Consider the following 72089-nt stretch of genomic DNA (forward strand, 5'->3'; position numbering starts at 1 on the left):
GATGTCAGATTCCTTAACTCTTTTACATCGGGCTGTCTAAAGCTGCACTTCTTTGTATGCCTTTTTGGTCTTTCCATGTCTGAAAATTTTGCAAATAAACCCTTTAAGTTCCTTGAAAATTTCTTTTTCTGATGACATGAGGTGCAGATGAATGCATGAATGCATGAATGCAACAATCACACTCAAGGATCAAACAAAGCACACCAACCAAAGGTCATGGGAAAGCTCATTGTATCCCTAATATCAAACATTCATTTTGGTGGATTTAGGTTTTCACCTTATCGACACCCAAGTTCCATTGATATTAACGGTACATGGACCAGCTCGAACATCCTTAATATCAACCATCCTTTTTGGGGGATTTAGTTTTTTACACCTGATCAACGCCCAGGTTCCATTGATATTAAGGTTGTCTGAACGACTCAACCACGAATCATGGGTTTGTTGAGAGTCACGAGCATGGAGTCTCGGTTAAGAACCACCCAAAGGGAGTGTACTAGGGTTTAAACCTGCCAGACATGTTCTATCAGAGGTTCCCATAATCATCGTTCCATCTTTCGAATATTATCGGAGGAACGAATACTCGTATTCCAAGAATATTCTCAAGAGAAACTCTTATGAGTGTAGTATCGCGTGACAATCGCATCAGAACTTACATCTGAACGACCTCCGCACTACGTTCCTAAGAAATAGGCCAAGATGGGTTTGGTAAACTAAGGTTCTTGGCTTCTGCGGCACATGATTGAAAGAATAATGCCTAACCACAAATAACTTGTGTGACATTATTAATCCAACATGACCTCCACCAAGTGAATGGACTCGCAAGTCAACTGGCTAAGGAATACTCCACACCAGTCAACGAGACTATGCCATTCTCCTATCCTAGAGTGCACTCGAGTTCGGGTATAGAACTCATCTCACAGATCACCAAAGCAAACAGCAATTGTATATCAAGCAATTCAAGCATTACAATCAATACAGTGATCCCAAATGGTACAAAAATATGTCATATAACAAATAACAATATATCACACAACAAGGGTGAAAAGTGGACAATACCACCAAGGATCGATATTTCCCCAGCAGAGTCGCCACTTTTCTGTAGCGGTGTATTCGTCGCTATATGATTTATCGATTAAACCATAAGCAAAGCATACAATGAATTTCGAGTCGCCACCGCACTTTTATTTATCCAAAGGACTGGCTAAAAAGCGAACAAAAGCCTAAGAAGTTTTACACGTAGAAAACTAATAAAAAGATCAGAGAGTCTGGGTAAGGGGTAAATTACGCAATGGGAAGGTGTTAGGCACCCACTACGTCCTAGGTACTCCTAGGGAGCCATTTTCACACTTGTTGTATAAAATTGTTATTTGTTATAAAATATTTATTGTGCAAACATGATTGGGATGATGAGAAGAGAATATACAATTTTTATTGTTTTTGTGTTCGAACGGATGAACCCGTTGCCTACGTACCTTCCATCAAAGGTAAGGATCAAAACGCCGTAGTTCGGCTAAAAGATTTCCAAAAGTTAGTGAGTTCAATTTTAAACAATAGCACTGAGGCTCTTCATTATCAATGGGAGAAAACTCGACCAAGACCAACATCCACCATGCGAGGATAGCTTCGACGTACTAGAGGGGTTAACCCTGTTTTCAGTACGGAAGTCTTATAGTCGACTCACTAAGGATAAGGTGAGGTTTACATCAACCACAATGATAATTGAAACCTATGGCTAATGTGTGAAAAGATTAACAATGGACAAAGCCAAAACAATTGAATGGGTGAAGTTAATTGATTGTGATTATGAAAGTTGGGTCAAAGTATGATTAAGATTGATTCAAAAGAAGTATTATGAAATGGAGTTTGAAAAAAAAGTCAAGGACTTAGGGTCCAGGTTTTTGATTTAAAAGCATGAAGATGTTTGCACAATATCTATCTCAAGTTTGAAAGCAATGTGTGAAAAGGTTTAGGACATGATGGGGATGCATGGATGAGGATGGAGGGTAAAACTTCTAAGGAGGTTCGCTTCTTGAAATCATATAGAAGATGATTCAAGTGTGTCCTTTGGAATAGGCAATGAGCGATAGCAAAATAAGCAAACAAATGATACCGGATGCCACTCAATGGTCTTACTCCAATCTCACAAACAAAATCGGATACCGGATACCAATAGATGGATTTACACCAATCTCCTAAACAAAGAAACAAGGATGTCGGAAGCCAATAGATGGAATTATTCCAATCTCCTAAAATAAAACGAAACTTGGATACCAGATGTCAATCTGTCTGGGCTTATACCAATATCCAACATATGATCATAGGAAAGCAAAGGCCAACTTGCAGGGACTTACAATTGCATCGTCACATAAATCAAACAAATGCATCAAGCAAAGAGATGATGAGTGGGCAATGTGATGGTCTTATACTCACTTCCATATCATAGGAACAATGGCCAATGGATGGTCTTACAATTGTCCTCAATGGGTAAACAACAAAGATATGTCACAGAGACAAATGAAATGATCATGCACTAATGAGTAATTGATGATGATAAATGCACAAAGCATGCAAGCAGACATGTGTATATGAGGTAAGCAATCAATCAATTAAAGTCATTCAGCACACATTATAACCAAACAATCAGGCTCACACAAAGGGTTAGGCATTGAAGCCAACTGGAATAGGGTTAATGGTGCTCTTAACCTTCCCATTGAGGGGCTAAGGTGAAGCAGATGAAAAGATATGAGGGGTGTGCCTCATTGCTCTTATCCCTGGCCAGGGAGAGCATTTGAATATCAGAAGGTGTGGGAGTTCAGAAAGTAGGAACTCTCTCCACAGATTATTGACTCGATAGATCTTGGGTTTTTACTCACTATGCATCAACACATGTGGTGTGAGCAAGGTGAGTGACTCACAGAATAGTAGGAGATAGGTTGCATATCTCTTGGATTCTACCAATTGCCTTATTTAAAGGACTTTTCCTGCTTGGGACAAATGTAAACACACACAAGCATTGCCTCTTAAGGAGGACTTCAGACAGTTGCCTGGCCAAGTAACAGGCCAGGTCTTCCAAACTACATGAAGATAAGAAGTTGTACCTCAATGCAAATTGCTATTAAGCAAAGCAAAGCAAGTTCTTAAAGAACTATAAGCAACTAAAGGTACCTGAAACCAGTCAGACAACATCAGTATACTATTCAAAGTTAAATCAAAATGAGATAGAGATCAACAGTCAACACAATCAGTTAAATGTGCAATGCACAAAGCTCAAAGCATGTGAGCCAAGCAACCTACAAAACAAACAAGTTAGTTCATGATAATCAATCAAGCTCATTCAATTTGTAATGATCTCTTTGGGTATTTGTTGCTTAACCTGAAACAACAAACTTAAACATGAGCAACATGACCACTAGGACAAGCCTAGGGTCAAAAAGAGATAAGAAAATCAAAACAGCAAGTGACAAGTGTCCAAAGTCATGTTCAAACAATCAAGAAACAAACTCAATTGGTTTCATGTTCATATCAATCATCATCATCATTTCATGAGCAAATTAGGTCAAAGCATGGCATATAGAAGCTCAAAGAAGTCAACAGAATGATTTAGCTCAAAACCAATCTCAAACAATTCAAAAAAATTCTCAAATAATTCATGATCAAACATCATCCATAACATGATATGCATACCAAATTTCAGCTCATTTGGATCAAGGGAAGTAGGTCAATGAAAATCAGAAAGGCAAGGCAAGTTCAAGCATGCTCAAAGAAGTCAACCAAACATGCACCAACTTCAATAAATCATAAAACAGTGTCAACATATGAGAAATGAATGGGATCAATACCATGACAAAGCTTAAGATGTCTACCAATCACATGTCAAATTTCAAGTTCATCCAATTAAGTATGAGAATTTCACAAATCAAATGGGAACATGTGTCACAAAAAGTCAAAAAAATGACCAAACAGAGGAGAAAATCCCAAACAAATAGGAAATGCCTTCCAAAATTCCAGAAAAATTCACATGTAAACTAGACATCCACAAGTATGTTCATGCAAAAATTCAAACCAATTTGAGTTCAAGAAGCATGGTAAATAAAATGATGAAATTGGACATCAATGGTGTGACACAAATTGTCACACCCTAATTCAAAAAATCATAACTCCACAACCAGCAATGATAAATTCACAAACTCTACACCAAAATCACCATGAATGTGTCTAGTTTAAGAACAAAAAACTTCAAAGGCATTGGATAATGTATCATCATTTCACAATTGATTTGGTGAGACATACATAAAATGGACACATATGACAAACCCTAGCACAATTTAAAATCCACTCATGCAAAAAATCTGGAAAAATCATGATAAAAAACTAGGGATCAAGATGAACATTTTGCAAAAACTCCCATGAAATTTGGATCAAAAATGATTGACTTATGATTTTTGGAAGATTGGTATCAAAATGAAATAAAAATTGAGAAATAACATGAATTAATTAAATAAATAAACACGGAGTGGCAATTTTGTAATATAGGGGATCACTAAGTGAAACGCTGCGTTTCACTTAGTGATGTGGCAGCTGGTCATTCGCTTCATGGCAATCAAACAGTGGAAAGCATGCAAAATAAAATCTCCAGCCAACCAAACACGTGAATTCTGGGTTTAACATGACATTAGGGTTTGTGTCTTACTGTTCATCATCATCATCAAATCAAAATGAAATTTTCTCCCAGAATTGGACGACAAGCATAGCATTCAAAACATCTCAACATGCTCAAAACAAATCCAACCCTATTTTTCACTAAATTGAGCTATCAAGAAAGAAACAAACAAAAACATATTCGAATGCCAAACTTTGAATCCATGGTGCTCACTCAATATGCAACCAAATTACACGATTCAAAGTTCATTGAAACCAGCAAAGCAAGACCTATCTAAAGCATATCATGATTTTGCAAATGGTGAGATTCGAATTCTTACTTGATTTGGAAGGTAATGATGATTCAGTGATGATTTGGCTATGGAAGGTTGAAACAGATGTTCAGCAAAGTCCTAGATGATGAATGAGTGAAGGGTTTTAGCTCATCAACCCTTGAAATAGCTCCAAACCAACTCTGCCATGGAAGAGCTTTGATGTAACAGTGGTAGATTCCAGCTTTACAGTCGTGCTTTGATGCTTGCAAATGGTTCCAAGAGGTTGGCAAATGATGGAACAAACAAACAATGCACGAGTCCTTTGAAGTTTTTCAGCAGAAAAATCAAATGAAGGAAATAAGGGTTTTGAGAGCAAGAGAGTTTTTTCTGTTTGTGAATAGTGGCCGCTAGGGTTTATGGGAATTGAGTGTTCTTGGACTTTTTGGAAATGGGAGAACAAGATCTTCAACTTTCATGTTGGGCAAAAAATCATTTGAAGCTTGTATGATGATGTAATGTTGAGGAGAAGAAGTTTCCATTTTTGGCAAATTCCAATTACAGGTCACCTTTCTATTTTTGGAAATTTCTTGTCTGACTTTATTTTCTTCACTGTGGATGCTTGACATGATGTATGAGGCTTATATGGACATGAATGAGACCTCCCAGACCAATTCCCACCATCAAATCACTGATTAAATGCACAGTTGACCAAGGTTGACTTCAGTTGACTTTGCTAGGGTTTTGCTTGACTGAACCATGTTCTGATGAATTCCAAGCCCTAATCCCTTGAGATCTTGATTCCAAATGATATCACAAGTCATATGAACTCTTGATGAATGATCATGGTGCCCAAATTCTGCAAGAATGGCCACCATCTATCTCAATGACTGACTTTGACTGATTTTGACTGATTTGACCTAATTTGCTTCATCTGCAGCTAAAATGGTTAGATGACAATATTTTTGTACTTTCGGTTAATAGACAGATGAAAAGCAATGATATACAAATGCAATACATGTTTGGTGATCAAGAACCACACTCACAAGATACCCACCCACTAGGAGGGAAGCAAAGGTATGCAATGATCCTTGAGGCCATGATATGATATGATATAGGCCATGAGGGATCTTAGGGTCAAAATTGGGGTCTTACACTATGTACGTGAATCACCTCATTTATTTCAATGCAACTTCCATACTTTTCAATTGTTCCCGTTGAACATTTTATCTTAATTTCATTTACGTTTGAGTTATCATTTTACATTGTCGTTTACACTGTCGACACTGATTCTATTACGATAATAGAGTTTACCAAAAGCGTGTTTGTCGTGTACATCTTTTGAAGGTTGTAGTATTGTTGGTCACGAGTTACCTATAGGCTATAGCATCATTTAAACCGTTCGTGTGGAAAAACCTGCGCTTGTTCAATACTTTGTTAGGAGCCGTTCCTCGCAAAGTTATGTCGTCGAATTGGGCAAGCCTCACTTGCACTAGCACATGTCCTAGGATCAACTAGTCGATCCTGCAAGTAAACCTTAGTCTTAAGGCCTAGGGAGGACCAACGGTTGTTTATGAATTTCCACAGTAAACAAAATGGCACGCCCAGTGGGACAGTGCTAGAGCAGTTGCGAAATTGCATGAATCTTAGAAGTGGAAAACTGTATAGTAAGCCACGAGACCCTTTGAAAATGCCAGATGCTAACATAGATGAAGTACCACGAGGAACTTTATCCACTACGGAAACAATAACCTCACAGGTTGCCACTTTGCCACCGATGACAAATGTAGCCCCAACAACGTTGACTAGGGGTATGGTTGGGACATCAATTCCTATGCCTCCACCGGGGGGTTCAGGATCAACGATAACGACGTTCAGACCTTATGTGCCTCGCTTTGGCACCACAAATCATCTTTATGGAATGCCGTATTCCTTAATGCCAGGATATTAGTTGACATCAAGTGCAACACTCTTCTCAGACAATGCCCAAAACAAAAATCCCTCCTTGCAAGGATCAGCGCAAGGGGGCAACGTTTGGAATAATACGCAGAACATAACCATGTCGCTGTCGAACACTTCCATAGCGGTGTTGAGACAACAAATGGATGATAGTAACCATGAATTGGTTAACTTGTTAACCAACCAAATGGGCACAGTTTTTAATCCCGTTATACAAGAATCTGCTGAAACAAATAGGCACGTGGTAAATCAACTGACACGCTTGTGTAATTTCCTGGGGGCACCGGCTCGACAGACGACACAAGTGGTTAGGCAAACTGTTCCTGTTCAGATGGAGATAGCGGCAGCAGAAGATGAGACAGTCCACGAAGGACAAATCCTTAGACCCCTTCAAAATCAAGGTGTTGAATTAGGAGTCGTAGGACGTAACCAGATGGTACTGGTTAACCGACACCAGGATGCTGATCAAATTGTCGATCAACATCGACAAGAAGACTTAGAAGTGGAAAATAATTTGACAACTATTTTCGAAAGGATTATGGCTAGAAATGGTATGGGTGCCACATTGCAAAGGCCACTATACGCCTCCCCGTTAGCTGAATTTATTCTCCAAGCCGAGGAGCCCAGGGGAATGAAGGTGCCATAGTACACTAAATTTGGGGGAGAATCTGGTGAATCGACAATAGAGCATGTTGCCAGATATCTACAGAGTCAGGAGATCTAGCGTATAATGAATGTCTGAGAGTAAAAAACTTTCCCTCTTCTCTGACTAAGGCTGCCTTCACATGGTTTACTTCTTTGGCCCCAATTTCAATTGATTCCTGGGCCAAATTAGAAAAGAAGTTCCATGAACAGTTTTACGAAGGACACTCCAAAGTTAGTTTGGCAGAATTGTCTAGTATCAAGAGAAGGTTTGTTGAGAGCATCGACGATTATCTGAATCGATTTATGTCATCAAAGGCTAGATGTTTCACGCAAGTGCCAGAACATGAACTTGTTCAGATGGCTGCAGGGAGGTTAGATTATTCCATTAGGAAGAAAATATACCCAACCTTTCTGAAAAGTATGTCACATTGGCCGATAGAGTTCGACATCTCGAACGGCTAAGGTTAGAGAAAGTTAGACACAATAAGTCTAAAAAAGAAAAAGTAACGTTTGTCGAATACGACGCACCTGACCCAATATATGAGGCTGATTACGCTTCATCGACCGATTTAGAAATCGACATGGCTGAGTTAAAGTCAGGGTCGGCCTACGAGTGTCAATCATTACTTCCTGCACAAGGAAAAAATCCTGTCGAAAAAAATCCAAAATTCCCTGCGAAAACTTACACTTTTGACGTGACAAAGTGTGAGGAAATTTTTGATCTGTTGGTCAAAGATGGGCAAATGGTGGTACCACCTGGTACTAAAATACCACCGTTAAAACAAAGACAAAAAATATGTTTTTGTAAGTATCATAACTATCTTGGTCATAATACCTATAATTGTTACCTTTTCAGGGATCTGGTTCAGAAAGCGATTCAAGAAGGCAGGCTGAAGTTTGCTGGCCGCAGAATAAAGACCGACACTGATCCTCTCCACCAGGAGGAAACCCTATTTGTGGAGCCAGTCGAAATCAACATGGTCGAGATCACCGAATACGATGAGGCCGACATGCTGGAGCAAACCGGGGAAAGCCCAGATGTTGATATAGCTGAAGTTTACCCAAGAGCTGATGATGACTTGGTAGATTTCCTGTATCGCTTCCAGAACAAGGGTTCACAAGTGTACTTGTGCCCCAGGTGTGGTGTTGTCACCGAAAAAATAATCGCAGAAAATTTCCAGAAGCTGCAGTTAAGCAAAAGCAAGAGAAACGGGCCGACCAAAGAATACCAAAAAGAAAGAGCCTCAAAAAAGGTTGTGGGAAATACCCAAGCGAGGCCTAAGAGCTTTGTACCGTCGGCAAGTGTCCCTAGAGGTACTTGGATAAAGCCTCAAGAAAATCAAGACATCTCATAAGGGGTTGTTGTTGCTGCTAGAGAGATCTAGCAATTAATTACAGGCGTGAGTTTAAGTCTGAAAAAAGGACTCATGTCTCTGAAAATTATTTGGGGAAGAACCCCATGTCAAGGACTCAATGGAGACGTTTCCAGAGGCGTAAACAGGCCGAAAGAGATGCTACAAGAGGAATAGCTGGAAGAGGCATGGTCAGTGGGGAGAATGCTGGGAAGAAGGTTGTTGTGAAGGTCAACATAGCAGCGAAAGAACAAATTAGAGAGTATGTCCGTCGACCAACTGAAAAATGTTCTGATGAAGTGACTGATGACTTCAATTCAGATTCCGAAGCAAGTCTGGATATTTTGGTCAACATGGTGTCAATCCTACCACAAGAATTCAAATGTGTAACTGAGGTGGAGGAGTCGGTGGATGATGACGCTGAAGAAATGGCTTTGCACCAACCCAAGTGCTATTTTGTGCTAAACGATGGCTCTGCTGAAAGCCAAGATACAGTTTTTGAAAGACCCACAATGACCATGAAAAACCATTTGAAACCATTGTTGATAAGGGCCAAAGTGGAAGGAGTAGCGGTCAACAAAGTCTTGGTCAATTGTGGCGCGACTGTCAACATCATGCCGCACCATATTCTGAGGAAGATTGGCAAGTATGATATCGACATCAGATCTAACAACGTGGTTTTGTCTTACTACGGAGGAAAGACGAAAAGCACCATAGGAGTGATTATGGTGAATATCACGGTGGGTTCAATAACCAGACCAACACTATTTATGGTGATAGATACTAAGCCAAGTTACAACTTGTTATTTGGTAGAGAATGGCTCCATGGTGTCGGAGCCGTACCATCTTCAGCGCACCAAAGGTTGGTGATTTGGAGAGAAGATGGAGTGGTCGAAAATATCAAAGCTGACCAAGGGTACTTCATGGCTGACGTGAATAATGTCGGCAAGAAGGAATTCGAGAGAAAATTGGCCAATATTTCTCCTTGTTTTCCAGCTGAGGATGTATATGCTAATCTAAGTGAAGCATTTGTTTCTCTAACTCTGCACGAGACTCATGGCTTCATCTGGGATGTCGAACGTCTGGATGATCCACCCTATACAGGTATCCGACCGACAGGCTGGGGAGATGTCACTAATGATGACTGAGCTAGAAGCTCTAAGAAAGATTTCGGCATACGTTGCTGAGAACAAAATAAAGTCGGCTCTAGAGGCTGAAGAAAATATGGTTGTCGAAGCCTATGCGTTACATAAAGAGGGTTATATGGCTATTGGGCTAGAGCCCACAGATGAGCCAATTTTGGCTAAAGGAAACGTCAACATGCAGCGTTCAGACTGCATTTATGACAATGAACCTTTAGGGTTCGAAAGAGACCCAAAGGCACCAGAGAAGATATAACCAAAAGACCCCTTGGAAGAAGTCGACCTTGGCGAGAATGGCGAGAAAAGGCCAACATACATAAGCGTCAACATCGACAAAGAACTAAAGTCTGAGGTAATATCCATACTTAAAGAATTTAGGGACTGTTTTGCTTGGGATTATAACGAAATGTCTGGTCTAAGTATGGATTTGGTCAAGTTGAAGCTGCCAATAAAAACTCGAAGAAAGCCAGTAAAGCAGACGCCCAGGCGTTTTGCCCTAGAGATCATGGCAAAGATAAAAGCAGAAGTAGAAAGACTCCTGAAAAGCAAGTTTATACAAACTGCAGGGTATGTCAAATGGTTGGCCAATATTGTGCCAGTCATCAAGAAAAATGGGTCTTTAAGAGTATGTATTGATTTTAGAGATCTAAATGCTGCCACCCCAAAAGATGAGTATGCCATGCCTGTGGCGGAAATGCTGGTCGATTCGGCCGCTGGTTTTGAATATTTAAGTATGTTAGATGGTTATGCTGGATATAACCAAATTTTTATTGCAGAAGAGGACGTGCCGAAGACGGCGTTTCGATACCCAGGAGCCTTGGGGACATATGAGTGGGTTATCATGCCATTTGGCTTGAAAAATGCCAGAGCAATATACTAGAGGGTAATGAACTCAATGTTCCATGATTTTATTGAAGATTTCATGCAAGTGTACATTGATGACATTGTGATAAAATAAATGGTCGACATACTCACGTCGAACATCTCTGTAAGGCCTTTATAAGGATGAGGAAATATGGATTAAAAATGAATCCATTGAAGTGTGATTTTGTGTGCAGGCAGGTAACTTCCTTGGCTTTGTGGTGCATAAAAAGGGTATTGAAGTAAACCAAAGCAAAACAAAAGCCATTATGGACGTTAAGCCTCCGTCGACCAAAAAGGAACTACAATCTTTGTTGGGCAAAATAAATTTTCTTAGAAGATTCATATCAAATTTAAGTGGCCAAACAAAAGCTTTTTCCCCACTACTTCGACTGAAGAACGAGGATTTTAAGTGGCAGGATGAGCACCAAGAGGCTTTTAACAAAATCAAAGAGTATTTGACTAAGCCTCTAGTGTTGGCCCCTCATGTTAGGAATAGGCCAATGAGAATGTATATTGCAGCCTCAGAATCGACTATTGGAAGTATGTTAGTCCAAGAGGATGAAAAAGGTGTCGAAAGACTTGTGTATTAAATTAGTCGAATGCTTAATGACCCTAAAACAAGGTATAGCGATATAGAAAAACTATGTATATGCCTGTATTTTTCTTGTATGAAACTAAAGCAATATATTAAGCTTGTTGATGTGTATGTATCTTCTCACTTTGATATTATTAAGCACACGTTATCTAAACCAATTTTGCATAGTCGAATTGGTAAATGGGCTTTAGCGTTAACTGAGTATTCTCTGACGTACATGCCTTTAAAAGCGATGAAAGGGCAAGTGGTGGCAGATTTCCTTGTCGACCATTCAATGGTCGAAATGGCACAAAATTACGTAGACTTAGCGCCATGGAGGTTATACTTCGACGGTTCAAGACATAAGCATAGATCTGGAATAGGAGGAGTCATAATTTCTCCAGATGGAATTCTAGCAGAGTTCAAATACAGAATTGAAGGGGTATGCACAAATAATGAAGTAGAATATGAGTCGTTGATCACAGGACCTGAACTACTGCTAGAATTGAGGGCAACGAATGTCGAAATTATGGGAGACTCAGAGCTAGTGATTAAGTAAGCATCGAAAGAATACAGGTGTGTTAAAGAAAATTTAATCCTGTGTTTTGTGGTTACCATGAAATTACTCAAGAAGTTTGAGCAAATCAACCTCCAGCACATACCACGGAAAGAGAACCAAAGAGCAAATGATTTGGCGCAGGAGGCTTCAGGGTACAAAGCGTCGAAAGACCAGGATGAAGAGGTCCACGTAAGAGAGAAAGTACGAGCAACATTGTTATCACCATCAGATTTGTCGATAATGAAGTTGGGAGCTGTAGATAAATATCATTTTGAAATTTGGGCCGTCGACGACGAGGGGGAAAGTGATTGGCGTAAACCGCTAGTCGATTATTTACGTAATCCTGTAGGGTCGACAGATCGAAAGATAAAATATAGGTGTAGCATTGTATTCGTCCCTTTATGATTTATTGACTAAATCAAAAGCAAAGCATACAAAGAATCGAGTCGCCACCGCACTTTTATTTATCCTAAGGAATGGCTAAAAAGCGAACAAAAGCCTAAGAAGTTTTACACATAGAAAACTAATAAAAAGATCAGAGAATCTGGGTAAGGGGTTAATTACGCAATGGGAAGGTGTTAGGCACCCAAAACGTCCTAGGTACTCCTAGGGAGCCCTTTTCACACTTGTTGTATAAAAAGAATTTATTTGTTTATGAGATATTGTGCAAACATGATTGGGAAGATGAGAAAAGAATATACAAGTTATTATTTTTGTGTTTGAACGGATGAACCCGTTGCCTACGTACCTTCCATGAAAGGTAAGGATCAAAACGCTGTAGTTCGGCTAAAAAATTTCCAACATATGAGTGAATTCATTTTAAAACAAGAGCACTAAGGCTTTTCATTACCAATGGGAGAAAACTCAACCTGAATCAACAATCCACCATGCGAGGACGACTTCAACATACTAGTGAGGGGTTAACCCTATAATAAGTATGGAAGACTTACAATCAACTCACTAAGGACAAGGTAAGATTTACATCAACCACTATGGTAATTGAAACCTATGGCTAATGTATGAAAACATAACAAGAATGGACAAAGCCACAAAACAATTGAATGGGTGAAGTTAATTGATTATGAGTATTCACAAAATATGGTCAAACTATGATTAAGATTCAAAGAAGTGTTATGAAATGGAGTTTGAAAGTCAAGGACTTAAGGTCCAGGTTTCTAATTTGAAAAGACATGAAGATGTTTGCACAACAATGTCAAAGTTTTGAAGTAACAATGTGAAAAGGGAGTTTCGGAAACAAGAGGGTGTGGATGAAGGAGTTTTAAACTTCTCAGAAAGGTTCACCTCTTGAGATCATATAGAAGATGATTCAAGTGTGTCCTTAGGAATAGGCAAATGAGCAATAAAAAATAAGCAAAACAAATGATACCGGATGCCAATTACTGGACTTACACCAATCTCACAAACAAAGGTGGATACCGGATACCACTCAATGGATTTACACCAGTCTCCTAAAACAAATAGGGATGTCAGATGCCAATAAATGGACTTATTCCAACCTCCTAAAGCAAAACAAAACAAAAGGGTGGATACCGGATGCCAATATATGGGCTTACTCCAATCTCCAAAGAAACAAACAGACAAGGATACCAGATGCCAATATATGGGCTTACTCCAATCTCCCAAACAAAACAAAACATGGGTGTCATATGCCAATCTGTCTGGGCTTACTCTAATCTCCAACAGATGATCATAGGAATACAAATGCCAACAACATGGTCTTACAATTGAATCCTCACATACAACAAACAAACAGAAGCACTAAGCCAAGAGGACATAAGTGGCCAATGAAATGGTCTTACACTCAATCCCTTCCAAATCATAGGAACAATGGCCAATGAATGGACTTACTGTTGATTCCTCAATGGGCAATCAAAGATATGTCACAAAGATATGAAATGATGATCATGCAATAATGATGATAAATGCACAAAGGCAAACAAGCAAACATGTACAGATGAACCAATAAGCAAACAATGATTCAGTTAGCACACACTATATACAAGCAATTAGGCTCAAACAAGGGTTAGACTTTACAGTCAACTGGAATGGGGTAAGTGGTGCTCTTAACCTTAACATTGAGAGTTAAGGTGAAGCAGATGAAAGGATATGAGGGGTGTGCCTCATTGCTCTTATCCCTGGTCAGGGAGAGCATTGAATATCAGAAGGTGTGGGAGTTCAGAAAGTGGGAACTCTCTCCACAAGTTAATGACTCTATAGATCTTGGGTTAAGATCCACAATGCTACCACATGTAATGTGAGCAAAGGGATGACACACAAAATAGTAGGAGATGGATTACACATCTCTTCTATCTACCAATTGCCTCATATGAGGGTTTTTCCTGCTTGGGGACAAAGATAAATAATCACAAGCATTGCCTCTTAAGGAGGACTTCAGACAGTTGCTTGGCCAAGTAACAGGCCAGGTCTTCCAGACTACATGAAGAAGAAATGTTATACCTCAATGCTCAAGCTATCAAGCAAAGCAAAAGCAAGTTCACAATGAACTATAGCAACTAAGGTACCTGAAAACAATCCAACACAATAAGTATACAACTCAAAAAAGAAAGTCAACAGACAACAGACAGTCAACTGTACACAAGCAATGCATCAAGCAAAGCACAAGCTCAACTCAAAGGAGCTAAGGGCATCCTACAAAACAAACCATGGTTAGTTAATATCAATCAAATAAACCAACTCAAGCAATGTGAATTAATCTCCTTAAGCCATATACTTCTTAACCTGAAAACAAGCTCAAACAATGAGAAGCACACCCTTAGGCCAAAGCCTAGGGTTAAAGAAGGAGAAAAAATCCAAAACAGAATGTGAAAATTGACAAGAATCAAGATTAATCAATCAAGAACAATATCCAAGTGGTCTCATGTCAAAAGCATCAACCAATTTCTTTTCATAAACAAATCATGTCAATGTATGCAAGTTGGAAGCTCAATGATGCAAACAGAATGATCACAAGCATATTAATTCCAAAATGGCTCAATAAATTCCAAGAAAAATCATGGCTAAACAGCACACATCCAAGGATAAGCATGTCAAAGAAATTCACTAAGTCAAGGTAAGCATTAACAAGCTCAAAGGAAGCACAAATTGATGCATCAACTTAAGGCAATCCTAAAACAGAGATGACAAGTGATAAATGACTCAAACCAAAGCCAAGACAAACTTCAATGTGTCAACAATCAATGTACAAAATTTCAAGCTCATATGATAAAGCATTAGAATTTCTCAAATCATGAAAGTTCATCACTCTTCAAAAGTCCAAACATGGTCAACCAGAAAAGAAAATATCAAACAAATCAGAAATAGATCCAAAAATTCCACAAGAATTCATGATCAATCCTAACATCCAGAAGTAGCAACATGCAAAAATTCACATCATTTGGCATTTAATTGTCATGGTAAACAAAATCAGCAAATTGGACAAGAAATGGTGTGACACACATTGTTGCACCTACATTGATCACATCATATCTCAACAACCAAGCATGTTAAAAATACAAACTCAAAGCCAAAAGATCAATCAAAGTGTCTAGATTAAGCATGTAAATTTTCAGAAGCATTGGTTTAACCATCATCATTTCACAAAGGAAAAGGCAAGCAAGGTGCAAGGTATGACATGCAAACATAAACCCTAGGCCAAAAACATTTTCAACCGTGCACAAATTCTGTAAAAATATCTAGAAAATAGAAGACATCATGAGGAACAATGTGAAAAAAATCTCATGTGATTTGGATCATTATTTTTGGAGTTATGAATTTTTGAATGAAAAGGAAAATTAAAAAATGCATGATGAAGTAATACATGAACATATGAGGTAAATGGAAATAAAATGAAATGGCAATTATTGGAAATGTCACGGAGCAGGATCAAACCGTGTGCACATTTGAATGTGGCGCCAGGCTTAAACGCCGCATTTCATTTAATTGAAACGTTGGCCAATCAGCAGCCAACACCTGGACCAATACATGGCGAAAAACACCAAAACACATGCACACAGCACTTATGAAGATTAAACAAGCATCTGGCAAAAGAAACCCTAAGACATTCATCGAGTTCATCGTGTTCATCATCATCAAGAACAAACCAGCACAGAAATTCGCCAAACGCATACCATTGGATTCGTATCACATTATACATCATAGATCAAGGATTATTTCAACCTAATTCTACACATGTTCAAAGAATCGAGCAAAAACAAGTTTCACATATCAAACTTGTAATCATCATAACTAACTCAATACTTAATGAAATCAAGAGATCCAAAGCTCAGCATAACCTATGTTCAACGATCTACAAGATGCATCCAACAATTTCAAGAATCATGAGCCTCAAAAACTGACCTCAATGATGCAACAGAAGTAGAATCGTGCTTCTCAGGTCCTGGCAAGTTGAAACAGGTACTCTACAATGTTTGGATAGGTGAATGGATGATGAACAACAGCTCAATCGTGCTGGATCTTGATGGAATCTTCAAATGCCATGGTTATGCACAAGCTCCAACAGTCCACGATTCTTCAAGAATTCCACAAGATCTTGCTTCAATCTTCTTCTATTATGCCTATAGATGATGAACAGATCGAAAGCAAAGCAAAAGATATGAAGAAAATTGATGAAAAAAGTTGAGAGAATTTGAGATGAAAATTTTTAGATCTGAAATTGTGAAGTTGTGGTTTTGATTTCTGTTAGGATTAGCTTTATATACCCTTTGTTAATCAAGCTCACTAATCACAATTAAGCAATGGCATTAGATTAAGTGAAATGGAAGTGTTTATGCAAATGGCCAAAACACCCTCACATGTGCATGGCAATGGAACAGTGACCGAGTTTCACTTGAAGCAAGTTTCAAATCCTGTTTGGAGGCAATGGCAATTGGTTGGAATTGAAAATAATGCATATTTTTCAAATTGCTACTTTCCCTCCAAAATTCAAATAAAGTTCAAGTGAAAAGTTCAAAAATTTTGCAATGAGAATTAATAATATGTGATGCATGATTATAATAGAGCATATCAAGATGGAAATGTCACAAAAAGAACCATTGCAATTGGCCTTTTGGTTCAAAAGTTATGCTAGCTTGAAGTTCAAAATTCCTTGGTAATGATTTGATCATAATTTCTTAACCACAAATGAGAAAAGGATGTTCTTGGACTTTTTGGAAAGGTGAGCGCAAGATCTTCAACTTTTATGTTGGACAAAATTTAATTTGAAGCTTGCTTGATGATGTAAATTTGAGTAGAAGACCTTTCCATTTTTGGCAATTTGAAATTACTGGTCACTTACTATTTTTGGAAACTTTTCATCTGACCTCAAATTCTTCCATGTTGATGTTTGATATGTTAAATGAGACTTGTATGGACATGAATGAGGTCTCTCTAACCATCTCCCACCTTCAAATCCATGATTGAATGCACAGTTGACTTGTATTGACTTTTCTAGGGTTTCAGTTGACCTAGCTATGCTCAGATGAAATTCAGGCCTCTACCACTTGAGATCTTAATTCAAAATGGTGTCATAGCTCATATGAACTCTTGATTAATGATCATGGTGCCCAAATTATTCAGAATGGCCACCATCTATAGCTCAATGCTTGCCTGTGACTGGCTTGACCTATGATTGCTTCATCTGCAAGTGACAAGGTTAGATGACATATTTTTGTACTTTTGGTTAGTAAACAAATGAAAAGCAATGATATACATATGCAAGACATGCTTCATGATCAAGAACCACTCTCAAAAGATAGCCCACCCACAGGAAAGCAGGCAAAGATGCACCATGATCCTTGAGGCAATGGTATGATATGATATGATGCCATGAGGGATCTTAGGGACAAAATTGGGGTCTTACAATAGGGCCCTTAGATATGTCTTGGTGGATGATGAACTATTCAAAAAGACAGTTGAAGGAGTGTTACTAAAATGCCTGGGAGAAAGCGAGGCATATGTGGTTGTCTCTAGCATACATAGTGGAGCGTGTGGGGCACATCAGGCAGGGGTGAATATGAAATGGCTTTTGATGCGCTCAGGGGTTTATTGGCCTTCAATGTTGAAGGATTGCATTGAATTTGCTCAAAGCTGTCAAGAATGCCAATTGCGTGGGGGCATACAGCATGTGCCTGCAAGCGAGTTGCATACAATTGTGAAGCCCTGGCCTTTTCGAGGGTGGGAACTTGATGTTATAGGAGAAATAAAACCATCCTCGTCGAAACAACAAAGGTATGTTTTGGTTGGTATCGACTATTTCATAAAATGGGTCGAAACCGTGGCATTAACAAATGTAGACCAAGAGGTTGTGATAGAGTTTGTCCAAAGTTATATCATCTGCAAATTTGGCATCCCAGAAACAATCACAACCGATCAAGGGTCAGTTTTCACTGGTCGAAAAGTGCAAGATTTTGCAAAAGAAATGGGAATCAAATTACTAACTTCTATTCCTTATTACGCACAAGCGAATGGCCAAGTCGAAGCTGCTAATAAGATGATCATCAACCTAATAAAGAAACATATAGGCAAGAAGCCAAGAAATTGGCATAAGACGTTAGACCAAGCTTTGTGGGCATGTCGAACGTCACCAAAAGAAGCAACTGGAACGACCCCATTTCGACTGGTATATGGACATGACGCAGTGCTGCCAGTAGAGATTCAGGTCCAGGAGGTCAGAACCCAAAGGCAATATGAAATACATTCTGAAGATTACTGGAGTATGATGATAGACGAACTGGTCGACGTAGATGAAGAGAGAATGTTAGCCTTGGATTCCCTACAAAGGCAGAAAGAATAAGTCGCCAGAGCCTACAATAAAAAGGTGAAAGGTAAAATGTTTGCTGTCGAGGATCTAGTTTGGAGAGTGGTCTTGCCTATGGACAGAAATGATAGAATTCTGGGTAAATGGTCCCCTAATTGGGAAGGACCGTTTAAGGTTTTGCATGCCTTTTCTAATAACGCCTTCGAGGTCGAGGAGTTGGCACCAGATAGGCGAATCCTAAGAGTGAATGGAAAGTACTTGAAAAAATATAGGCCTCTCCTTCAAGAGGTCAAGATTTTGACAAGCTAAATGACTGTCGAAAGAACTATGTTGGAGAAAACTATGTTGGAAACCAACTACAAAAGGCACAGAAAACAAATACACAGTGCTAAAAGTAAGAAGGATAACATTAAATTGGCAAGAAGCCATTGTTTAAATATTACACAAAATTTATACGAACAATAGAAACGGTCAAAATTGGCCGAACTAGGATTGGAAATATTTAAGTTCAAAATTATAATGTAAAGACGTAGGCTCCAAGGTGTCGGCGTGGGCTTTGAGCTGCTCAAGCTTCCCCTCAACAGCCAAAAGCTCTTCACCGACCGCTAGGGCATTACCGGTGGTTTGCTCAACAGTGGCCTGGGAATGTTTTAGAACCTCGTCGATAAAGCACGACTCCTCCTTAGTGATTGATTCCAACTCACTGTCCAGAGTGGTAATTTGATGTCGAAGGGCATCAATTTGTTGGCATATCTCAGTGGCCCTTGTTTGTTTGGAGATCAACTCTTTCTTCTTCTCCTCCATAGCCCCCAACATTTTGGTGACCTCCGTGTCGGCGTGCATCACCAACTCCCAATCAGGCGTTCAGTTTCCGTGACGTTGTCAAGATGGTGCATCATGAGAACCAGAAGTTGTTCTAAAGTGACCATTGCGCGCTTGGCATTATCTAAGAGTTGAAGATCTTTATGTTGGGCAAGCACGCACAAGATATCTGGACCGACAGCGGGTTCATGCATGAGCACAAAAGGGAGGTCAGGATTCAAGGCATGAAGGCGGACTTTATCCATCAAAGCCTTGGTTTTCGTCGCCTAATAGCCCATTTTGCCAGAGTGAAGCTGCTCAGAGTCGGAAGAGGCATCACGCGATTTCACCAGATTGCGGAGCCTGGCAATTGCTTCTAAAGCAGAAGGCTTTATCGCCAGCCCCGGGAAAGACAAAGGAGAAGCAACCGACAAAGGGGTAGTCTGAGAAGAAGGAGAAGCAGTTGACGGAGGAGTAGTCTGAGAGGGTTGTGTCTTATTGGTGTCGACATCTGCTGGTCCCCTTGGCTCCTGCAAAGGCAAGGAAGCTGAATAAAGACTAGAGTCAGAACTAGTCGAACTGGAGTCCGAATACGTTGCATGACTAGTGACTGAGTCAGAGTCACTATCACTAATCTGGATAGGGAGGTCGATGAACTCACAAGCGGTGTCGATAGATTGTAGTGGGTGAGTTAGAGAAGAAACCGGCGACGAAGGAGTGTAGTCGGCAATGGGTTGAGTCGGCTCAGCAGAAGTATCAACTTGTTGTAAGGAAAGAATGTGTGTAAGAGAAGTGCAATAATCCAAGGGAGTGGACATGAAAATAATTAATTACCTGTGTCGACGCAGGGGAGATGGCATCCTGATTTTCTTTCCCCAAGGCAGCAGCAGGGGAGGGGTCAGTCGACTGTGAAGCCCCCATAACTGGATCAGGGACTTTGTCGAGAATGGAAGTGTTGACCATAATGGTGTCGACATCTACAGCAGGGGCCTCTTTATGGTGCTTCTTTCTCTTGCCTTCGCCACTACTAGAGGGAGAGTCATGCTTCTTCCTTTTGTGGCCATGGTGGCTCTTTGATTTGTGCAGAGAAGATGGCTGGGAAGTTGGCTGAAGATACGAAGAAAGGTTATAAGCAAATATTCTAGCCAAAAGGTCAGACAAGCCGACAGGGAATACCTCAGAGCCTGTGCCGGTAGAGCGTTTGTGTTTTTTGGATTTTTTGGAATGAGAGGACAAAGTGGGGTCTGTCGAATGTTGTTGACCCTACACATAAATGAGAAATTAGAGACCACGTAGTGTTTCCCTTAAAAAATCACAAGGGGAAATGAGGTTGTTTCTTATAGGTGCATACCGAAGAACTTGGTTTTTTCAAGACTTGAGCAATAGGGCCCTCATAATTGTCAGAGGATTTCTCAGGAGCAGCCTGCAAAAGGGAGATGACGGCTAAGAATAAACAACAAAAAGCTAAATGAAACGACAACCCATCCAGAGTCGTACCTGAGCCTCTTGTGTCAAAGGAGTAGGTTCTCTGGCAGGAGTAGGACCCATAGGGTCTAAAGGGATTGCTGCAAAGAAATAGAAGAAACACAAGTGAGTGACGAAATCCGACTAAGAGGAAGTTTAACTTTCCAGAAAAGGGTTACTAAGTTGTGTGGATTCGAACACGCTAACATATTGAGGATCAATATGAAGTGGCCATGAGTAATCAGGCAGATAATGCTTCGTCAGGACCACTCTGTCGGCCTTCTTCTTATAGGCGTTTTGTTCGTGCAAAATAGGATAATAAAACCACTCCGGGACCAAATGGCAAGATGGCAAAGGAGGGAACTTGAGGTTTCCAAAATGAAGGGCATAAAGATACTTGTCTTTCGTGTAACCTGGGACTTTATGTTTTGGGGGCCTGTCGGTTACTTTCTCCTTTAGTTCGACCGTGACCTCCTAGATGGTCCGACGAAGATTGTCTTGTCGATAAACAACTTGGAAATATTTCTGGAAAGTGCGAATTTGTTTGATATGAAGAGCCTTACACTTGGTCGACTTCGCCTGCAAGTAAACAAAAGCTTGAGTTAACTCAGATAGTTTGGCCTCAGGAGCGCCAACATAAATAGCAAAATACGACTGCCATCAATCATGGAATTCTTTTGTACAAAAGTAGGTTGGTCGAAAAGGAGTAGAGGGGAGTCGTGGTCGGTTTTTCCAAATGGTGTCAAGTTCCTCTTGGATCTCACTCCAAGGTTGACCACAGAGGATGTTGGTGAGTAATTCTTGAGAGGAGAACAAGGACTTGGGAATGAATTGGCAAAGGCCAAATTGCCTGGCCACCAAGTTAGGCTGATAAGCCACTAAGTCAGAATTGCTGCTAGAGGTTTCAACCGACAGGAATCGAGGGACCAGAAGACGCCTCCTAATGAGGAAGGTTTCATCTCTATGTTCCTCTTCAGTCGGAGGAAAAGGCATGGTAAGCCATGCAGGACCCTCAGTTCGACGGCTGAAAGGGGCCATAGAAGGTAGAAAATCGACACAGGTCAGCATGATATTGAACAAAAGTCGAAACACTTGGAGGTCGGGGAATTTTTTGTCGATGGGCGTCAGAGGTATCAACCGTTTCCAAATAAGGTGTCGTTCCTCTGGGGGACACGCAACCCTCCTCATCCTGTAGGGGGATATATCCTTAGAGAAAGTGGCATTGAGCCACAGTTGCAAGAACCAAAAAGGGCCATGGACCAACACATTTTTCTTTCTAGAGTTCTCAGGGTCAAAAAGTCTAATTTGGCAGACAACCTCAGACAGTGACTCATAGAGGGAAGCTAAAATCAGTTGGCCTAGGGCGATGTCACGCTCTTGGTGCAGTTGAGTGGCCAGAAGAGTAAAGTGCTTGGCTACCTGCATGGATCTAGAGCAGAAAACAAAGCGAGATAGCCAGAGGGTTAGGAAAGCAACATGTTCCACGTCGGTCATAGGGCCTGCAGAGGTGGCATGATGATCAATGAAATTGTTATACGTTGGCTTGTGAGAGTCACCAACATCGAACCGCAGGGAGATTGGCGCTACAACTTCATAGTCGAAGACTTCGCCAGTCGGTTATAAGCAAGTGATGGCAGCAATGTCAAGGAGCGTCGGCATGATCATGCCACACTTGGTATGGAAAGAGTTGGTCGAACTCTCCCAAAATTGAAGGGCAGCTAATAACATGTCACAAGACTGGGGAGGGCCACAACGGGCAATATGTAGAAGGGTGTAGATGTTTGTCCTTTTCCAATGGTCGATTTTATCTGATTCTAACCGATCCATCCAGGCACAAAACTTAGGACAGTTTTTGGGAGGAGCAGTCCTGAAGTTCCTATCGATGTAGCGACGGGAAAAGGGTTTTTGAGCAGAAACCACGGGTTCATAGATATGACTGGAGGGGAAAAGGGAAGAGTCTGTTTTGGTGATCTCTGGGTGTCGGTTTTCTAGAAGAGGACCTAAGAACGCTAAGGGTTCATCAGCCAAAGAAAGAGGAATCAGTACCTGAGAACGCTAGATTTTTGCCTTCTCTTCTGCAAACGGAGGCTCAGGAACATATTCTCTACCATCACTGGTGATAGGATGTCTGAATTTAGCAGCGGAGGGTTTCTTGGAGGTTGCCATGGAGAAAATGGAAGATTTTTGTCTGGAGAAGAAGAGTTTTCACAGAGCACGTGAGATGAGTGTATGCTGAAGCAAAAGGGAGAAAAAAAGGAAGAAGTAGAAAAATGAGGGTTTTATAGGGGTTAAACCCTAAGCAGAGAAGAGTGAGCGTTTGGTCTTCCACCTTCGACACATATGCCCACGTTCCCACATTTGAAGACACGTGGAGGAGAGAAGGCAGGCGTGATAGCAAACACATTTCAGTCATACAGACGTGAAATGATGGGGACGTGATTTTGTGCATCTCGAGGAAAAAGGAAACGTTCGTCATGATTATGTGACGTCATCAGCGTGGGGCAAACAGAGGTCCCACTAAGTAGAAGTGGAAGCAGTAAGGGATAAGTCGACATCTCAAAGATGCCATCATCTCACCAACTTCGACAGTCAAAAATGGCATCTCTAGGGGGCATTTTGTTAACACGAAAAATCTCTAAGGCATGCTGAAAGCCTAGTTATTGATAGAGTCCTGTGAGTTTGGGGGTCATACCCCATCAAAGGATGAAGAGGTGTTTGAGGCAAGCAAGAGTGGAAAAAACACAAGTCAAGGGATGAAGCCGACAGGAGAAGCTTGCTTGGTCGACAGGCCATTCCGTTGGCTAAAGTGAAGTTTGGGACTTAAAGAATTTTCTTTCATGCCAAATGCGAAAAAGACAGTGTCGCCCTAAATGTCTGGGCGGGAGAAATTTGAAATTTGAAAATGACCAGCGGTTACAAGAAGAAGCACCGCGCCAGAATCTGGAGCAGCTTGCAAGACGTGGGTATGACTTTTTGCAGATCGTGTGACATGACATGTGCTAGTTTTAAGGAGTTTTAGCTTATGAGCAGTTCCTTTAGTTTAGTATAAATAGAATAAACCCACGAGGGGCTAAGAGGTGTTCACCTTGTACTAACAAACCACTTGTAAGAAACTTCTCATTCCTAGCGCGAGGAAGCAAGAGTTTTTGAGAGTGTTATGTACGTGAATCACCACATTTATTTCAATGCAACTTCCTTACTTTTCAATTGTTCCCGTTGAACATTTTATCTTAGTTTCATTTTACGTTTGAGTTATCATTTTACGTTGTCGTTTACGCTGTCGACACTGATTCTATTACGATAATAGAGTTTACCAAAAGAGTCTTCGTTGTGTACATCTTTTGAAGGCTGTAGCGTTATCAGTCATGAGTCACCTATAGGCTATAGCATCGTTTAAACCGTTTGTGTGGAAAAATTTGCGCTTGTTCAATACGTTGTTAGGAGCCGTTCCTCACAAAGTTATCCCGTTGAATTGGACAACCCTCACTTGCACTAGCACATGTCCTAGGATCAACTTGTCGATCCTGCAAGTAACCGTTAGTCTTAAGGCCTAGGGAGGACCAGCAGTTGTTTACCAATTTCCACAGTAAACACTTAGGGAAACATATATCACCAAATAGAAGGAGATAACAAACAAAGATATATGGCAAAGAATGCAACATGAATATCTGAATGTTATAATTATTCATGTATATGCGTGGTTTATGTATGATTAATGCTGACAAACAGGCATATCTAACACAAACAGGTCCAAGAATCAATGGACAGACATTCGGTACAACATCTCAAAAGAGAAAGCCAGGCCCACAGGAGAAATCCAATCTGGTGGGGGGCAACAAATACCAGGAAACCAATCACTGCTAAGGATCAAGCGAAGTCGCTGTCAAGAACAAAGACCACTGCTAGGGGAACAAGCATGATTGTCGGGGGTCAGAGACCGCTGTTGGGAATGAGCAAAGGATCACAACCACCAAAGTTGGGGATCTTCCAACAGTATGCAGAAACAAGGATAAGATCAGTCAGAGAAGAAATCTACTTGGGATCTTATCAGGGGGTGATGTGGAGTTCTGTGGGGGAACAACCACTAAACAGAAGCACATCAAACAAGTATTCTCTTCTAAACACGGAAGGAATATCTCTGTTGCGGAGACATCACCAAACACTCCGCTGGGGAAGAAGATAACACGTCCTTCTTAGAGTTCCAAAGCCAAACTAGGGTTAGGTAGAGCCTTAGCTGGGGGAACCAAACACGGGTATGATCCACCGTAGAAGTAACTCTACTGGGGAAAAACCAAGGAAAGATAAAAAACTCTGCGGGGAAAAACCACCAAACAAAATTTCTAATAACCATCACAATTCCTCATACTACTGGAGAAACAATCTCTGCCGAGGAGAAGAGAAACACCGCTCCATTAGGGATAGAAAATAAACATTTTCATCACCCGCTCTGCTAGGAGGAGACTATCCGAGAAGGAGGAAGTAACAACAATCAGGCTCCGATCAGGTAAATCCATTAGGGAAACAACTGCTGATGACTGAACCGGGAATAACCTGTAGGCGATTAGCTGGAGATAACCTGCTAGTGACCAAACTGGGTAAGTCTAATGTGAGAAACCCTGCTGAGGATGAACGGGAGGCACACCTGCTGGAGATTAATGTATACGAATTCGTTAGGGATAAGCTACAAACCAACTTGTTGAAATATTCCACTCATTCTGGGTTTTCCTGCTCACTCTGCGGGAGATTTGCAATTTGAATGAGGGAAGACCAACTTCCTCGAAAAAGGTAGCATGTCAATTTATCAATCTATAAGGGATTTTAGGTCAATCCCCACAAGGGATGACAACCATATAATTGATAAAACACAGATGCTAGATCTAGACTCATTGGGGAGCTAGAAGACTGAGACCAAACTCTAGACTCTTCGGGGATTTTGGTGGTGTATTACCTTTATGTGCTTACTAAGGAGACAACCTGAAAGATGATGAAGAGGACATAAGTATGCTAGAAATATGAAGAAATGCCTTACCCTTTTGGAAATCATATTATCCTTGGGAGAGCATTGAAGACATTCCATTTATCCTTTCAGCCACTATGAATGCTCACTTTGTTTAAAAACAGTTTATAAAACTTTATTATTTTAAAACAATGACATTTATCAATTAAAACATGCAAATATTTGTTGAACAGAAACAAATAAGAGTGCAAAGAATTGGATAAAGGCTCAAATTTATTTGAAGGAATGGTAGTCTGCAAATGGCAAGACTCCATGGATCTTTACAAATTTGAAATTGGTGATATATATTGGAAAAGGGCTACATTGAACATAATGACCATTTCTCCACCAACTCTGAATCCAATGTATTTCAAGCTTCGGTTGACGATGACTGAGCGAGAATCTTTGACAGATGACGGCTCAAAAACAAAGTCTTGTCAGGATGCAGTTACTTGTCAGATCCCTAATTTTTGCCTAGATTTCCCCAAGGTGAGGTACTCAATATAGCGGGATACATATTCATTTTTCATTTTATGTCTCTAACTTTTACCTGGATCGCCCTTTCGGGTTTTCAATCCACCGAGACACTCATTTTTGCCTAAGCCGCCATTTCGGGTTTTCAACTTAGCGAGCTATTCTGTTTTTAATTTAGGCGAAGTATTTCTTGACTGCATCTGAATTCACAGGACGAGTGAAATCCTCCCCATCCATAGTTGTAAGCAACAAAGCACCGCCTGAAAAGGCTCTCTTAACAACATATGGACCTTCATAGTTTGGAGTCCACTTGCCCCTGGAATCGGGCGCGAAAGACAAAACTTTCTTGAGCACAAGGTCACCTCTTCGGAACACACGAGGCTTGACCTTCTTATCAAAGGCTTTATTCATCCTTTGCTGATATAACTGACCATGGCACATGGCAGTTAATCTCTTCTCTTCAATTAAGTTCAACTGGTCATAACGACTCTGAACCCATTCAACCTCAGTCAACTTGGCTTCCACCAAGACTCTCATTGATGGGATCTCAACCTCCACGAGGAGCACATCCTCCATGAAATATACAAGGGAGAAAGGGTTTGCCCCTGTTGAAGTGCGGACAGATGTACGATAGCCATGCAGAGCAAATGGCAGTATCTCATGCCAATCTTTGTATGTAACAACCATCTTTTGGATAATCTTCTTGATGTTCTTGTTAGCAGCTTCAACAGCCCCATTCATCTCGGGTCTAATATGAGAAGAATTATGATGTGCAATCTTGAACTCGCTACACAGCTCTGTCATCATCTTGTTGTTCAAGTTAGATCCATTATCAGTAATGATCTTATCTGGCACACCATAACGACATATGAGTTGATTCTTGATAAAACCTCACAACGACCTGCCTCGTTACATTTGCATACGATGCCGCTTCAACCCACTTGGTGAAGTAATCAATTGCTACGAGAATAAACGTGTGACCGTTGGACGCTTTTGGCTCTATCATGCTAATCATGTCAATTCCCCACATAGAGAAAGGCCATGGGAAGGAAATAACATTCAGAAGTGTCGGGGGAATATGAATCTTATCCGCATAAATCTGACACTTATGGCATTTCTTCACATATTTGCTGCAGTCAGACTCCATTGTCAGCCAATAGTAGCCTGCTCTTAACATCTTCTTTGCCATGGCATGTCCATTGGAATGAGTACCAAATGAACCCTCATGGACTTCAGTCATTAATAGGTCTGCTTCGTATCTATCCATGCATCTGAGCAGAACCATGTCAAAGTTCCTCTTATAAAGCACATCACCATTGAGGTAGAAACTGCAAGATAATCTCCTCAAAGTCTTCTTGTCCTGAAAAGATGTCCCAGGCGGGTAAATCTGACTCTGAAGAAAACATATGATATCATAATACCATGGATGATCATCTTTCACTTCTTCAACTGCAAATACATGAGTTGGTCTATCCAAGTGCATCATAGTGATATTGGGGACTTCATTCCAGAATTTCACCATAATCATCGAAGCAAGCGTAGCAAGAGCATCTGCCATCCGATTCTCATCTCGATGAATATGATTGAAATCAATCTCAGTAAAGAAAGTTGAAATCCTCCTTGCATAATCTCTATATGGGATGAGGCCAGGCTGATTCGTCTCCCATTCACCCTTTATCTGATTAACAACAAGGGCCGAATCACCATAAACATCAAGATGCTTGATCCTAAGATCAATACACTCCTCCAAACCCCATAATACAGGCCTCATACTTCGCCATATTATTCGTGCATTTGAAAGTTAGCCTTGCTGTAAAAGGAAAATGTGTGCCTTGAGGAGTAATAATCATTGCCCCAATACCATTTCCATACTGATTTACAGCACCATCAAACACCATACTCCATCGGGAACCAGGCTCTGGCCCTTCATCGAGCGTAGGCTCATCGCAATTTTTCATTTTCAAATACAGAATCTCCTCATCAGGGAATTCGTACTGAATAGACTGATAATCCTCAATTGGTTGATGTGCTAATTGGTCAGCCAAAAAACTACCTTTAATAGCCTTCTGAGCTCGATACTCAATATCATACTCAGACAACAACATCTGCCAACGGGAAATCCTCCCAGTTAAAGCAGGCTTCTCAAAGATGTACTTGATTAGATCCATTTTGGATATCAACCAAGTCGTATGATTCAACATATACTGGCGTAAGCGATTAGCAGCCCAAGCTAAAGCACAACATGTTTTCTCATGCATTGAGTATCGAGACTCACAATCAGTGAACTTCTTACTCAGATAGTAGATTGCATACTCTTTCTTCCCTGATTCATCTTGCTGACCCAATACATGAAATTCTAGTTAACAGACTTTCGATGTCACATGGGATGTTATGACATCCAATTCTGCGCCGACAAGAATTATGCAGAACTTAAAAAGTAAGTGCAGTAAATAACACAAGGAATTGTTTACCCAGTTCGGTGTCACAAACACCTACGTCTGGGGGCTACCAAGTCAGGGAGGAAATCCACTATTAGTAGTATTAATTCAGACCTTAAACCAACTATTTAATCCTATCACTTAATACCTACCCAATGCAATTTCAATCTTACACTAAGATCAGAGTTCCTACTCACTCCCCCTCAATCACCTTAGGGATTATAACCTTTAATTAGATTAAAGTTAATGGTGAAGTCACACTTCAAACAACTCTTGATTGTGCTTCACAACTTTAGTCAAGATACACAGCACTCACGCTTAAAAGCTTAGAGTGACACAACACTTACAACTCAATGAACACGCTAGTCCAATGCAATCATCTAGGTGATAATTGCTTGGCTCACAAGATACACCTATTACAAGACACACACAAAAATACAGCAGTGAAGTATGATGGACCATTAAAATCTTCACGCCTAAAACCCACGAGTTCTGAAAGAAGGATTGCCATCCTTTTATATTGCAGCACTTGGGCCTTGCACTTGTATTTCCTAAAATTAAGGTTAAGCAAGTTAACCTAATTTCCACATATTAGGGTACTAACAAATAGGCTATTTGTTAGGTTCATTAATTGTAGCTCAGTTGTTAGTTTCCTGGATTTTAGCTCAGTTGTTGGATTCCTGAAAAATAGCCTGAGAAAAATACTGAAACAGAAAAACTAACCATCCTACACTTTAGCATATGCTGTCAGGAATGAATGTCACAACATTCAGTTTGACGTCCAGAACATATACCATATGCTAAGTCTGTTATTTTCCTGAAAACAGACTGTGCTAAATGTTGTACTGTAAAAGACCAACCAGTCTATACTTCAGTATCAACTTACAGTAATAAATGTCAAAACATCCAGTTTGACATTTTGACAATGAGCCTTATGCCATGTCTTTTATCCCCTTGATAAACAGACCGAGATACATACTGAACTAAAGCAGAAAAAAACCAACCTGCCTATTATTCAGTATATGCTGTCACTGATGAATGTCATAACATCCAAATTGAAATTCAGACAGTAGGCCTTATGCCAGGTCTGTTATTCTCCTGAATAAACAGACTGAGATATATACTGAGTTATAACAGACAACCAACTATTCTAAACCTCAGTATCTGCTGTTAGGGATGAATGTCATAACATCTAGTTTGACATTCAGGTAAATCCTGTATTAGCTAAACCTGCAACATACTACTCAAGTATGTCATGACATCGGTCAAGACATCAGAGTACAATTAGATGTTCTAACACAAAATGCAGCCAATCAAACATCTCCAAAGCATGTCATGACATCAGTCAAGACATTATTGTCCAGTTAGTGTTTTACCACAAAATGCAGCCAATCAAACATCTACAATACACAACCCATAGATTCCTCAAGAACTGTTAAGTACATAATCAAGGGTCTCCCTTCCACAAGCGGAGATAGAATCGGAGGCTCAGACAAATACTCTTTAATACCGTCAAAGGCCTTCTGGAAATCCTCGGTCCAATCATGACGCTGATCTTTCCGGAGGAGCTTGAATATAGGGGCACATGTGGCAGTCATGTGGGATATAAATCTGGAGATATAATTCAAGGGCCAAGAAAACCTCGAACTTGCTTCTCAGTTTTGGGCACAAGCATCTCTTGTATTGCTTTGACCTTGGAAGAATCAACTTCAATACCCCTTTCATTGACAATAAAGCCCAATAACTTGCTGGAACGTACTCCAAATGTACACTTGTTAGTCTGAGAGGGTTGTGTTTTATTGGTGTCGACATTCGCTGGTCCCCTTGGCTTCTGCAAAGGCAAGGAAGTTGAAGAAAGACTAGAGTCAGAACTAGTCGAACTGGAGTCCGTACACGTTGCAGGACTAGTGACTGAGTCAGAGTCATTATCACTAATCTGGATAGGGAAGTCGATGAACTCAACAGCGGTGTCGACAGACTGTAGTGGGTGAGTTAGAGAAGAAACCGGCGACGAAGGAGTGTAGTAGGCAACGGGTTGAGTCGGCTCAGCAGAAGCATCAGCCAGTTGTAAGGAAATAATGTGTGTAAGAGAAGTGCAATAATCCAAGGGAGTGGACTGGAAAACAAGTAATTACCTGTGTCGACGCAGGGGAGATGACATCCTGATTTTCTTTCCCCAAGGCAGCAGCAGGGGAGGGGCCAGTCGATTGTGAACCCCACAACTGGATCAGGGACTTTGTCGAGAATGGAAGTGTCGACCATAATGGTGTCGACATCTACAGCAGGGGCCTCTTTATGGTGCTTCTTTCTCTTGCCTTCGCCACTCCTAGAGGCAGAGTCATGCTTCTTCCCTTTGTGGCCATGGTGGCTCTTTGATTTGTGCAGAGAAGATGGCTGGGAAGTTGGATGTAGATACGAAGAAAGGTTATAAGCAAATATTCTAGCCAGAAGGTCAGACAAGCCGACAGGGAATACCTCAGAGCCTGTGCCGGTAGAGCGGTTGTGTTTTTTGGATTTGTTGGAATGAGAGGAGACAGTGGGGTCTGTCGAACGTTGTTGAGCCTACACCTAAATGAGAAATTAGAGGCCACGTAGTGTTTCCCTTAAAAAATCACAAGGGGAAATGAGGCTGTTTCATATAGGTGCATACCGAAGAACTGGGTTTTTTCAAGACTTGAGCAATAGGGCGCTCATCATCGTCAGAGGATTTCTCAAGAGCAACCTGCAAAAGGGAGATGACGGCTAAGAATAAACAACAAAAAGCTAAAATAAATGGCAACCCATCCAGAGTTGTACCTGACCCTCTTGTGTCGAAGGAGTAGGTTCTCTGGCAGGAGTAGGACCAACAGGGTCTAAAGGGATCGCTGCAAAGAAATAAAAGAAACACAAGTGAGTGACGAAATCCGACTAATAGGAAGTTTAACATTCCAGAAAAGGGTTACCAAGTTCTGTGGATTCGAACACGCTAACATATTGAGGATCAGTATGATCCACTTTGTCGGCCTTCTTCTTATAGGCGTTTTGTACGTGCGAAATAGGAAAATAAAACCACTCCAGGACGAAATGGCTAAAGGCCAGAGCCAAGGGGTTAGATGGAAAAGGAGGGAACTTGAGGTTTACAAAATGAAGGGCGTAAAGATACTTGTCTTTCGCGTAACCTGGGACTTTAAGTTTTGGGAGCCTGTCGGTTACTTTCTCCTTTAGTTCGACCGTGGCCTCCTAGATGGTCCGACGAAGATTATTTGGTCGATACACAACTTGGAAATAATTCTGGAAAGCGTGAATTTGTTTGACATGAAGAGCCTTACACTTGGTCGACTTCGCCTGCAAGTAAACAAAAGCTTGAGTTAACTCAAATAGTTTGGCCTCAGGAGCGCCAACATAAATAGCAAAATACGACTGCCACCAATCATGGAATTCTTTTGTACAAAAGTAGGCTGGTCGAAAAGGAATAGAGGGGAGCCGTGGTAGGTTTTTCCAAATGGTGTCAAGTTCCTCTTGGATTTCACTCCAAGGTTGACCACAGAGGATGTTGGTGAGTAGTTCTTGAGAGGAGAACAGGGACTTGGGAATGAATTGGCAAAGGCCAAATTTCCTGGCCACCAAGTTAGGCTGATAAGCCATTAAGCTATGATTGCTGCTAGAGGTTTCAGCCGACAGGAATCGAGGGACCAGAAGACACCTTCAAATGAGGAAGGTTTCATCTCTATGTTCCTCTTCAGTCGGAGGAAAAGGCATGGTGAGCCATGCAGGACCCTCAGTTCGACGGCTGAAAGGGGCCATAGAAGGTAGAAAATCGACACGGATCCGCATGATGTTGAACAAAAGTCAAAACACTTGGAGGTTGGGGAAGTTTTTGTCGATGGGCGTCAGAGAGATCAACCGTTTCCAAATAAGGTGTCATTCCTCTAGGGGACACGCAACCCTGCTCATCCCGTAGGGGGATATATCCTTAGAGAAAGTGGCATTGAGCAACAGTTGCAAGAACCAGAAAGGGCCATGGACCAACACATTTTTCTTTCTGGAGTTCTCAGGGTCAAAAAGTCTAATTTGGCAGACAACCTCAGACAGAGACTCATAGGGGGAAGATAAAATCAGTTGGCCTAGCGCGATTTCATGCTCTTGGTGCAGTTGAGTGGCCAGAAGAGCAAAGTGCTTGGCTACCTGCATGGATCTGGAGCATAAAATAAAGCGAGATAGCTAGAGGGTTAGGAAAGCTACATATTCCTCGTCGGTCACAGGGCCTGAAGAGGTGGCATGATGATCAATGAAATCGTTATACATTGGCTTGCGAGAGTCACCAACATCAAACCGCTGGGAGATTTGCGCTACAACTTCACAGTCGAAGACTTCGCCAGTCGGTTTTAAGCCAGTGATGGCAGCAATGTCCAGGAGCGTCGGCATGATCATGCCACACTTGGTATGAAAAGAGTTGGTCGAACTTTCCCAAAATTGAAGGGCAGCTAATAACATGTCACAAGACGGTGGAGGGCCACAACGGGCAATCTGTAGAAGGGTGTAGATTCCTGTCCTTTTCCAATGGTCGACTTTATCTGATTCTAACCGATCCATCCAGGCACAAAACTTAGGAAAGTTTTTGGGAGGAGCAGTCCTGAAGTTCCTGTCGATGTAGCGAAGGGAAAAGGGTTTTTGAGCAGAAACCACGGGTTCAGAGATATGATTGGAGGGGAAAAGGGAAGATTCTGTTTTGGTGATCTCTGGGTGTCGGTTTTATGGAAGAGGACCTAAGAACGCTAAGGGTTCATCAGCCAAAGAAAGAGGAATCAATACCTGAGAACGCCAAGTTTTTGCCTTCTCTTCTGCAACCGGAGGCTCATGAACATATTCTCTACCATCAATGGTGATAGGTTGTGTGAGTTTAGCAGCGGAGGGTTTGTTGGAGCTTGCCATGGAGAAAATGGAAGATTTTTGTGTGGAGAAAAAGAGTTTTCATAGAGCATAGGAGATAAGTGTATGCTGAAGCAAAAGGGCGAAAAAAGGGAAGAAGAAGAAAAATGAGGGTTTTATAGGGGTTAAACCCTAAGCAGAGAAGAGTGAGCGTTTGGTCTTCCACCTTCGACACATATGCCCACGTTCCCACGTTTGCAGACACGTGGAGGAGAGAAGGAAGGCGTGATAGAAAACACGTTTCAGTCATAAAGACGTGAAATGATGGGGACGTGATTTTGTGCATCTCGAGGAAAAAGGAAACGTTCGTCATGATTATGTGAAGTCATCAGCGTGGGGCAAACAGAGGTCCCACTAAGTAGAAGTAGAAGCAGTAAGGGATATGTCGACATCTAAAAGATGCCATGATCTCACCAACTTTGACAGTCGAAAATGGCATCTCTGGGGGAATTTTGTTAACACGAAAAATCTCTAAGGTATGCTGAAAGCGTAGTTAGTGACAGAATCTTGTGAATTTAGGGGTCATACCCCATCAAAGGATGAAGAGGTGTTTGAGGCAAGCAAGAGTGGAAAAAACACAAGTCAAGGGATGAAGCCGACAGGAGAAGCCTGCTTGGTCGACAGGCCATTCCGTCGGCTAAAGTGAAGTTTGGGACTTAAAGATATTTCTTTCATGCCAAATGCGTAAAAGACAGTGTCGCCCTAAACGTCTGGGCGGAAGAAATTTGAAATTTGAAAATGACCAGCGGTTACAAGAAGAAGCAACGCGCCAGAATCTAGAGCAATTTGCAAGACGTGGGTATGACGGTTTGCAGATCGTGTGACATGACATCTGCTAGTTTTTAGGAGTTTTAGCTTATGAGCAGTTCCTTTAGTTTAGTATAAATAGAATAATCCCACGAGAGGCTAAGAGGTGTTCACCTTGTACTAACAAACCACTTGTAAGAAACTTCTCATTCCCAGCGCGAGGAAGCAAGAGTTTTTTAGAGTGCTATGTACGTGAATCACCACATTTATTTCAATGCAACTTCCTTACTTTTCAATTGTTCCCGTTGAACATTTTATCTTAATTTCATTTACGTTTGAGTTATCATTTTACGTTGTCGTTTATGCTGTCGACATTGATTATATTACGACAATAGAGTTTACCAAAAGCGTCTTCGTCGTGTACATCTTTTGAAGGTTGTAGTGCTGTTAGTCACGAGTCACCTATAGGCTATAGCATTGTTTAAACCGTTCGTGTGGAAAAACCTACGCTTGTTCAATACTTTGTTAGGATTCGTTCCTCACAAAGTTATCCCGTCGAATTGGACAACCCTCACTTGCACTAGCACATGTCCTAGGATCAACTAGTTGATCCTGCAAGTAACCCTTAGTCTTAAGGCCTAGGGAGGACCCGCGGTTCTTTACCAATTTCCACAGTAAACACTTGGGGAAACATGTATCACCAAATAGCAGGAGATAATAAACAAAGATATATGGCAAAGAATGCAACATGAATATCTGAATGTTATAATTATGCATGTATATGCGTGGTTTATGTATGATTAATGCTGACAAACAGACATATCTAACACAAACAGGTCCAAGAATCAATGGACAGACATTCGGTACCACATCTCAAAATAGAAAGCCAGGCCCACAGGACAAATCCAATCTAGTGGGGGGCAACAAATACCAGGAAACCAATCACTACTAAGGATCAAGCAAAGTCGTTGTCAGAGACAAAGACCACTGCTAGGGGAACAAGCAGGATTGTCGGGGGTCAGAGACCGCTGTTGGGAATAAGCAAAGGATCACAACCACCAAAGCTGGGGATCTTCCAACAGTACGCAAAAACAAGGATAAGATCAGTCAGAGAAGAAATCTACTAGATCCCTCATGGCATCATAATTTTGACCCTAAGATCCCTAATTTTGACCCTAAACAAAAGCACATCTGTAAGACCCTAATTTTGACCCTAAGATCCCTCATGGCATCATAACATTGCATTTACATTGCCTCAAGGATCATAAGCATCTTGGCTCCTTACCTTTGGGTGGGACCCCTTGTGAGTTGGTTTGAGATCACCATGCATGCTTGAATTGTATATTATTGCTTTTCTCATTCTATTTACTAACCAAAATCACAAAAAATATGTCACTAACATCTTTTGTTTGTAGCTTGAGTAGTCACAAGGTCTAAAAGCTTCTAAGAGGTCCTATGTGCATTGATATGGCCAAGAGGAGATGAAAACAAGCATGGAAATGGTTCCCCAAAGCTCTCATCCATCAAATATGCCTCCCAAGTATCTCAATTCATCATTTTGATCAAAGAAAATCAAAGGAGCTTGAGGCTTGTTTCCCAAGGAAACCCTAATTCATTTGTTCATTAACTGTGCCTTGCTCATGAAGCAGCCTCAACCCATGGTCAAATACAATCAAGGGAAGTTCTTTAATTCATCATTTCATGCATATTTGAACTTATTTGAGTGTCCTAAATTATCAATTCATCAATATATGAGTCTTGGACTTGAGAAGTTGATCAGTCAATTCATCTGATTATTTTGAAATACCCTGAGACCTAACTTCTCATGTGTTGGTCAAATGGATATGACCCCAAGAGAAACAATGTTCTTAAGGACCATACGAACAACTTTCATATTCATAAAAAATTGATTTGAAGCTTGTAAGGTCATCATCCATTCCAAGACATTATAGGTCATTTTGACTGAAACCCTAATTTTGGGTCAACTTCCCAAGGACATAACTCCTTCATTTTTCATGATTTTGAGGTGGGATCAAATGAATTGGAAATATTAAGATGTCTACTTCAAATGTTATGTTGAGAAAAATTGCAAAATCTCAAAGGAAATAGATGTGATAATGCAAAACATTATAGGTCACTTTGGACCAAATGCATTGAAATGTGAAAAAGTCCAACTTTAAGTGCCCATAACCTCTTCATCAAAAATCTAAATGATGCAAAATTTAAGTCCAAATTGATTTCCTTGAAAATATCTACAACTTTTATGTTAAAGAGTTTGCCATTTGGAGCTTGTATCATTGAGGCAGAAGGGCTTGAACATTGGCCAATTTTGAAAATTTCACATATGCATGTTTTGCACCCTACACTTCAAGTTCAATTTTCATTAATTTCCAAGGCCCAAATGGAGTTTTTATCAACATGACATTTGTTCCTTATGCAATAAGCTTTCTAACCATTACCCATAAGGCTATCTTTTATGTTTGGAAGTATCACTTTCAATGAGGGGAAAGATTAGGTGCATTTTTGGAAACCAATTGAAAACACATTGCATGAGCTGATTATATCCATTTTGCACGACCATTTCATCTAATTGTGATCTCAGCTTGCCAAACCAAGTGAAATTGGGCCCTCCATGCGCCTGTACAGGCCCATGCATGGAGGCCCTTTCCATCCATGCAATGCTTTGTTCATGCTTCTACCTTGCCAATTGCTATAAATAGGAGTGCTTGGCCTCTCATTTCTTCAACCTGAAGGCGCTTGTTATGCTGCAAAGATCCTTCCATAGCCATACTTAAAGGAATTTCCACTTTCTTCTCAAAAATTCAGATCTGAATTTCAACTACATTGGTTGATTTTCAGACCTATAATTCCTTGACCTTGCTTCATCTTCATCACTAGATCCTACTTCAAGCATTAGTTAAGGAGAATTGTGCTCTCAAGATCCACATTTCAAAGGTGGATATCAGAACTTATTTTCTTCTAAACTCTTTATTCATAGCTTGTTTCTTGTGTTTATTGGGTTGGCTGAAGTCCTCTCATCAGAGGCCACTTAATTGTACTTTGAATTTTACAAATCCACCAAGTTTCAGTTGAACACCACATTTTTCAACCTCTGATTTCTCTTACCATGGAGATCTAGAGTGAAAATAGATGGTACAGGGGTGATGTACATCACCCCAGCTTTCCATTGTTGTATAGATCGCCTCATTTGGTGAAGGTTTATTTCCTGCAACTCTCGCCGGAATCTCTGGTCTCGTTGGAGAAGACGGTGGTGTACACCACCGTCCGTTTTCCAGTTTCAATCCAGGCCTTTGATGATGATTCCCATATTGAATCAGGGCTCTTGGATCTTATGACTTTTTTTAAATGTTTATGTTGCCTAGTTGACTTAGGTCCATGATACGCGCGCATGCCATAGCCGTTTGATCTGCCAGATCATTTAATGAGTTGGATCTAACGCGTGTGGATTTTCCTGATTTTTTATTTCTGATTTTAATTTCCATTTTATTTCTTTTATTACATTTCATTTCAAAAAATCATATCTCTCTCATTATTGGTCCAAAAAATGGGAGACCAATTGCATTATTTCTCTTTTAATTTCTAGTTTCTAAAAATGATTTTTAATATTTTTTATTTTATCATTTGATATTTTTTAGTAATTTTCTCTTTTCTGGTTATTTTTAATTCATTTTAAATAGTTTTGGATATTCAAAAAATACAAAAATATTTTTCCAACCTCTTTGAATGATGATAGATCTATGAAAAAAATATTCTCATCAATTTATTAATTGGTTTGAGATTTTAGTTCAATTAGGTTATTTTTATGCATTTTTAATTGATTTAAAATAGTTTCTGACTTTTAAAAATGCTGAAATTTTTTGTCAAACTTTGTTTGACCTTGTTGAACTTGGGATAATTCACTTGGACTTTTCAAAGTTGATTTGAAGTGAATTTGAAGTTTGACCTTTCTTTATTATTTTAATTCAAGTTTTATTTTAAATATTAAAAATGCCAAAAATATGTTATTTGTTTCTTGACTTCTAATCTTCATTTTTGCTTCTGTTTTTTATTGTTTGACCTTGATCTTCCCTATCTTTGGTCATGGCTTGATGATTATCTCATTCCATCTCATTTAATGCACTTTAATTCTTCATCTATCTTTGGTCATGGTTTGACCTTGAGTTAAAGATTGGTGGTTAACATTGATTAGGGAGGTTTAATCTTCCTTGATTCAAATCTAATTCATCTTGATCATGGATCAAGTGATTGACTTTGCATTAAGGATAGATTGCTTCCTAAATCATGCAAAGAACCTAAATCAATACAAGATCATTTTTCATCTTCTTTTTGGCATGACAAGTTGTTGGAGTTTGATTCACTAATCAAGACCTCTAACTTGTGTTGTTGCCTACATTATTATTGGCCGACCTCAGATAGTTGTGACTTCTACATAAGTCCAATTACGATTTCTTAACATAGCGCTGAATTTGCTTTATGGCACACTAACTACTAACATTAACTATTAACTATTAACATTTAATTCTTGCACTTTACATTTATGCAATTTACTATTCTTGTACATATTATTCATTTTCTTTTCCCCCTTTGCTCATTTGAGCACATGTTTATGCTAATGCAATTTGCCTTTTGCTCATTTGAGCATATATTTGTGTATATATTATTGTGCTTGTGTTTTGTTTTGATTGTTGTGGACCAAATGCAAAATGGACAAATGGACTTAGTTTCTAGGACATTCCCTATGCAAATTTGGAGTAAAAAGGACCTTAATATTGAAGATGGATTAGAAGGACCAAACTTCTAAACTCATTCTTGTCCATTCTTGATTTGCTTCATAAAACTCTTTGATGTCTGTGCTTTTGTGCTAGGGAGTCCCATGAGAGTTCAAATTGAAGAACCATTGCCATGTTCATCCAAAGTGCAAGATACAAGAGCCATTGAGGATCTTCTAAGAGCTTGTTTGATTATGTTGATTGCTTGAGCTTACACTTATTTTGCTTGCATATTCCAAAGGATGAGAGCTACTTGAATCATCAATATGATCTTAAGAGAGGAACTCTATTTGTGGTCTTGTTTCTTATCCCTCATCTCTTGTATTATTAGGACCTTAGCCATTCTTCTTCTTCCCTCCACTCTAACCCAAGCCAAAACTTTTGTGCAAACATCTAACACCTCTTTCTAAACATTAGAAACCTAAGCCTTATGCTTTTGATTTTCAAACTTTCTTTTCATAACACTTATTTTGAGTTGAACTTTTAAATCAACTTTGACCATATTTTGTAAATACTTTTCATTGGTAAATACCACTCATTCAAATACTCTTTTTGTGGTTTCAATGGCCACTCTCTTAATCAAACTTTTCATAACCTTTAGCTATTAGGTTTGAGTTATCCTTGAGGTAGATGTAATACTCACCTATATCCTTAGTGATGGACAATGAGTCTTCCATGCTTATTATAGGGTTAACCCCTCACTAGCATGTTAAAGCTATCCTCACATGGTGGATTTGTGGTTTTAGGTTGAGTTTTCTCTCTTGGATAACAAAAGACCTTAAGGCTTTTGGACCAATCAATTCAGCAACTTTTTTGAGATTTTTACCCCGAATTACGAGGTTTTGATCCTAATCTTTTTTAAGATGGTACGTAGGCAATGGGTTTTATCCATCCAAACACAAATTGTAAATAACTTGTATATTCTCTTCTCATCTCTTCAATCATGTTTGCACAAATAAACTTTCACAAAATACCAACCTTATAACAAATATGAAAAGGGCTCCCTAGGAGTACCTAGGATGTTGTGGGTGCTTAAAACCTTCCCATTGCATAACCAACCCCATTACCCCGGTCTCTGACATTTTTACTAGTTTTTTATTCGATAAAACTTTTAGGTTTTTGTTCGCTTTCTAACCAATCTTTTGGATAAATAGAATTGCGGTGGCGACTCGACTTGTATGGTTTACCTTAGATTTTGTCAATAACTCTAATGGTAACGAATACCCCACTACAACATCAAACAAGTATTCTCTTCTAAATATGGAAGGAATATCTCTGCCGCGGAGACAACACCAAACACTCCGCAAGGGAAGAAGATAACACGTCGTTCTTAGAATTCCAAAGCCAAACTAGGGATAGGAGAGCCTTAACTGGGGGGAACGAAACACGGGTAAGATCCACCGTAGAAGTAACTCTACTGGGGAAAAACCAAGGAAAGATACAAAACTCTACGGGGCAAAACCACCAAACAAAAGTTCTAATAACCATCACAATTCCTCATACTATTGGAGAAACAATCTCTACAGTGGAGAAGAGAAACACCGCTCCGCTGGGGATAGAAAATAAACATATTCACCACCCGCTTTGCTAGGAGGAGACTATCCGAGAAGGAGGAAGTAACAATAATCAGGCTCCGATCAGGAAAATCCACTAGGGAAACAACTGTTGATGACTGAACCGGGAATAACCTGTAGGCGATTAGCTGGAGATAACCTGCTAGTGACAAAACCGGGTAAGTCTAATGTGAGCAACCCTGCTGAGGATGAACGGGAGGAACACCTGCTGGAGATCAATGCATGCGAATTCGTTGGGGATAAGCTAGAAACCAACTTGTTGAAATATTCCACTCATCCTGGGATTTCCTACTCACTCTGCGGGAGATTTCCAATTTGAATGAGGGAAGACCAACTTCCTCGAAAAAGGTAGCATGTCAATTTATCAATCTATAAGGCATTTTAGGTCAATCCCCACAAGGGATGACAACCATATAATTGATAAAACACAGATGCTAGATCTAGACTCACTGGGGAGCTAGAAGACTGAGACCAAACTCTAGACTCTTCGGGGATTTTGGTGGTGTATTACCTTCATGCGCTTACTAAGGAGACAACCTGAAAGATGATGAAGAGGACACAACTATGCTAGAAATATGAACAAATGCCTTACCCTTTTGGAAATCATACTATCCTTGGGAGAGCATTGAAGACATTCCATTTATCCTTTCAGTCATTGTGAATGTTCACTTTGTTTAAAAACAGTTTATAAAACCTTATTAGTTTAAAACAATGATATTTATCAATTAAAACATGCAAATATTTGTTCAACAGAAACAAATAAGAGTGCAAAGAATTGGATAAAGGCTCAAATTTGTTTGATGGAATGGTAGTCTGCAAATGGCAAGACTCCATGGATCTTTACAAATTTGAAATTGGTGATATATATTGGAAAAGGGCTACATTGAACATAATGACCATATCTCCACCAACTCTGAATCCAATGTATTTCAAGCTTCAGTTGACGATGACTGAGCGAGAATCTTTGACAGAAGACGGCTCAAAAACAAAGTCTTGTCAGGATGCAGTTACTTGTCAGATCCCTAATTTTTGCCTAGATTTCCCCAAGGTGAGGTACTCAATATAGCGGGATACATATTCATTTTTCTTTTTATGTCTCTAACTTTTGCCTGGATCGCCCTTTCGGGTTTCAATCCACCGAGACGCTCATTTTTGCCTAAGCCGCCCTTTCGGGTTTTCAACTTAGCGAGCTATTCTGTTTTTAATTTAGGCGAAGTATTTCTTGACTGCATCTGAATTCACAGGACGAGTGAAATCCTCCCCATCCATAGTTGTAAGCAATAAAGCACCGCCTGAAAAGGCTCTCTTAACAACATATGGACCTTCATAGTTTGGAGTCCACTTGCCCCTGGAATCGGGCGCGAAGGACAAGAATTTCATGAGCACAAGGTCACCTTCTCGGAACACACGAGGCTTGACCTTCTTATCAAAGGCTTTATTCATCCTTTGCTGATATAACTAACCATGGCACATGGCAGTTAATCTCTTCTCTTCAATTAAGTTCAACTGGTCATAACGACTCTGAACCCATTCAGCCTCAGTCAACTTGGCTTCCATCAAGACTCTCATTGATGGAATCTCAACCTCCACGGGGAGCACAACCTCCATGCCATATACAAGGGAGAAAGGGGTTGCCCCTGTTGAAGTGCGGACAGATGTACGATAGCCATGCAGAGCAAATGGCAGCATCTCATGCCAATCTTTGTACGTATCAACCATCTTTTGGATAATCTTCTTGATGTTCTTGTTAGCAGCTTCAACAGCCTCATTCATCTTGGGTCTATAAGGAGAAGAATTATGATGTGCAATCTTGAACTCGCTACACAGCTCTGTCATCATCTTGTTATTCAAGTTAGATCCATTATTAGTAATGATCTTATTTTGCACACCATAACGACATATGAGTTGATTCTTGATTATTGATTCTAAGTGTTGGCATCAATTTTGGTAAAACAAAGGGTGTTCACAAGATGTCATGTGTGATGTCTTAACATGATATATCCTATGTACCTGCTGGAGTTCAAGAACATGTGCATGCAGGATTGTTTCAGAATGCCACATACAATGACAAGGCTTCTAATATTGGATGTACCTGCTGGAGCTTAGATGAAAGACATGTTCATGCAGGATTGTTTCAGATGACATACACAATGCCATGGCATCTGATATGGATGTACCTTCTGGAAGTGATAAAAGGAATTATTGGATTATGCAGGATTTTTCCAGGATGTCAGACCCGATGTCATGACATCCTGTACACAGAACATTCAGTATGAATGTCTGCTGTTTTGTGATTGCACAATTAATGGCAATCTTTGGATGATTGAAGATATGGCTAGCTGGCGCATACAATCATGGATTACAACCAGATTTACTTATTTTCCAAGGAGATCTATACAGTTGTTATAAAAAGATTTGATTGGAAAATAGATTTAGGGTTTTCAAGATGTCCAAGCCCAGCTGGACGATTCTATAAAAAGGGACTTAGAAAACCTGTTTGAACACACAACCAAGACTGAGCAAAATATTGAGAGAGATCTAGGGTTTGTGTCTGTTTAGTCGAAAGACTTGTAGGTCATTCAAGTCATCCATTGATGATTGAATTTGACTGATTTGTGGTTGTAATGTGTCACTCTAAAGCTGTTAAGCAAGAGTGTGTGTCTTCTTGATCAAAGCTGTGAATCAAGATCAAGAGTGTGTCTTCTTGATCAAAGCTTTGAAGCAAGATCATGAGTGTGTCTTCTTGATTGAAACTATGAAGTAAAATCAAGAGTGTGTAATTGAAAAGTATTTTCTTTTCACAAGGGATTGTTGTTTAAAATCACTGGTGTGTGATTGTAAGGGAAGTGAGTGAATTCTCATATCTAAGAGTGCTTAGGTAGAAGTTGCACGGGTAGAGATTAGGTGATAAAGACTGTAACTTGTTGAAGTGTACGGAGAGTCTTTGAACTAATTCTATTTTAGTGAATTTCCTTCCTAGCTTGGTAGCCCCCAGACGTAGGTGAGTTGCACCGAACTGGGTTAACAATTGCTTGTGTTATTCGCTTTACCATTCTGTTTTTTTTATCAATTGTTTATTACCAGATATTAGTGTCGTGACATTACCTTCGACATCTTATATTTGATACCAGAATTTCAATTGGTATCAGAGCAGGCATCCTTCTCTGGTTCTGGGTGAGATATAGGGGCAATACTTTCTGGTACAATGGAGAGAGATGGAGGATTTATTCATAGGCCACCAATTTTTGATGGTTCTAACTATGACTATTGGAAACCTCGAATGGTAGCGTTTCTAAAATCCCTTGATAACAAGGCTTGGAAAGCTGTGCTAACAGGATGGGCGCATCCTGTCATTACTAAGGAAGGAGAAGCCACCTCTGAGAAGAAGCCTGAAGAACAATGGTCCAAGGAGGAGGATGATCTTGCTCTTGGAAACTCTAAAGCCTTGAATGCAATATTCAATGGGGTAGACAAGAATATTTTCAGGCTGGTAAATAGCTGTGAAGTGGCCAAAGATGCTTGGGACATTCTCAAGACCACTCATGAAGGCACCTCTAGGGTAATGATGTCTAGACTTCAGCTGCTCACGTCCAAGTTTGAAAACTTAAGGATGAAAGAAGATGAAAACATTCATGAATTTCACATGAGTATCCTTGAGATTGCTAATGCTTCAGGAGCCCTGGGAGAGAAGATGACAAATGAAAAACTGGTAAGAAAAGTACTTAGGTCACTCCCTAAGAGATTTGCAATGAAGGTGACTGCCATAGAAGAGTCTCAAGACATCTCCAACATGAGGGTAGATGAGCTAATTGGATCCCTCCAAACCTTTGAGATGGGATTGAATGATGGAACTGAAAAGAAAACCAAGAGCATTGCCTTCATATCCAACACAAAAGATGAAAACAGTCAAGATATGGATAAAGAATGGGCCAATGAAGTTGCAATGCTGGGGAGACAGTTTAACAGATTGTTAAAGAAAATGGATGTAAGATCCAAGACAAATGTCAAGAACATCTCATCTGACATCAGCAATGGAAGAAGAGTAAGGCCAGAGGAGAAGCCCAAAGAAGGAAAAGAAGTAAAGCGCTATGAATGTGATGGGTATGGACACATTAGAACAAAATGTGGAACCTACCTCAAGAAGCAGAAGATGAGTCTGGCTGCCACCTGGTCAGATGAAAGTGATACAGAGGAGGCTGCAAATCTTGGGATTGCTTTGACAGGAAGATGGGGATCTGATGAAGACTCAAGTGATGGTGAAGTTACCTTTGAGGAATTGGCCTCTACCTACAGAGAGTTGTGTCATAAAAGTGTAGAGCTAAGCAAGCAGGTTTTAAACCAAAAGAAAGAAATAACTCAACATGAAAATGAGAAGGTAGAATACTTGGAAACCATCTCCAAATTGAAAACAAAAGTTGTGGGTCTGAAGGTCAAGCTAGATGAAAGTCAACAAGTTGAGAGCCAGAAGATAGTACAACTGGAGAATGAAAAGGCAGAACAGGTGGAAACCATAGTCAAGCTAAAAACTGAAGTCATGCTCTTAAACTCAAAACTAGAAGAGACAACCAAGTATGTAAGGATGCTAAACAATGGATCTGACTCCTTAGATAAGATTCTCCAAACTGGACTAATCACAGGAGCCAAATCTGGATTAGGGTACCATAAATCTAAGGTTGAAAGTAGTTACACTGGTTGCAAACCTCAAGCTAAACCTAAATGCAGCAATAGTAAGAGCAGTCCTAAGATGTCACATCACATGTCACATCATCAGAAGAGAAAACAGCAGAAAGGCAAACACCAAAGATGGAGATGTCATTACTGTGGGAAATTTGAACACTCAAGGCCCTTCTACTATAAGTTGTATGGTTACCCTACCCTGTTCATCAACAGACTCACTATCAACCCAGACCCAAACAGCACATGCCTATCAACAAGAAGCAATGGGTTCCTAAGACTAATGTTACAAGTCTAATAGCTCACAAAGAAGAGTGGTATTTTGATAGTGGATATTCTAGACACATGACTGGAAACTCAGACTTGATAACTGATCTTCACCCTCATGACCGAAGCTATGTAACCTTTGGTGATGGAGCAAAAGGGGAAATAAAGGGGATAGGCAAGCTTGAGTGTCCTGGAGCTCCTAAACTTGACAATATTCTACTGGCCAAGGGCTTGACTTCAAATCTGATAAGCATCAGTCAGCTAGGGGATCAAGGTCTGAATATCATCTTCACTAAAACTGAATGTCTGATTGTTAACAAAAACAGTGAAGTGACTATGAAAGGAATCAGGACCAAAAACAACTGCTACATGTGGAGCTCTCAAATGGATGACCCCTCTAAGATGAGTACAGTTGCGAGAAAAACCCACAAGGGAAAGGAAAAATGCCAGACAAGGATGTTACACCAAAAGCTAAGACCTAACCTCAAGGAAGAGAAGGTCATGATGGCCCAAACACCTGAACATGTGACTGGTGGTATGAAGTCTGAAGGTAGTGAGAGCTTTGCTGGAACTGAGACACAAGGGACTATGTGTGCAAAGAAAATTGAGATAGAAAAGATATCAGATGAAAGAAACAATGCTCAACCAGGTTGGATGAAATTACTGATAATTATATACAATGTCACACTCGATGCTATGACATTGTATTATGACAACCTGTATGGTACATCTATGTCCAAAGACCATATTCAACACAGCTGGACCAAGTACATTATTTGCTTTCATCACTCATGTAGAAAATATGTGGAAAACAAACTCATAGTTCTACAGCATGAAATGCAACTAACCAACAGGACTGCAAGGGATTTGTATGATGTCCAACTGAAATATGAAAAGGGAAAATTAGGGACTTGGTTTCTTGAGAAAATATGGCAATTAATATGGAGTGGAAAAGGTATCAAAAGTATTGTCTGCCCAATGAAAAGAAAAATCCACATTAATAATGAATCATCTCCTAGTATTGGAAATAGTATCTATTTCATTTGCACGCTATGCCTGAACACAATTCTTTCCATCTTCATCATACTACTCAGCGAACCTATGCTAGGGCAAAGAAAGTGTTCTCAAAAGTTCAACAACATGTCTCAACATCCATCAACATCTAGCTCAAAACCCTTCCATACTAGAACTTCCCCCATGGAATTTTTAGATGAAGATTTGATGGACGTAACTCCTCTGCGTATGATACGAGGTGACGTTCCAGGCTCCCCTTCTATGGCCGGAGCTAAGCAAGGTAGCATTCCTGAAAAAAATCCTGATAAAGAGGACATGCACTCTACTGCTCGCATCATAAGAAACCTAGTTACTAGGATACTGAATGAAGAGCATGGAGTCAAGGACATTTTTACCCCTCTGTCCAGAAGGGACCCCTCTCCTGAGGTGGAAACCCAAGCTGAGAAAGATGATGACTCATCTAAAACAGAAAAGGAAGTAGCTGCTGAGGGACTATGTTCTCTTGGAAAAAACTTACCTAGTATGTCCCCTGATACTGCTCAGGACATTGAGGAAGAAAGGTCTGAGGAAGAAGATGACACGTTGGTCAATCTTGTGAAAACAAGTGTAGCTAATAGACTGAGAAAAAGGAAGAGTATGGTTGAGATAAGGACAGGTAGGAAAGAGAAAAGGGTTGCTGGTATAAGTCCCTCCAAATCTTAGAGTAAAGTAGAGGTCAGGAAGAAGAAACAAAGTGAGGGTTCTGAATCTGATGAGGATGTCGAATACGACGTCTCAGACATCCCCCCTATTAAAAGGAAGTCTATAAAGAAGTCTCTAAACAAAGTGGCTGTTGTTCATCTTGACAATATCTCTTTTCACGTAGAAGATGGTGCTGACAAATGGAAGTTTGTGACTCAAAGAATGGTAGCAGTTGAAAGAGAATTGGGAAAAGAGGCAAGTGAAGTAAAGGAAGTCATGGAGTTAATTAAAGTTGTTGGTCTTATGAAAACTGTGACTGCTCTGCCTCAGTGCTATGAGGGCTTGGTCAAAGAATTCATTGTGAACATCCCTGAGGAGATTTATGAAAAAAACAGCAGGGAGGTCTGCAAAGTTTTTGTAATGGGTAAGTGTGTGAAACTTTCACCTACCATCATCAACAAGTTCCTAGGGAGAGGAACTGATGAAGGACTAGATCTAGAGACCACAGACAATGAGGTCTGTAGAATTATTACAGTTGGCCAAGTTAAGGAATGGCCTAGTAGGAAACACCTATCAGCTAGTAAGCTCACAGTTAAATATGTCATTCTGCACAAGATTGGTTCAGCAAATCGGGTACCTACTAATCATGTCTCTACCATCTCCATTGTCCTTGGAAGAATCATTCATGCTATTGGAACCAAGATAAACTATGATTTTGGCAAATTTATATTTGATCAAACCATCAGACATGCTTCTATAAATGCTGTGAAGTTACCTATTACTTTCCCTTCCCTTATGTGTGGCATTATCCTGAGCCAACAACCAGGCATACTCAATACAAATGACATGCCAAGCAGAAGAAAAACCCCTCTATCCATTCATTATAAGTTGTTTGAGGGAAGTCATATAAATGATGTTGTTATGACATCTGACAGAAGAGAGCCTGCATCTCAAGGAAGCCTAATTGATCAATTGAAAGATACCTGCAAGGAATTGGAGAAGGGTATGAAGGTGACCAAGGCAAGAAAAAAAGCTTTGGAAGCTCTTATTTGTAGGCCAGAAAAAGAGGAGTTAGAGAAGACTGGTAAGGATGAAAAAGAACAATCTAGTGGCAGCTTTGGAAGCTCTGAGTGTTCGGAAGCTGAAGATGAAGGTGAAGGTGATACTTCTTCTTCTGATTAATGGTTCCTGCCTGAATTGAAGACTGGGAGGTGTGGTGGAAGCTGGGCTGCTGTTTGGAAGGTTGTTGTCTTGATTGTTTTTTTATTATGTATTTTGTGGCAGTCCGTATTGATGCTTGTTATGTAATATTTAGGGCTCTTAAGGATTTCCTTGGATTTGTTCATTATTCCAGCTATCACAGTTGTGTTTAATGTTATAACATCTGATCTAACATTCTCTGATAGGTTAATAGACATTTATTTTGTCTCATTGGTCACCTTTGGTCAATTTTGACTAAAAAGGGGGAGAAGTGCTGATGTGGAAGTTGTATGTGGCTGGACAGAAGGAAAACTATTATTGAAAGAAGTGCACAGGTGTTAAAACAGAATTGTATTCTGTTTACAGATGTCAAAGGGGATGTCAGATATGGTATACAGGTGCTGATGTTGAAGCAGATGTCAGAATGACATTCTGGCTGGTATAAGTGCTGGAGTTAAGTAGCTGTTATGTTTGTTGTATGCACAAATTTAGGGGGAGAAGAAGTACCCTTGTGCATTGTGTATTTGTGTGTCTTACTAGTTGCATCCATAACTAGTAATTTTGTTTGTTGCACAGATTTAGGTGGAGGAGAAGTACCCTTGTGCAGTGTGTATTACTAGTAGCCATAGCTAGTAATTGTTTTGCTTCTGCTGCTGATTAAACTTCTGTTATGTTGTTTAACTGCTGATAGTTTACCTTGTGAACAAAAAGGACAGATATATGTTTTAGCCAAAATTTGCCAAAGGGGGAGTTTGTTGATTCTAAGTGTTGCCAGCAATTTTGGTAAAACAAAGAGTGTTCACAAGATGTCATGTGTGATGTCTTAACATGAGATATCCTATGTACCTACTGGAGTTCAAGAACATGTGCATGAAGGATTGTTTCAGAATGCCACATACAATGACAAGGCTTCTGATATTGGATGTACCTGTTGGAGCTTAGATGAAAGACATGTTCATGCAGGATTGTTTCAGATGAGATACACAATGTCATGGCATCTGATATGGCTGTACCTGCTGGAAGTTATAAAAGGAATTATTGGATTATGTAGGATTTTTCCAGGATGTCAGACCTGATGTCATGACATCCTGTACACATAACATTTAGTATGAATGTCTGGTGTTTTGTGATTGCACAATTAATGGCAATCTTTGGATGATTGAAGATATGGCTAGCTGGCGCATTCAATCATGGATTACAACCAGATTTACTTATTTTCCAAGGAGATCTATACAGCTGTTATAAAAAGATTTGATTGGAAAATAGATTTAGGGTTTTCAAGATGTCCAAGCCCAGCTGGATGCTTCTATAAAAAGGGACTTAGAAAACCTGTTTGAACACACAACCAAGACTGAGCGAAATATTGAGAGAGAGCTCGGGTTTGTGTCTGTTTAGTTGTAAGACTTATAGGTCATTCAAGTCATCCGTTGATGATTGAATTAGACTGATTTATGGTTGTAATTTGTCACTCTAAAGCTGTTAAGCAAGAGTGTGTGTCTTCTTGATCAAAGTTGTGAAGCAAGATCAAGAGTGTGTCTTCTTGATCAAAGCATTGAAGTATGTTCAAGAGTGTGTCTTCTTTATTGAAACTGTGAAGCAAAATCAAGAGTGTGTAATTGAAAAGTATTTTCTTTTCACAAGGGATTATTGTTTAAAATCACTGGTGTGTGATTGTAAGGGAAGTGAGTGGGTTCTCATATCTAAGAGTGCTTAGGTAGAAGTTGCACGGGTAGATATTAGGTGATAAAGACTGTAACTTGTTGAAGTGTACGGAGATTCTTTGAGCTAATTCTATTTTAGTGAATTTCCTTCTTGGCTTGGTAGCCCCCAGACGTAGGTTAGTTGCACCGAATAGGGTTAACAATTGCTTGTGTTATTTGCTTTACCATTTTGTTTTGTTTATCCATTGTTTATTACCAGATATTAGTGTCGTGACATTACCTTCGACATCTTATATCTGATACCAGAATTTCATTGATAAAACCTCACAACCCCCTGCCTGGTTACATTTGCATACGATGCCGCTTCAACCCACTTGGTGAAGTAATCAATTGCTACGAGAATAAACCTGTGACCGTTGGACGCTTTTTGCTCTATCATGCTAATCATGTCAATTCCCCACATATAGAAAGGCCATGGGAAGGAAATAACATTCAGAAGTGTCGGAGGAATATGAATCTTATCTGCATAAATCTGACACTTATGGAATTTCTTCACATATTTAAAGAAGTCAGACTCTATTGTCAGCCAATAGTAGCCTGCTCTCAACATCTTCTTTTCCATGGCATGTCCATTGGAATGAGTACCAAATGAACCCTCATGCACTTCAGTCATTAATAGGTTTGCTTCGTGTCTATCCACGCATCTGAGCAGAACCATATCAAAGTTCCTCTTATAAAGCACATCGTCATTGAGCTAGAAACTGCCAGATAATCTCCTCAAAGTCTTCTTGTCCTCAACAAATGCCCCAGGCGGGTAAATCTGACTCTGAAGAAAACATTTGATATCATAATACCATGGATTATCATCTTTCACTTCTTCAACTGCAAATACATGAGCTGGTCTATCCAAGCGCATCATAGTGATATTGGGGACTTCATTCCAGAATTTCACCATAATCATCGAAGAAAGCATAGCAAGAGCATCTGCCATCCGATTCTCATCTCGAGGAATATGATGGAAATCAATCTCAGTAAAGAAAGTTGAAATCCTCCTTGCATAATCTCTATATGGGATGAGACCAGGTTGATTCATCTTCCATTCACCCTTTATTTGATTGACAACAACGGCCGAATCACCATAAACATCAAGATGCTTGATCCTAAGATCAATACACTCCTCCAAACCCATAATACATGCCTCATACTCCGTCATATTATTCGTGCATTTGAAAGTTAGCCTTGCTGTAAAAGGAAAATGTGTGCCTTGTGGAGTAATAATCACTGCCCCAATACCATTTCCATACTGATTTACAGCACCATCAAACACCATACTCCATCAGGAACCAGGCTCTGGCCCTTCATCGAGCGTAGGCTCATCGCAATCTTTCATTTTCAAATACAGAATCTCCTCATTAGGGAAGTCGTACTGAACAAACTGATAATCCTCATTTGGTTGATGTGCTAAGTGGTCAGCCAAAATACTACCTTTAGTAGCCTTTTGTGCTCGATACTCAATATCATACTCAGACAACAGCATCTGCCAACGGGCAATCCTCCTAGTTAAAGCAGGCTTCTCAAAGATGTACTTGATTGGATCCATTTTAGATATCAACCAAGTCGTATGATTCAACATATACTGGCGTAAGCGATTAGTGTAACACCCTGAATAAAATAAGAGAATTATTTAATTAAGTTAATAATATATTTATTAATTTAATTAAATAAATTGAATTATTGGATTATTATTATTATTATTTGGAATAATAATTAGTGGAAAATATATAAGTTGGAATATGGAAAAAGGGTTTCATTTGTTGGTAAAGAGTATTCACGTGAAACAGAGAAGCGGCTGAAAGGTGAAAAGTGGAGAAAGGGCAAAGAGGAAGAGCTAGAGAGCAAAGGTTGAAGAACGGAAAAGCTTGGAGCTTAGAGATTGCCGGATTATCTCAGGTAAGGGGGGTTTATCGTTGTTTAATGGGTATTATAGATTAACATGTCATGGGTAGTGATAAACCGTTGAAGTGACCCTAATTGGGATGTTGAATGCTGAAATATTGTGATGAATAAGTTGTATTAAAGTTGTAATTGAGTCCGTAATTGTGTGAGTCGTGTTCCCCCGAACGTATAGCTTTTTACGGAAATTGAATCGGAGGTCCGGAAGTCCTCCAACGGCGGAAAATGCGGAGAACGCTGCATTCTGCCTTGTGTTAGCGCAGGAACTGCTGTTTTGTCTGCGTTAACCGGTTAACCCAGGGCGTTAACCGGTTAACACTGTTATATTTTGTGGAAATGTGCTGTTTTGCCTGCGTTAACCGGTTAACCCAGGGCGTTAACCGGTTAACACTGTTGCGTTTTGCCAGAAAGTATGTTTTGTCCTGCGTTAACCGGTTAACCCAGGGCGTTAACCGGTTAACACTGTTGGAAATTAGAAAAATTGATATTTTTGATGTTGTGAACATAATTGGTGATTGGCCTATTATAGTTAATTGTGATGAGTAATTTTGTTGGGTTTATGTTATAAAGTGTTGATACAAGTATGACTGAGTTGTTAAGTTGTTCCGTGTACGGAAAGTTGTTGAAAATACTGAGTTGTAGGCTTGGTGAGCCAAAGTTGATTATAAGTTGATTTTTGTTGAAAACATTGTTGTGTTGCTATTATTATTATGTTGTCGAAAATTTAAAGTCGTGTATGCCATGTACATTCATATGCATTAAGTCGGAGCTTTGCTCACACCACGTTGGCCTGGATTGGCAAATTTTAAGTTGAAAGTTGAAGGCTTATGCCTTGATGCCCAATAAAATGGCAATGATTTTAAGTTGGGAGTTTTACTCCGATTGGTACCACATGCATGACGAGTCGAGTCTCATTTGAGTTGCATTTTATGTTGTTATTGAGTATGATATTGGAGTTGATGTGTCGTTACTGAATGTGTAATCTGATTTGGGGGATGAAACGTGTTAATTTACTTAGCATTACATGATGATTTATAATGCTTATTATATTGATTGAGGAACTCACCCTTACAACTATTTTTCAGGTAACGAGCAATGAGTTGAGTAGAAGTTAATGCTTGGAGTCTAGTGTAGTCTCCTTAGTGGGTCATGCTCTGATAGATGTAACATCGGGACGGGATGTTTTAATTGTTTTATTGTTGGTTGTTGAACCATTTTACATGTAATATGTTATACGTTTTGAATGGTTGGTTTTGCTTTCTATCCGCTGCGAATTATGCGAAAATGTTGTTTTGAGTTAATAAAAGAGCATGACAGTTATTATGGTGTGAAATGTTATGTGACACCCTTGATTGTATAATTACTCTGATATATATATATATTTGTTGTTGTTATTAAATATTTGGGGTATTTTAGAAGGGTGTTACATTAGTGGTATCAGAGCAGGTCGGTCTGTCCGGCCAGTTGTCGTGTCGTTACTGTCTAACAATTGTGTATTGTTACCAATCTAACTTTAAGTTGTGTTGTATTGATAAGTTGAAATGACTGGAAGGAATGACGCTGCAATGGCTGCCGCAATGCAAGCGATGGCACAAGCTATGCAGAACTTGCCAAATGCTGGTGGTGATGCTGGATCACGTAGCTTGGCGACTTTTCAGAGAGAGAATCCGCCGGTGTTTAAAGGGAAGCATGATCCAGATGCAGCCTTGGGATGGTTGAAAGAGATTGAGAGAATCTTCCGTGTTATGGATTGCACTCCAGCTCAGAAGGTTCGGTATGGTACTCACATGCTAGCAGTCGAAGCTGATGACTGGTGGCTAGAGACTCACGAGAGGTTGACCGTGGCAGGTGAAGTCATTACTTGGGATGTATTCCGTAGGGAATTCATGAGAAGGTATTATCCGGAAGATGTCCGTGGTAAGAAGGAAATTGAGTTCCTTGAGCTGAAGCAAGGAAACATGTCTGTCACTGATTATGCTGCGAAATTTGTGGAGCTGTCCAAATTTTATCCTCATTACACTGGTGCTGGTGCTGAATTTTCAAAGTGCATCAAGTTTGAAAATGGACTGCGCTCTGAAATTAAGAAGGCTGTTGGGTATCATAAGATACGCATTTTTACTGAATTGGTTGATAGCTGCAGGATATTTGAGGAAGACAATAATGCTCATTACAAGATTGTCAGTGACCGCAAGGGCAAGCAACATCAAAACCGTGGCAAGCCGTATGATGCTCCAGTGGGAAAAGGGAAACAAGGAGCTGCTCCGGCTCAGAGGACCAGTAGGGGAGGTGCTCCTGCTGGTGTAGTTTGCTTCAAATGTGGTCAGGCTGGTCATAAGAGTAATGTATGCACTGCTGAAGTAAAGAGGTGTTTTCGCTGTGGTAAGACTGGTCATGCAATAGCTGATTGCAAGCACAAGGAAATGATTTGTTTTAATTATGGTGAAGAAGGGCATATTGGAAGTCAGTGTCAGAAGCCAAAGAAATCTCAGACTGGGAAGGTGTTCGCATTGACCGGAACTCAAACCTCCAGTGAGGACAGACTTATCCGAGGTACGTGTTATATTAATGGCTTTCCTCTTATAGCCATTATTGACACAGGTGCGACTCATTCCTTTATATCTTTGGATTGTGTTGTGAAACTTAAGTTAGAGATATCAGAGATGTTTGGTAGTATGGTAATTGATACTCCTGCGAAGGGTTCAGTGACTACTACTTCGGTTTGTTTAAATTGTCCTTTGAGTATTTTTGGTAGAGACTTTGGGATGGACCTAGTGTGTCTTCCACTAGTGCAGATTGATGTTATTCTGGGTATGAACTGGTTGGTGTTTAACCGAGTTTCTATCAATTGTTTTGATAAGACGGTGGTCTTTCCTGAGATTGAGGAGGGAAAGAGTTTGTTTCTATCAGCAAGGCAAGTGAATGAGGAAGTAGCTGATGGGGCAGAGTTGTTTATGCTGTTAGCGACTTTGGAGGCTAAAGATAAACTGGTGATTGGCGATCTAGCCGTGGTGTGTGATTTTCCTGATGTGTTTCCGGAAAAGGTGAATGAATTACCGCCAGAGCGCGAAGTGGAGTTCTCGATTGATTTGGTACCTGGTACTAGGCCGATATCGATGGCTCCGTACCGTATGTCTGCTGTTGAGTTAACTGAATTGAAGAGTCAGTTGGAAGATCTGTTGGATAAGAAATTTATTCGTCCGAGTGTGTCACCGTGGGGTGCACCAGTGCTATTGGTTAAGAAGAAAGAAGGTACTATGAGGTTGTGTGTGGACTACAGGCAACTGAATAAAGTGACGATCAAGAATCGGTATCCTTTGCCGAGGATTGATGATTTGATGGATCAGTTGGTTGGTGCAAGTGTGTTCAGCAAAATAGATTTGAGATCTGGGTATCATCAGATCCGTGTGAAAACCGAGGATATTCAGAAGACTGCTTTCAGAACAAGGTATGGACATTATGAGTATTCTGTAATGCCTTTTGGGGTGACTAATGCGCCTGGAGTATTTATGGAGTATATGAATAGGATTTTCCATCCGTACCTAGACAAGTTTGTTGTGGTGTTTATTGATGATATTTTGGTGTATTAGAAATCTGAAGAAGAGCATGCTGAACATTTGAGAGTGGTTTTGGGAGTTCTACGAGAAAAGAAGTTATTTGCTAAATTGTCCAAGTGTGAATTTTGGTTAGGAGAGGTAAGTTTTCTTGGTCATGTGATTTCAAGAGGTGGTGTTGCTGTTGATCCTTCTAAGATAGAAGCGGTATCTAAGTGGGAAGCTCCGAAGTCTGTTGCTGAGATTCGAAGTTTCCTTGGTTTGGCTGGTTATTATAGGAAGTTCATTGAGGGATTTTCTAAGTTGGCGTTACCATTGACGATGTTGACTAGGAAGGGCCAAGCGTTTGTTTGGGACTCAAAATGTGAAGAAGGTTTCCAAGAGTTAAAGAGAAGGTTAACTACTGCTCCTATTCTGATATTACCGAGTTCGTCGGAACCATTTGAAGTTTACTGTGATGCTTCATTGTTGGGTTTGGGTGGCGTGTTGATGCAGAATAAGCAGGTTATAGCTTATGCTTCAAGACAGCTGAGGGTTCATGAGAGGAACTATCCGACGCACGATTTACGTTGGCGGCTGTGGTGTTTGTTCTGAAGTTATGGAGGCATTACTTGTACGGGTCAAGATTTGAGGTTTTCAGTGACCATAAAAGTTTAAAGTATTTGTTTGATCAGAAAGAGCTGAATATGAGACAGAGAAGATGGTTAGAGTTTCTGAAGGATTATGACTTTGGTTTGAATTACCATCCGGGTAAAGCAAACGTAGTGGCTGATGCATTGAGTCGGAAATCATTACATATGTCTATGCTAATGGTTAAGGAATTGGATTTAATTGAGCAGTTTAGAGACTTGAGTTTGGTGTGTGAGAGTACTCACAATAGTGTTAAATTGGGAATGTTGAAGTTAACAAGTGGTATTCTGGATGAGATCAGAGAGGGTCAGAAATCCGATGTGCTTTTGGTTGATAAGTTGACTCTAGTGAATCAAGGTCAAGGTGGCGAATTCAGAGTTGATGAGAATGGCGTTTTGAAATTTGGTAATCGGGTGTGTATTCCGGATGTTACCGAACTTAAGAAGAGTATCCTTGAGGAAGGACATCGTAGTGGCCTGAGTATTCATCCTGGAGCTACGAAGATGTATCATGATTTGAAAAAGTTATTTTGGTGGCCGGGAATGAAAAGAGAAATTGCGAGTTTTGTTTATTCTTGTTTGACTTGTCAGAAGTCAAAGATTGAGCATCAGAAGCCGTCTGGGCTAATGCAACCGTTGGCTATTCCAGAGTGGAAGTGGGATAGTATCAGTATGGATTTTGTTTCTGGTTTACCGAGGACAAGTAAGAATTTTGAAGCTATTTGGGTGATTGTTGACAGATTGACAAAGTCGGCTCATTTCATTCCGATCAGAATGGACTATCCGTTAGAGAAATTAGCTGAGTTGTATATTGAGAAGATTGTAAGTTTGCATGGTATTCCGTCGAGTATTGTTTCGGACAGAGATCCTAGATTTACATCGAAATTCTGGGAAGGTTTGTAGAAGGCTTTGGGAACTAAACTGAGATTGAGCTCTGCATATCACCCGCAAACTGATGGTCAGACTGAGAGGACGATTCAGTCATTAGAGGATCTTTTGAGAGCTTGTGTTTTGGAAAAGGGAGGTGCTTGGGATTGTTATTTACCTTTGATTGAGTTTACCTACAACAATAGTTTTCATTCGAGCATTGGTATGGCGCCGTTTGAAGCTTTGTATGGTAGGAGATGTCGGACCCCGTTATGTTGGTATGAGTCCGGTGAGAGTGTTGTGGTTGGACCGGAGATTGTTCAACAGACTACAGAAAAGATTAAGATGATTCAGGAGAAGATGAGAATTGCTCAGAGTCGTCAGAAGAGTTATCATGATAAGAGGAGGAAGTCACTTGAGTTCCGAGAGGGAGATCACGTGTTTCTTCGTGTTACTCCGATAACTGGGGTTGGTCGAGCTTTGAAGTCAAAGAAGTTGACACCTCGATTTATTGGTCCTTATCAGATTTTGGAGAGGATAGGAGAGGTAGCCTATCGTATCGCTTTACCGCCGTCACTTGCGAATTTGCATGAGGTTTTTCATGTGTCTCAGTTGAAAAGGTACATTCATGATCCGTCGTATGTGATCCAAGTAGATGATGTACAGGTGAGAGATAACCTGACTGTTGAAATATCGCCTATGAGGATTGAGGATCGAGAGTTGAAGCAGTTGCGGGGTAAAGAGATTGCCTTAGTGAAGGTAGCTTGGGGAGGACCAGCAGGTGGCAATGTGACTTGGGAACTGGAGAGTCAGATGAAAGAGTCTTATCCAAAGTTATTTGCTTGAGGTATGTTTTCGAGGACGAAAACTCTTTTAGTGGGGGAGAGTTGTAACACCCCGAATAAAATAAGAGAATTATTTAATTAAGTTAATAATATATTTATTAATTTAATTAAATAAATTGAATTATTGGATTATTATTATTATTATTTGGAATAATAATTAGTGGAAAATATATAAGTTGGAATATGGAAAAAGGGTTTCATTTGTTGGTAAAGAGTTTTCACGTGAAACAGAGAAGCGGCTGAAAGGTGAAAAGTGGAGAAAGGGCAAAGAGGAAGAGCTAGAGAGCAAAGGTTGAAGAACGGAAAAGCTTGGAGCTTAGAGATTGCCGGATTATCTCAGGTAAGGGGGGTTTATCGTCGTTTAATGGGTATTATAGATTAACATGTCATGGGTAGTGATAAACCGTTGAAGTGACCCTAATTGGGATGTTGAATGCTGAAATATTGTGATGAATAAGTTGTATTAAAGTTGTAATTGAGTCCGTAATTGTGTGAGTCGTGTTCCCCCGAACGTATAGCTTTATACGGAAATTGAATCGGAGGTCCGGAAGTCCTCCAACGGCGGAAAATGCGGAGAACGCTGCATTCTGCCTTGTGTTAGCGCAGGAACTGCTGTTTTGTCTGCGTTAACCGGTTAACCCAGGGCGTTAACCGGTTAACACTGTTATATTTTGTGGAAATGTGCTGTTTTGCCTGCGTTAACCGGTTAACCCAGGGCGTTAACCGGTTAACACTGTTGCGTTTTGCCAGAAAGTATGTTTTGTCCTGCGTTAACCGGTTAACCCAGGGCGTTAACCGGTTAACACTGTTGGAAATTAGAAAAATTGATATTTTTGATGTTGTGAACATAATTGGTGATTGGCCTATTATAGTTAATTGTGATGAGTAATTTTGTTGGGTTTATGTTATAAAGTGTTGATACAAGTATGACTGAGTTGTTAAGTTGTTCCGTGTACGGAAAGTTGTTGAAAATACTGAGTTGTAGGCTTGGTGAGCCAAAGTTGATTATAAGTTGATTTTTGTTGAAAACATTGTTGTGTTGCTATTATTATTATGTTGTCGAAAATTTAAAGTCGTGTATGCCATGTACATTCATATGCATTAAGTCGGAGCTTTGCTCACACCACGTTGGCCTGGATTGGCAAATTTTAAGTTGAAAGTTGAAGGCTTATGCCTTGATGCCCAATAAAATGGCAATGATTTTAAGTTGGGAGTTTTACTCCGATTGGTACCACATGCATGACGAGTCGAGTCTCATTTGAGTTGCATTTTATGTTGTTATTGAGTATGATATTGGAGTTGATGTGTCGTTACTGAATGTGTAATCTGATTTGGGGGATGAAACGTGTTAATTTACTTAGCATTACATGATGATTTATAATGCTTATTATATTGATTGAGGAACTCACCCTTACAACTATTTTTCAGGTAACGAGCAATGAGTTGAGTAGAAGCTAATGTTTGGAGTCTAGTGTAGTCTCCTTAGTGGGTCATGCTCTGATAGATGTAACATCGGGACGGGATGTTTTAATTGTTTTATTGTTGGTTGTTGAACCATTTTACATGTAATATGTTATACGTTTTGAATGGTTGGTTTTGCTTTCTATCCGCTGCGAATTATGCGAAAATGTTGTTTTGAGTTAATAAAAGAGCATGACAGTTATTATGGTGTGAAATGTTGTGTGACACCCTTGGTTTTATAATTACTCTGATATATATATATTTGTTGTTGTTATTAAATATTTGGGGTATTTTAGAAGGGTGTTACAATTAGCCGCCCAAGCTAAAGCACAACATGTTTTCTCAAGCATTGAGTATCGAGACTCACAATCAGTGAACTTCTTACTCAGATAGTAGATGGCATACTCTTTCTTCCCTGATTCATCTTGCTGATCCAATACACAACCCATAAAGTCCTCAAGAACTGTTAAGTACATAATCAATGGTCTCCCTTCCACAGGTGGAGATAGAATCGGAGGCTCGGACAAATACTCTTTAATACCGTCAAAGGCCTTCTGGAAATCCTCGGTCCAATCATGAAGCTGATCTTTCTGGAGGAGCTTGAATATAGGAGCACATGTGGCAGTCATGTGGGATATAAATTTGGAGATATAATTCAAGCGGCCAAGAAAACCTCGGACTTGCTTATGAGTTTTGGGCGCAGGCATCTCTTGTATTGCTTTGACCTTGGCAGGATCAACTTCAATACCCCTTTCATTGATAATAAAGTCCAATAACTTACCGGAACGGACTCCGAATGTACACTTGTTCGGATTCAGGCGGAGTTTGTACTTCCTCAAACGCTGAAAAAGCTTCAACAAGGGCTCTACATGTTCAACTTCCGTTCTCGACTTTGCAATCATATCATCAACATACACCTCGATCTCCTTGTGCATCATATTTTGAAACAAGGTAGTCATAGCTCGTTGATACATGGCTCCGGCGTTCTTCAAACCGAAGGGCATCACTCGATAACAGAATGTTCCCCAAGGTGTGATGAATGTTGTCTTCTCCATATCCTCGGGGGCCATTTTGATCTGATTATATCCGGAAAATCCGTCCATAAATGAGAAGACATTGAATTTAGCTGTAATATCTACCAACATGTCAATATGTGGAAGAGGAAAATCATCTTTCAGACTAGCTTTATTCAAGTCTCTATAGTCCACACACATTCGGAATTTTCCATTTTTCTTAGGCACGGGCACAATATTGGCCACCCATTGAGGATATGTAGAAGTCACTAGAATTTGCTTCTGAACTTCCTCTTTAATCTTCACTGCCATATCGGGATGAGTTCTTCTGAGCTTCTGCTTTATAGGCACACACTAAGGCTTCAAAGGCAGGAAATGTTGCACGATATCAGTATCCAGACCAGGCATGTCTTCATATGACCAGGCAAAGACGTCGACATACTCTCGTAACAACTCAATCAACCCCTTCTTCACCGACTCTTCCAGGAGTGCCCCAATCTTTACTTCTCGAACCGAATCTTCAGACCCCAAGTTGACTATTTCCAGATTCTCAAGATGTGGCTGAATGATCTTCTCTTCATGCTCAAGCAAACGGGTAATCTCATCAGGAATCTCTTCAACATAATCTTTGGCCTCAAATACAGGGAACTCAAAGTTGAGAGATGGTGTTGGATCATTATGTTCAATGGGTTTGATCAACCTGCATAATGATTTTTGATATAAAAGAGATTTTAAAACTCAGACAAGACAAATCATTATGCAGATGAAAATATTGATTTTATTATTTTTTTAGGGTTTTTTGGTGATCACCAATTTCATGCAAAAAAGCAAAAAGTGAAAATAATTTGGAAAAACAAACATTTGACATGTAATTATTGAATGAATATCATTGTATTTATGGGCCAACAATGTCATCACTTCTCCTTTTGGCATGGGAGAAGGGTTTTTAAACAAAAATGAACATTACGTTGACTTATGGACAATTGTTGGAACATCAACAGCGACCCAATTATTGTAGACTCCTCCAGGGATGACAAAGTTGCCAGAATCTTCCTTTGCATCATCGAATACTACAGCAACAGCCTCTTGGTCTTTGACTGTGTGGATGAAACCACCACTCTGAAACAAACCGCGCTCGTTGAAAGTTCTTAAAGAGTACCCTGTGCCAACCCGGGATTTATCGTCTTCCAGCTTAATCATTTGTCCTAAACTAGTAGTTGCGCCATGCTCAATGGCCAACATCGCATCATTGTAGGACGCAAATGAAGAAGTTCCTTTCTTAGAAGGCGCAGCAATAGACAAGGCTTGGAACGGCGTCCTAACCTCATCCTCGGAATCAATATAAGAAAAGGAAGACATATGGCTTACCAAGAGAGCCTTCTCTCCCCCTACCACCACCAACTTTTTGTTCTTCACGAACTTCAACTTTTGGTGTAGGATGGATGTCATGGCGCCAGCCTCGTGAATCCACGGTCTGCCTAACAAACAACTATATGATGGGTGGATATCCATGACTTGGAAAGTGGTATGGAAATCACTAGGTCCTATCTTGATTGGGAGCTCAACCTCGCTAATCACAGGTCTATCAATAACAAGTGTCAGATTCGGAGAAGAAGAAGAATTCCCCACAGGACGGGCAACAATATCAGTAGCAGCATCAACTCTTCTGGTGTCAACCTAGAGTTTCGGCGGCGCCGAAGAAACACGACCACTGCGGGTCAAACCACTGACATCAGAAATACTGGTCACAGAAGTGGAGGGAAACGACACCTCCTTCCCATCTTCTAATGCAACTGCATTGTATCGATAGGGAATAACCTTGTCTAAAGAGTATGGAATAGGGCCAGCTGGCTTGATAATGAGAGTAGGAGAAGTCTTAAGCTTGCTGCCATCATATCTGACGACAACAGGCTCAGGTAATCTAAACACCGAGGATATAACGTTAACTTCGTCCTCATCATGATTCTGAAGTATCTCGATCACCCCTTGATCTAGCATTTCTTGGATGTCTTTCCTGACTTGGCGACATCGTCTCTCATTGACAGTGCATACACGGCAGCTGTCATTGTCATGCTCATAATGACTGTATCCACATAACAGTCTGTGCATCTCGACCAAAGATTGTCTGATATGGCTGACATATCTGACCTTGTATTTGCCAGGGCAACCCTGAACCATGTTAACAGCAGATTTCCCATGCTCGAGCAATGGGTTCTTCTTCACATTAGGACCTACGTCCTCGAAAAACAAGATACCATTTTTAACAAGGTCTTGAACCTTGGTCTTGAGAGGGTAACAGTTCTCCACATCATGCCCGGGAGCACCAATGATAAACACAATGAAGCTCGGGCTTATACCACCACTGAGGGTTGGTCGGTATAGCAGATGGGTCACGTGGAGTAATCAACTTCCTTTCAATCAGTGAAGTATATAGCTCTGCATAAGTCATTGGAATAGGATCAAAAGTGACCCTCTTTCTATCATAGCTAGTGCTGGTTTGATTGTTGTTTCGAGGCTGGTAAGCCTGCTGTTGCGGAGGATGTTATTGCCGCTGATACTATTGATGTTGCTGTTGCTGGTTCTGATGTTGATAATGTTGGTTTTCTCTAAATTCAGGTGCTATATGAGCCACCTGATGATGGTTACTGGCGGGACGCACAATCTTCCTCTTCACAGAGGGTCTTCTTTGTTTGACATGGGAGGACACAACATGTGCCTCTTCATCTTTCTTCTTGGCAAACGCCCCATAACATTTGGTAGAAGAGCCTTCTTCTCTAGTCAGGCGCCCTTCCCTGACTCCTTCTTCTAGTCGCATCCCCATGTTCACCATCTCGGTGAAGTCAGATGGAGCGCTTGCAATCATTCGCTCGTAGTAGAAAGAGCTTAAAGTCTTGAGAAAGATCTTCGTCATTTCCTTCTCTTCGAGCGGGGGCACAATCTGTGCAGCCAATTCACGCCACCTCTGGGCGTACTCCTTGAATGTTTATTTCTCCTTCTGGGACATAGCCCTCAGTTGGTCCCTATCGGGAGCCATATCAACGTTGTACTTGTACTGCTTGACGAAAGCTTCGCCAAGGTCGTTGAAGGAGCGGATGTTCGCACTATCCAGACCCATGTACCATCTTAATCCGCCCCCGGACAGGCTGTCCTTGAAGTAGTTAATCAGGAGTTGATCTTTGTCGGTTTGAGTCGACATCTTACGTGCGTACATTACAAGATGGCTTAGCGGGCAAGTGTTTCCTTTTTACTTTTCAAAGTCAGGCACTTTGAATTTGATACGAATCTTGACATTAGGCACGAGGCATAGCTCAGCAGCAGATTTGCCGAAGAGGTCCTTCCCTCTAAGAGTTTTGAGTTCCTTTCACAGCTCAAGGAATGGATCATTCATAGCGTCCATTTTCTCGTACACATCTGGGCCCTCAGATGGCTCAGAGTGATAAATGGTGTCATTAACTCTCGGTAAAGTATGCACGACTGGAGGAGGCACAGCGAGGACCGTGCTAGATGCCTGCAGAGAAGCAAATGTAGGGGCGAGACCCTCTGGAACAAAATGAGCGGGCATCCCCCAGGGAAACCCGGTTGGCATAGCAGACGGAGCAAAGTGAGCACTGGCAGCAAGCGCGGTGGAGGAAGCAACCTCTAAAATGGCCGTCCTCTGGGGAGGAGTTGAAGGCGTTGGAGAAGACTAGCTTTGGGCGGCCAAGAATGACTCCATCAGGGCAGTCAATCTTGCCACTTCCTCCTTGAGTTCTTTGTTTTCTTGCTCGAGGTGATCCATTAGCTTTGATGAGTTGGCTCTGGTATAGTACTGGTGCGTTAGCTTGTCTTTGAAATAAATGAAGAACACAGAGTTAGACCACTGAACAAGAAGCCTGGAACAAAACCTGCTTATGCATATGATGCATGCAATGTTTGTGCATATGATTTTATTTTTAATCAGAGGAACTTTTTAGAGATCTATTTGCAAATATTTGGAAATATTAATCATTTAGACATATATGGAATATTCATATCAATAATATCTGGAAAAAATTTACACCAAGGAAGTACAGTCTTAGTAACCAAATACGATACAAGAGAGAAGGAAAATGAACATCCTATGGAACCCTAGAAACAATCGTCCAAAGCTCTCGAAAATAATCGTCCAAAGCTCTTCACCTCTCTCTCATAGGCTGCCTCCATCTCTGCCTTCTCTTTGGCGAGTCGGTCATACTTCCTCTTCCAAAACCTGGACGACTGAAGAAGAAGAGAAGTCACCACATCATCAGGCTCGTCGATAACCTGATGATACAGAAACTCTATCAAAGCATCCTTATCTTTAAGTTGCTGCAGTAGCTCCTCTCGCTCACGGACCCAAGCACGCGAACGGTCTTCATCTCTCAACTCCTCTACTCCTTGGTTAGGGAGGGTTGAAGGGCCAGCCATAACCATAGGTGTAGGTCTCGGATAGTCATAGGGCATGTGGTACTCAGAAGCTCTTTTCCTCACCCACGAGGTATAGGGTTCCAACGCAATACAATTCTTCGGACCGAGCTCTTTCCTTCCCTTCCTATGAATCTTGCGCCAAGCGCGGACCATCCCGCCCTTCAAGTTTTGTGGATCTTTACCCTCTTGAAAGAACACACCTTCTAACAAAATGTTATTAGGTTTATCCTTTAAGGGGAACCCAAGCTGACAACGTGCCAAAATAGGGTTGTAGTTAATCCCACCACATGTACCAAGAAGAGGCACATTGGAGAATTCACCACAAGAGTCAATAATCTGCACACCATCATACACGCGGTTATACCAAAAGATATCGTCATTAGTGAGAGACATGAGTCTCATGGACCACCGTAGACATCCTTTGTTCTCCTTGAAGGCGAGCGTCTGTGGCAAGTGCGAAATAAACCACTTGTACAATAGAGGCAAACAACACACAATGGTACCACCACCCTTTGCATTCCTCATATGCAAAGAGAAATAATTGTCACCCAACAAAGTAGGAACAGGATTAAGAGTAGAGAAAATCCTAATAGCGTTCACATCCACAAACTTGTCGATGTTGGGGAATAACACTAGCCCATAGATGAGAAGTACAAATATGGCCTCAAAGGCGTCCTCACTCATGGCATTCCCAAACATAGTAGCTTGAGCAATGAGGAAATCAGCTAGGAGACCTTGAATTCCACCTTTGGTAGTCATATGAGCACCAATAATGGATTCATCTATATGCAACAGATCAACAATCTCTTGGGATAGGCATACTCCCCAAGCGTAGGCAAAAGCTGGAAATCCGGAAAAGTGAAGTAACGTTACAAGGGATCATAGAACTGCACCAACACACTCATCAGACCTTCATCCACCTGAGTAGCAAGAATAGATAGAAGCTTCCCATGGCAAGCTTTGAACTCCAAGGGATCTAACACATAGGATGTTAAACTCCTTAACTCTTTCAAGTCGGGTTATCTGAAACTGTACTTCTTCGTATTCCTTCTTCGCTTATCCATGTCTGAAAATTTGCAAATAGACCTCTTAAGTTCCTTGAAAATTTTCTCATTGTTGATTATATGGATGTGTATGAATGCATGAATGCATGGATGCAACAATCACACTCAAGGATCAAGCAAATCACACCACACAAAGGTCACGAGATGGATCAAGTCATCCTTAATATCAATCATCCATTTTGGTGGATTATGGTTTACACCTTATCAACACCCATGTTCCATTGATATTAAGGATATACGAGAACGGATCAACTGCGAATCAAGGGTTTGTTGCAAGTCACGAGCATGGAGCCTCAGTTAAAAACCACCCAAAGGGAGTGTACTATGGTTAAACCTGATGATCATGTTCTACAAGAGGTTCTCATAGTCATCATCCCATCTTTCGGATATTATCGGATAAACGACTGTAACACCTCAAAATTTGCCCTCCTCTCTTGGGACTAGCTTAGCATATTGCATTTCATTTTTAGGGCATTAGTCATTGCATATTTGCATATCATGTGGGAACAATAAGCAAGTCATCCTCCTAGGTCTTTCTTAGAAGATGGAGAGGTTAAGAGATGCAAGCCTGAGGGTCTCATGAATTGATCACTAATCATGTGAGGGTTTGTGCTTCAATTAGGGTTTCTTGGTTCCTCAAAGAGATTGGGTATTATCTTGGTTGAAGTGGTACATCACCATCATCATGGCCTTATCATCACCAAGAGGTTTCATTGTGCCTGATCAGATTCCTTGGGATTAGGGTTTTGACCTCTGGTCAACCCTAATCAGTTGCACTATGCGAGTCAGGGTTTCTTCAAGGAGATGAGGTCTTCATTGAGATGGGGATCATTACATGGTTTTATTGAGCTTGTATAAGCTAGGGTTTCATTTTTAAGCCATTTCATCAAGAGATTGAGGCTCAAGTTCATCTGTGCATGACCAAGTCATCTATCAGTCAACAAAAGTCAACCACAAGTCAACTGTTGGATTTGGAGGTGGGAAGTGGTTAGAAATACTTCATTCATGGTAAAACAAGTCTCATTTGACATTTCAAACATCAACATTGAAGAAAATAGAGTCAGGACAAAACTTTCCAAAAGTAGAAAGTGACTTGTAATTTGAAATTGCCAAAAATGGAAAGGTTTTCAACTCAAGATTACATCATCAAAAAAGCTTCAAATAAAATTTTGTTGATCATGAAAGTTGTAGATCTTTTTCTCCCCTTTCCAAAAAGTCCAAGATCATCAATTTCTCATGTGTGGTTGAAGAGATATGGAACAAACTTGGTCGAGTGAACATGGAACTTCAAACATGCATAACTTTCAAACCAAAAGGCCAAATGGAGTGGTTCTTTTTGCATTGTTCATGTCTTGACATGTACTATCCAAAACATACATCACATGCCATGAATTCTCATCACATAACCATTTGATTTTTCTATTCTATTTTGGAGGGAAATTTCCAAGTTTAAAATTGGTCAATTATTTGAACATGGCATTACTTCCATTGGCTCCAAAACATCATTTGAAGTGAAAATAAATGCAAATTCGTACTGTTCATCCATGCATTTTCATGCATAAGGTGAAATTCCAATTTTGCAAAACACCTCCAAACTTAATTAATTTTCATTAGCACTTGGTTTAGGTTAGTTAAACATGATTAGTGAAGCATATATAACACAAATCCTAACAGAATTCATCACATTTCCCAATTCTAGATCTAGCATTCTCAAAGTCTCTCAAAATTCTCTCTCATTTTTTTTCTCCAAAATTCTTCACATCTGTTGCATTTTTTGGATCAATTCATCATTCTTAAGCATTTGTGAGCAAGATTGAACCAAGATTCAAGAGATTTCGTGCAGTTTGAAGCATATCCAAAGCTTGAGTTCATCAATGGTGGAATCCAAATTCGGTTGAATCAAGGACAATTGGACCTCAAGCCTTCATCCAAACACTTGTACAAGCTTGCTAGAGGAAGATTGAAGCATTGCACGGCCTGGAAAACGCGAAATTGCAAAGTTGCACTTCAAGAGGTCACTTTTTCGACCTCTTTAATTCATGAAATTGTTATACTATACTTGTAGATCTTGCAATGCTTGTGATTCTGAGCTTTGAACCACTAAATTCCATGCATTATTGAACAAGTTATGGTGATTTAAAGTTTCATGTGCAAAACTTGTTGGCTTCGATTCTCATGATTTAGGATGTTATATGCTTAGTTATTGGTTGATTCGTGATGTGCTTTGAAAGATCTATCCATACATGTGCTTAATTTTAAAAACTAAGAAATTTTTTCTTGAGTTCTTGATGAGGTTACTGTTCATTGTTCTGCGTTTTGAAGAAGATGAAGGTTGGAGTTTTGGCCACGGTTTTCGCATTTCATCTGCAACGTTAAACCGTTCTCTTAGGGCGCGCTAGGGCTGCCTTCCCATTGGCTGCATGAAAAGCCCATGCAGCGCGCCAATTTCATGTTCAAATGCTGCCTCGGTTCGATACCGGCTGGCAGCAATTCTTCCAAGTGCCTTGCATTTACTTCATTTTCTCCATATGTTCATGTACTATGTGCTTCATCATTTTCTTTAATTTTTCTTCAACTTCATAAATTCACAACAAATGGAAAATTGATCCAAAAAATATGGTTGTTTTTGCATTGTGTCACATTTTTTGTCTAGTTTTTTATGAATATTATTTTGCAAATTGTGCTTGGCTGGTTTGTTTTGTGCCTTAGGGTTTGTGTATACATGTCATGTTTTGACCTTGCCTTGATATATCATTTGTGAAATGCTCAATTTTAATCCAATACTCATGAAATTTTACATGTAGAAACTAGACATCTTGCTGGACATTTTGGTGTTGAGTTTGCATTTTTATCAATTGCCATTGCTGAGCTATGATTTTTCTATGTTAGGTGTGACAATTTGTGTCACACCTTTGCTTGTCCAATTTGATTGATGAATTTACCATGCCAAATGATCTCCAAATGTTCTGATTTTTTGTATGATGCTTGATTTGGATGTTGTGGATGCTCATGATTGTTTGTGGAATTTTTGGATTGATTTCTGATTTGATTGAGATTTTTCATTCTGGATGGTCATTTTTGAGCTTTTGAAATTTTTTGAACTTCATTTGTTTGTGAAATGCCTGTGCTTTATCTAATGGATGTGAAATTTTGCACATTGTTTCTAGACATCTTAAAGGTTGTTTTGGCTTTGGTTTGAGGTTTTTAACTTGAGTCATTTCTGTTTTAGGCTTGTGCTAAGTTGGTGTAACATTTGGTGTCCTATTTGAGCTTGTTTATGTTTGCCTTGCCTTATACAATTTGATTACCATGCCTAATCCTGTCCAATTGCCCTTATCTTTTGTGTGATGATCATATTTTGTGTTTTGTTTAAGCATGAATTTTCTTGAGATTAATTGAATCATTTTTGAATTAATGTTCATTTGTTCATTCTGTTGTCACAATGTGGTTACAATGTGCATACCTTCCCATATTTGGTTCATGAAATGAAATTGGTAATTGATATTGATGTGGGATTTGTTGGATTATATTCTTAATTGATTGGAGTTGATTCATGTCAATTTTCATGTGCTGTTTTGGATTTTTCTCCATCTTTGACCCTAGGCCTTGACCTAGTGGTTGGTTGCTCATGTTTGAGTTTTGATTTCAGGTTGAGCACTCAAGTTCCATAGTTGTTGGTGCTCTATCACTTGAGCCTTGGATGTTTACTTTTGACTACTAACTTTGTGTGTTTTGTAGGATTGTTAACTCATTTGAGTTTGACTTGTTGGCTTAAGCCTTTGATCATTGGGTTTGACTGTTGATATTAGTGTTGTCTGTTTGTCTGTACAGTTGAACTGATTTGTGTGATGTTTCTACAGGTACATAAGTTGCTTAAGTTCAATTTGAACTTGCTTTTGCTTGGTTGCTTAACCACATAGGTATAACTCTCTGACTTCATGTAGTCTGGAAGACCTGTCCTGTTACTTGGGCAGGCACCTGTCTGAAGCCCTCCTTAAGAGGCAATGCTTGTGATTGTTTATTTTTGTGCCAAGCAGGAAAAGACCTCTATGAGCCAATTGGCAGATAAAAGAGATGTGTAGTCCATCTCCTGCTATTCAGTGTGTCATCCACTTTGCTCACACACCTTGTGTTGATGCATTGTGGATATTAACCCAAGATCTTTGTTGTGTCAGTCATATGTGGAGAAGAGTTCCAACTTTCTGAACTCCCACTTTCATTTGTCTGAAGCTCTCCCAAGCCAGGGATAAGAGCTGTGAGGTCTTACCCTCACTTCCCATTTCATCTGCTTCACTCTAACTCTCAATGTTAGGGTTAAGAGCAAACTACACCCGATTCCAGTTGGCTTGTGTTTCACAACCTAGCCTTGTGTGAGCCCACTTGGTTTGTATAAAGTGTGTGCTATTTGTGTGTATGTTTGCTTTGCTTGTGCTGTTTAGGATAGCTTGCTCCGTGTGCAAGTTAGATAGAAACTTCAACCTAGGACCATGGTGAATTTGCATGATAACTATTAGGCTCGAGTTAGTCTCCCTTCTAGTTTGTCATTTCCCTGTCTCTGGTTAGGTTAGAAGTTTCTCCCCCGTTAAGGGGAACTACGTTGCCCTGATCCTCATACCAGATGAGGTACGTAGGCAGGAGATCGTACGAGATCTCTCCGGGCGCCCTTTTTGTTTTTGTGTGTGTTTGCTTGGCAACTAGCAGGCTCGAGTGCCAGACTCCCTGTTAGCTTGTTTGTTCAACTTTTTTGTTGCTTTTGACGATTCAGCGTCCGGTTAAACCCTTTGTGTGTGTAGGAGTCTGACGTAAGTCCAGCGATTGGCAGTCGGTTTCCTGTGTGTGTTTGTTGGTTCGGAGTCTGATGTAAGTCCAGCGATTGGCATTCGGTTTCCATGTTTGCCTGTTTGTGTGGAGTTTGACGTAAGCCCAGCGATTGGCAGTCGGTTTCCTGTGTGGGTTTTGTTTGGCGTGCATGAGCCGAACTACGGTAGCTCTGATTCTTATTCCAGATGAGATACGTAGGCATAGGATGCGATATCCTAGTGAGCCCGTTCCCCTCTTCTTCCACCTGTGTTGTTTTCGATGTGTGTGTGTGCATTCTTTGAGCAGTTTTAGCAACCTTTCTTCTATTTTTTTGAGCGTGGATCCCGTCGAGTACGACGGATGCGTAGGGGTGCTAATACCTTCCCTTCGCATAACCGATTAGTGTGGTCTCACGTTCCTCACATATTGGGTTGACATGATTGTTGTGACATGACATACCACAAGCCGGACGAGGTTCTTCTGAGAGGGCTCTTCCTTGTGGAGTTTCCACTATGGTTGAGTTTTATCTCTTTTGAGCTGTTGACATCGGTGACGGTTCTTTCCCAGATCTTTGGTTTAGACGATCTTAAGAGAGCTGCAACGGCACACCCGAAAGGGCAAACCCGTTGAGTATCTTTTCCCGATTGTCGAGACCATTATCCGCCTTAGGATGACCTGATTAGAATTCACCTATGAGGGGAGGGTTTGATTTTTACAGATGCATGTTCTGGTGGTGACTTTGTTGGTAACTAATGGTTCAGCTGTTGATCAGAGTCCTATTTATAAGTCGGATTTATGGATTTATTTCTGAGACGCCGGAGTTCTGTCCGCGGTATTTATCAGTGGGGATCCGTTTATTTCAAGATTCCCTGGGCTAGTTTAGAGGGTCTTATGGTTATCTGTTCAGAGGATCTCTGGTGATGATGGTGATGTATCATTCCGTTCCATTTATTTCGGGACCCCAAGTCGGATTTGTGGTTACATATTCCTTCAGATGGTTGGGATCAGT

At 40.3% G+C, this 72089-nt stretch overlaps 1 protein-coding gene across 1 annotated transcript; it reads right to left on the reverse strand.

Moving 5' to 3' along the window:
• Window positions 1–19871: 19871 nt before the first annotated feature.
• Window positions 19872–33867, reverse strand: LOC127122751 (uncharacterized). The gene is made up of 9 exons (XM_051053041.1): window positions 33748–33867; window positions 32265–32355; window positions 31753–31820; window positions 31607–31678; window positions 31092–31518; window positions 21082–21149; window positions 20936–21007; window positions 20419–20847; window positions 19872–20114 (listed from the first exon to the last, which is right to left on the reverse strand). The coding sequence occupies exons 1-9, from the start codon at window positions 33865–33867 to the stop codon at window positions 19872–19874; spliced, it is 1590 nt and encodes a 529-aa protein (XP_050908998.1).
• Window positions 33868–72089: the final 38222 nt, after the last annotated feature.

This window comes from Lathyrus oleraceus, chromosome 2, assembly GCF_024323335.1.
Source record: "Lathyrus oleraceus cultivar Zhongwan6 chromosome 2, CAAS_Psat_ZW6_1.0, whole genome shotgun sequence".
Taxonomy (NCBI): domain Eukaryota; kingdom Viridiplantae; phylum Streptophyta; class Magnoliopsida; order Fabales; family Fabaceae; genus Lathyrus; species Lathyrus oleraceus.

Excerpts from the sequence above, each read along its gene's own strand:
- LOC127122751 (XM_051053041.1), bottom strand. The coding sequence starts at position 33,867 with ATGGCAAGCTCCAACAAACCCTCCGCTGCTAAACTCACACAACCTATC. Across the intron at positions 32,356-33,747 it reads CAAAAACTTGGCGTTCTCAG|TCGTATTTTGCTATTTATGT; the intron begins GTATTGATTCCT and ends GATTGGTGGCAG. Across the intron at positions 20,848-20,935 it reads TGAAAAAACCAAGTTCTTCG|GGTCAACAACATTCGACAGA; the intron begins GTATGCACCTAT and ends ATTTATGTGTAG.